At 51.1% G+C, this 56,219-nt stretch overlaps 1 protein-coding gene across 4 annotated transcripts; it reads left to right on the forward strand.

Annotated features, from left to right (window-relative positions):
- The first annotated feature begins 394 nt into the window (after positions 1–394).
- On the forward strand, positions 395–32,067 carry TKT (transketolase). Of its 4 annotated transcripts, none has more exons than XM_058442730.1 (15): positions 395–605; positions 14,483–14,600; positions 15,481–15,594; positions 16,379–16,476; positions 18,902–18,925; positions 21,630–21,821; positions 23,532–23,650; positions 25,262–25,455; positions 26,192–26,356; positions 27,378–27,534; positions 27,670–27,800; positions 28,445–28,528; positions 28,655–28,748; positions 29,908–30,030; positions 30,848–32,067. In XM_058442730.1, exons 1-15 carry the CDS (start codon positions 499–501, stop codon positions 31,021–31,023), a joined length of 1,896 nt encoding a protein of 631 aa, XP_058298713.1. In that variant the 5' UTR covers positions 395–498; the 3' UTR covers positions 31,024–32,067. The 4 variants fall into 4 exon arrangements, with proteins under 4 accessions (XP_058298713.1, XP_032017173.1, XP_032017172.1 ...); XM_032161282.2 differs by lacking the exon at positions 18,902–18,925 and having other exon boundaries at positions 30,848–31,028; positions 31,167–32,067; XM_032161281.2 differs by lacking the exon at positions 18,902–18,925.
- The last annotated feature ends 24,152 nt before the right edge of the window (positions 32,068–56,219 follow it).

Genomic DNA, 56,219 nt, shown 5'->3' on the forward strand with positions numbered 1-56,219 from the left:
GCAGTCTCTTGGGCCTGGGGTTGGTCGGCTGGGGCCAAGCCTGGCACCCACCAGCCTTGCGACCTTGATTGCCCTTGCCAAGCCTCAGTTTGTCCATCTCTAAAATGGGATTAGCTGTGACAATTCCACAGAGGACTGTGTGGAGGAGGGAGACTGAGAGGCCTTCGAGTCAGGAGCCAAGTCTCGAACCTTGAGTTGTTCGTCGTGTTACTATTATTGGTGTGTGTGGTTAACTGCTAACCTCGCAGTCCGCAGCAGCCCAGCGCCTAGGGCAGGGGAGCGGGCAGGAGGCGGCCCCAGGAGGGGCGGGGCTGATGGCCTGGGGTGATCCGAGCCCCGCCTCCTCCCCCTGCCCCGCCTCTCCCTTCCCCGCCCAGCTCCGCCCGGCGTCTTAACGCGCCTCCGCCCCGCGCTCGGCCTCGGCAGCCGCCTGTCGCCGCGGGGGCAGGCGCTATTTCTGTGTGTCCGCGTGTGCGCCCGGTCCCCGCCCGCCTCACCATGGAGGGCTACCACAAGCCTGACCAGCAGAAGCTGCAGGCCCTGAAGGACACGGCTAACCGCCTGCGCATCAGCTCCATCCAGGCCACCACGGCGGCGGGCTCTGGGTGAGTGCGCGGCGCCGGCCGGGGGCGCGGCTCAGGCGGGGCGGGGGGCATCTGCAGCGGCCAGATTCGCCGCGGGCTCTGGGTCGCGCTGCGCGCTGCCTAGACGAGGAAGGTGGCCCGGGCGCCGTCGGAGGGCGGAGACGCGCGCCTCCCAGGGCCCCGGGCTGCAGGCAGCTTCCGCTGCGCAGTGCACTCGCCCTACTGCCCGGGTTCGGCCGCGTGGGCCTCTGGTCCTCCGTGCGCCTCAGGCCGGCTCTTCCCCACGCGGATCGCCGGCCGCGCTGCTGCATGGTGGCGCGGGGGATGGGCTCGCAACTCGCCAAGTCTCCTCTAGGGCGATGCCAGGAAGGCCACCATTATTGCTGTTCTAGAGAACGCGGCCCTCTTAACCCTCTCCACCACCTGGCTGTGTGGGCGCCGCCGGGAGTGTTCCCCCTTCCAGATGAGGAAACGGAGGCTCCGAGTTAGTCAGCTACCCAAAGTTACACACAGGGAGATCCGGCATTTGAGGCCCAGCAGTCGGACTCTAGAGAGCCTGTTTTTAACTCCTCTTGCAGGAGACTCGGGGGCCTGGCCTTCTCCCCACCACAGACTACGCTCCCCCACCCCTGTCTCCTGCCACCCCTGGGTTGGGTCCGAGTTTGGAGCAGGGGGCTGCTGAGACGCCAGGCAGCGGCGCGGCTGATGGGGGGAAGAGGAGAGGAGGGCGGTGGCACGTGGATGCAGAACCCTGGCATCCATTGTGAAAAGGAGGTCTAAGATTTGACCTGGGGCTGGAGGAGGCGGAGGGGAAGGAGACTGAGAAGGCTGAGCGCCGGAAGGACGGAGTTCCAGGGCCCTAGCGCCGGGAGTTAAGTCCTGGGGCAGGGCCAGCCACCAGGTGCTATATCTCCGAGGCAGGAGCTGGCGTGCTTATGCCCCAAGATCATTCCCCGGCCAGCCCTTTTGGCCCAGAAGGTGGACAAAGGCAGTTGCTGATCCCAAGGAGCCTCCTCTGTAGCGGAGACAGGGATAATTAATGAGGGCCACTGTGCATGCAGCTGGAGGTGTACAGTGGGGTGGGTGAGGGGGTCAGCCAGTGAATTACTTCAGAGCCTGCTTCCCACTCTGTAAAGCGGGGACAGTAATGGCACTTACGACGCTGGGTGGTTTCAAGGACTCCAGTGCTCTACTTGGAGGCTGCTTTGAGGCCACAGTGCCAGCAGTGCGCCAGGCTTATGACAGGGTTGTGAGGGCTGCGTGGTGGATGATTTCCCGGGACCTTCCCAAACAAGCTCTATGTTTCAGACAGACAAGATTCAGGCTTCTGGCCAGTTTCATTCAGGATGTATTATTAAGTAAATCTGTTAACCTTTCTGGGTGGATACGCATTCACCCTTTGTGCCTTTAAGACACCCTGTTCTCAGAAGGGATTAGATGTCTTTCAAAAGCCCTTCCCCCACCCACTCCCTTGCACACTTTGGACCTGTTAGCTCTCCTGGGTTTGTATCAGTCTTACCACTTATGTGGGGTATCCCCTGCCTGGGCAGGGACCTGGCTTACTCTCAGCTCCCCCTTTGCCAGCCTGGCACACGGTAGCTCTGCAGGCCTTGTGTTGCTTGTTTGGTACTGTTGGACCTGCTACCTTTGGCCGTTTCAGGGGATCTGAGGTCTAGCTGGAGAGAGGCAGCAATTAGCCAACTAAGTAGTATTGCACATCTGAGCATCTTTCAGGGCTAGATAAAACATGCAGATGTTTACAGGGTTCCTGAGCTGCCAAGTAGGTATCTGGTATAACACAGCATCATCATTCGTTGCATCCTGAGAATAACCCTGTGAGATAGATTGTGTTGTATTCACATTTTATAGATGGGGACACTGAGGCTAGTGTGTTAAGTTACTTGCCCAAGCTGGTAATTGGTGGCCATTCCATACTGTCTGGTTGGGGCTCATGCTTCTTGGCAGGGCATGGTGGTTCATGCCTGTAATCATAGCACTTCGGGAGGCCGAGGTGGGAGAATTGCTTGAGCCCAGGAGTTCCAGACCAACCTGGGCAACATAATGAGACCCCATAGCTTAAAAAAAAAATTTTTTTTTTTTTTTTTTTGAGATGGAGTCTTGCTCTATCGCCCAGGCTAGAGTGCAGTGGTGCGATCTTGGCTCACTGCAACCTCTGCCTCCTGGGTTCAAGTGATTCTCCTGCCCTACCCTCCTGAGTAGCTGCGGACTACAGGCATCCGCCACCGCACCGGCTAATTTTTGTATTTTTAGTAGAGACAGGATTTCACCATCTTGGCCAGGCTGGTCTCTTGACCTCAGGTGATCCACCCACCTTGGCCTCCCCGAAGTGCTGGGATTACGGGCGTCAGCCACCGCCCCCGGCCAAACACTTTTTTTAATTGGCTAGGTGTGGTGATGTGTACCTGTAGTCTCAGCTATATGGGAGGCTGAGGCAGAGGATCACTTGCGCCCAGGAGGTTGAGACTGTAGTGAGCCTTGAACGTTCCACACGCTCCAGCATGGGTAACAGCGAGACCGTGTCTCAAAAAAAAGAAAAGCCAAGAAAAGAAAAATAGTTGGGCATGGTGTTACATGGCTGTAATGCCAGCGCTTTGGGAGGCCAAGGCAGGAGGTTTGCTTGAGGCCAGGAGTTCAAGACCAGCCTGAGTAACATTAGCAAGACCCTGTCTCCAAAAATAAATAATGGTTCTGCCAGCTGCAGTGGCTCATCCCTGTAATCCCAGCACTTTGGGAGGCGTAGGCGAGTGGATCACCTGAAGGTCAGGAGATCGAGACCAGCTTGGCCAACATGGTGAAACCTTGTCCCTACTAAAAATACAAAAAATTAGCTGGACGTGGTGGCGGGCGCCTGTAATCCCAGCTACCCAGGAGGCTGAGGCAGGAGAATCACTTGAACTCGGGAGGCAGAGGTTGCAGTGAGCTGAGATTGCACCATTGCACTCCAGCCTGGGCAACAAAAGTGAAACTTCTCAAAAAAAAAAAAAAAAATGCCTCTTGGGCAAGTGGTCTGTGCCAGGCTGGAGAATGGTGAAAAAGGTGAAAGGGAAGGCCAGGTACAGCCGTGGTGGATATTAGTCAGTTTGAAAGGCACTTGGAGAGAAGTAAGATTTACAAATGTAGGGTGCTCCAAAAGGGTGGAATGTCAAGTGGGTCTCCTAGTTCTTTGTTAGGCAAAGTCTGATTTCCTCACTGCCTTTACCCCTCCGGAAACATACTGTGGTGACTGAGAGTTACACCATATTTACATTGTAATGTCTTGGAGGGGGAAGCTCACTGAACTCAAAAAGTATCCATTTGCAAAAGAAAAAAAGGATATGTAAAATACAGTGACTGTGTGTGTATATGTATATGTTTAAAATGTGCAAAAAAGTAGGGAAAACTTATTTTTCAGAAGGAAATAACATTGCTATGCAACTCATATTTTGAAAGGTGTGTGCCAAGAGTGTGTGTGTGTTTGCACCCAAAAGCTAATCAAGGAAGACATGAGACACAGGTAGTGTCCTGTTTCTGGTCTACTGTTCCCTCTCTGCAATGAGGCATAGAGTGAAGGCTCAGTCCAGAAGCGCTGGCCCAATCTGGGCTGTAGTCACAGCTAAAGTGACAGTTTGTCAGAATGTCCCCTTTTCTGGGGGAGCTCGCAGGATTTTGATCCAGTCCTTTTTCTTTCTTTTTTTTTTTTTGAGACGGAGTTTCACTGTGGTTGCCCAGGCTGGAGTGCAATGGTGCAATCTTGGCTCACCACAACCTCTGCCTCCCAGGTTCAAGCAATTCTCCTGCCTCAGCCGCCCAAGTAGCTGGGATTACAGGCATGCACCACCACACCTGGCTAATTTCGTATTTTTAGTAGAGACGGGGTTTCTCCATGTTGAGGTTGGTCTCGAACTCCTGACCTCAGGTGATCCTCCCACCTCGGCCTCCCAAAGTGCTGGGATTATTATTGGCCCCTTTTACTTTTTTCTTTTTTCTTTTTTTTTTTTTTTTTTTAAGACAGGGTCTTGCTCTGTCACCCACCAGGTCTGGAGTACAGAGGCACAGTCATGGCTCCCTGCAGTCTTGAACTCCTAGGCTATAGCAATCCTGCCTCACCCTCCTGGGTAGCTGGGACCACAGGCATGTGCTACCATGTCTAGCTTTGGTCCAATCTTTTGCTGGCCACTTACTGAGACAGGATTCGTACATTCTGTCAGTGAGGACCCAGGCTCGTTTCTCGATAGCTTTCCCTTTCCTGTGCCATCGCTGACCTGTGTGCAGTGAACCTCACCAGGCCCGGGAAGCAGGGACACTGGCCTCTGTCAGGAGTTGGGCCTGGAGGTGAAGGGACAGACCTCACAGAAGGCTCTTTGTTGAGGCAGTGCCCACAGTGGCTAGAGCTTCTCTGGGGTCATCTCCTTCCATGGGTTGAAGGAATTGTGGCAAGGGTCCAGCTCATCCTGGCTTTAAAAAAACAAAACCCCAATGGCCTTGTCAGAAGTGGCCTGGATGCTGAGGCTGGTGGCAAAGATTTCTCAGTTCTCACCAGGGCCAGACTGTGGTGTTATCCAAACAGTACAGTGTCATCTGAGGACTCCATCACAGTCAGGCCTGATTCAAAAGGGAAGGTGGTCTGTGCTTTCAACAAGTCCCCCCAGGGTTTCTGACCCACAACTTTGGGGAGGGTAATGTCTGGCCAGTCCTGGCTGGTGGACACGGGAGATGAGTCTAACCCTGGCTCTGTTCCTAGTGGCTTTGCCTTTGTCAGAAAGGCCCTTCCGGCCAGGTGCGGTGGCTCACGCCTGTAATCACAGCACTTTGGGAGGCCAGGGTGGGAGGATTGCTTGAGCCTGGGAGTTCAGGACCAAACTGGGCAACATAGTGAGATCTCATCTCTACAAAAAAAAGAAAAAGCTGTGCATGTGCTTGTAGTCCCAGCTACTTGGGAGGCTGAGGTGTGAGGATCACTTGAGCCCAGGAGTTCAAGGCTGCAGTGAGCTATGATCGTGGCTCTGCACTCCAGCCTGGGCAACAGCGAAACCCTGGCTCTTAAAAAAACAAAACAAAACAAAAAAAACCTTTCTATCTCAGGGTCTCAGTTGCCCAGGCTGGAATGCTGTGGCGTGATCTCTGCTCACTGCAGCCTCCACCTCCTGGGCTCAAATGATCCCCTCATCTCAGTCTCACAAGTAGCTGGGACCACAGGCATGAGCCACCATGCCTTGGCTAATTTTTGTATTTTTTGCAGAGTTGAGGTTTTGCCATTTTGCCCAGGCTGGTCTCAAACTCCTGGGCTTAAGCGATCCACCTGCCTCAGCTTCCCTAGAGTACTGGGATTACAGGCCATTTTCTCCATCTTGAAAGGAGAGGTTCATGGATAGGTGGTTTCAAACTGGGTGCCTCAGGAGTAGGGCTGGGGATGGAGTGAGTGGGCTCCGGGGTCCCACCACCCGCTGTTGCTGATTTTACATCTTGGTGCTCTCTGTGCCCTTGAAGTGACTGGGATTGTATCCCAGTTTACCCAGCTCTGACATCCGAGGTGCTTTGGCTGAAGGCTTGAGGGCCTCCTGGGGTCTCTGGCTCCATGTGGCCCCGCCTCTCTGGGCCTGCTTCTGTTTTTGGGCTGCCTCAGGACCCATCCTGGCCCTGACTGAGGCAAGAGCATGGCCGTTGAGATTGCCCCAGCAGCAGCATTTCCCCACTCTGTGAAGACACTGGCCGTCCTGGGGTGGCTTGGTTCTCTGCCCGAGTGACCTCTCCTCTGCAGGGCTGGTGGTCGGTGTTTTAAGAAACTGGAAGTGAAGTACAGCACCTGGTTAGGATCTGACTGAGACTTTCTCGTGGCTTCGTATGGACTCTAACTGATGTCCAGCCCCTGTTGTGGCTCTGACCCCTCAACCTTCATTGTTTCTTGAGGCAGGCTTGTTATCACTGTCGCCTAGTTCCACAAAATCAGGAACTCCCTTCTTGCCACAGACCAGTTTGCCCTGGGTGCTGGGGACACTCCTAGAGGTCAGGGACCTGCACAGAGCTGGGTCCTCAGGCAGGCTCTGCTCCTGCCCTGAATGGAGAGGCAAGGTAGGGGAGAGAGGATGTGCTGGGAGCTGGGGTGAGCCCACCTGCAGATGGGGGTTGCTCAGAAGTCAGTTGCATTTGTGCACTGGGTGGCATCTCCGAGGACTGCACAGCTGAAAGGGAAGTGTGGACGCCAAAGAGCTTCCTCTGCTGAGCTCTCCTAGCACCTTTTTCTTCCGTTTATTTGTTTGTTTGACAGCGTCTCGCTCTGTCACCCAGGCTGGAATGCAGTGGGGCAGCAATCTTGGCTCACTGCAACCTCCACGTCCCAGGTTCAAGCGATTCTCTGCCTCAGTCTCCCAAGTAGCTGGGATTGCAGGTGCATGCCACTACCACCCAGCTAAATTTTGCATTTTCAGTAGGGACATTTTCACCATGTTGGCCAGGCTGGTCTCGAATTCCTGACCTCAGGTGATCTTCCCGCCAGCCTTGGCCTCCCAAAGTGTTGGGATTACAGGCGTGAGCCACCCCTGCAGGCCCTTTTTCTTTTAAAACAAATTTTTAGGCCAGGTGTGATGGCTCATACCTGTAATCCCAGCACTTTGGGAGGCCAAGGTGGGTGGATCATTTGAGGTCAGGAGTTCGAGACCAGCCTGGCCAACATGGTGAAAGCCCGTCTCTACTAAAAAATACAAAAAAAAAGGAGTCAGGCATGGTAGCAGGCACCTGTAATCCCAGCTACTCGGGAGGCTGAGGCACGAGAATCGCTTGAACCCGGGAGGCGGAGGTTGCAGTGAGCCACAATTGCACCACTGCACTCCAGCCTGGGTGACAGAGTGAGAACTTGTCTCGAATAAATAAATAAATAAATAAAAACAAATTTCTAGCAGCTTGATTAAGGTATAATTGGTGTATCATAACATTGTAAGTGATTTTAATGAATTTGCAGAGATTACTACAAAAATTTACCACATCTCCTAAAAGATCTCTTCTGGACATTTGCTGTCACTCCCCATTTCCACCCCCAGTCCTGGGCAACCACTAATCTAATTTTCTGTCTCTAAATTTAACTCTTCTAGACATTTCATATAAATGCAATTATACAGAATGAGTTCTTTTGGGTCTGGCCTCTTAGCATAATTTTTAGAGGGTCATCCATGTTGTAACATGAATCAGTACTTTGTTCCTTTTTGGGGGGGTGGGGGGCAGGGTCTCCACTGTGTCCCCAAGCTGGAGTGCAATGGCACAGTCATGGCACACTGCAGCCTCAACCTCCCGGGATCGAGCAGTCTTCCCACCTCAGCCTCCTAAGTAGCTGGGAGGCACTCACCACCATACACAGCTAATTTTAAAAATTATTTGTAGAGACAGGGTATGTTGCTGAGCCTGGTCTCAAATTCTGGGCTCAAGTCATCTTCCTGCCTTGGCCTCTCAAAGTGCTGGAATTAACAGGCATGAGCCACCACGCCCAGCCCTTCATTTCTTTTTATGGCAGAATATTCCGTTGTGTGGACACAGTGCATTTTGTTTATCCATTCATCAGTTTTTCTTAGCATTTTGCTCTTATCCTAGCTCTGCTGCTGGCAGGCTGTGTGACTTTAGGCAAGTCGCTTACTTTCTGTGGACCTTAGTGGCCCCATCCTCCGAATGAAGCATAGTCTAATATTTACTGAGCAATTGCTAATTTCTTTTTTTTTTTTTTTTTTTTTTTTTTTTTTTTTTTTTTTTTTTTTTTTTTTTTTTTTTTGAGACAGTCTCCCTCTGTCGCCCAGGCTGGAGTGCAGTGGCGCAATCTCGGCTCACTGCAAGCTCCGCCTCCTGGGTTCACGCCATTCTCCTGCCTCAGCCCCTCCGAGTAGCTGGGACTACAGGCGCCCGCCACCACGCCCGGCTAATTTTTTGTATTTTTAGTAGAGACGGGGTTTCACCGTGGTCTCGATCTCCTGACCTCGTGATCCGCCCGCCTCGGCCTCCCAAAGTGCTGGGATTACAAGCGTGAGCCACCGCGCCCGGCCGCAATTGCTAATTTCTATGCACGGTGCCACGTTCTGTACATACACACTACATCATTCAGTCAGATTCTTCTTTTACCTCAGTTTTATAGTGAGGAAACTGGCTCAGAGAGGTTACAGCCCCAAGGTTACTAGGATACATCATGTATTCATTTGTGCACTCAGTTTGTGCCTGGTACTGTTCAAGCCTGTGGATACAACAGTGAAAGGCCCAAAGCTCTGTCCTCAAGGAGCTTGTATTGCAGTAGGGTAGACAGGCAATAACCACCTAATGTCAGGTGGCAAGCATGAGTGAGGGGAAGAAGAGCTATTTTAGATAGTGTGGTCAGGGAGGGCTTCTTGGAGGAGGTGACATGGGGGCAGAGATCTGAAGAAACAACCTGAGGTCTGGAGCCAGAGGTTCTTTCCGGGCAGAAGCCAGCTCAGGTAGTTCAGGGCACAGGAAGAGCAAGAACTGCTTCTGATGTTCAGTTCCACCCTGACATCCTGGGATTCTCTCTTGAGGTTTTGTTTTGTTTTGTTTTGTTTTGTTTTTTTTCTGAGGTGGAGTCTGTTGCCCAGGCTGGAGTGCAGTGGTGTGATCTCGGCTCACTGCAGCCTCTGCCTCCCAGGTTCAAGCAATTCTCCTGCCTTAGCCTCCCGTGTAAAGTAGCTGGGACTACTGGCCCGCACCACCACACCCAGCTAATTTTTGTATTTTTAGTAGAGGCGGGGTTTTGCCATGTCGGCCAGGCCGGTCTTGAACTCCTGACCTCAGGTGCCTCAGGTGAGCCACTGCCCCTGGCCTCTTCTAAATTTTTTTTTTTTTTTTTTGAGGCTGAGTTTCACTCTTGTCTCCCAGGCTGGAGTGCAATGGTGAGATCTCGGCTCACTGCAACCTCTGCCTCCCAGGTTCAAGCGATTCTCCTGCCTCAGTCTCCCGAGCAGCTAGGATTACAGGCACCCACCACCATGCCCAGCTAATTATTGTATTTTTAGTAGAGACGGGGTTTTACCTTGTTGGCCAAGCTGGTCTCAAACTCCTGACCTCAGGTGATCCACCTGTCTCGGTCTCCCAAAGTGCTGAGATTATAGGCGTGAGCCACCTGAATATTAAAAAAAAAAAAAAGTATATGCATAAAGAAGAAGATAAATGATATACTCCTGTCATAAATAATGAACCTGTGTGTAGCTACTCCCAGGATTAAGAACTAGTACATTACAGTGATTTTTGGAACTACAGTGGGTCCCTCCCTCCTCATCTTCCCTTCCCCTGAGAAAGAACTATACCCTGAATTTTTTGTTCATTATCATTCTATTGTTTTCCTTTTTTTTTTTCTTTTTTTTTTTGAGACAGAGTTTCGCTCTTGTTGTCGCAGGCTGGAGTGCAGTGGCGCCATCTCGGCTCACTTCAACCTCCGCCTCCCGGGTTCAAACTATTCTCCTGTCTCAGCCTCCCGAGTAGCTGGGATTACAGGCATGCGCCACTATGCCCGGCTAATTTTGTATTTTTAGTAGAGATGGGGTTTCTCCATGTTGGTCAAGCTGATCTCAAACTCATGACCTCAGGTGATCCGCCCACCTCAGCCTCCCAAAGTGCTGGGATTACAGGCTTGAGCCACCGCGCCTGGCCTGTTTTCCTTGTAGTATATACAAAAAGACTTGTACATAAATCAATATGGTCTTATTTGTTAAACAGATCCTTCTGCACTGTGCTTTTTTCACACTATATTTGGGAGAGAATATTGATACCGGATTTGTGAAGTGTAGCTCATTCTTACTTTTGTATAGTATCCCATTATATTAATATATTCCAGTTAACCTCGTCTATTGATAGACATATAAGTGAGTTCCAGGTCTTGCAATTGCAAACAATGTGGGGCAGCCCTGTTTGTGTTTCCTTTGTTTTTTTGTTTTTTGTTTTTTGTTTTTTCCTGAGATGGAGTCTCACTCTGTCACCGAGACTGGAGTGCAATGGTGCAGTCTTGGTTCACTGCAACCTCCGCCTCCTGGGTTCATGTGGTTCTCCTGCCTCAGCTTCCCAAGTAGCTGGGATTACAGGTGCCTGCCACCAATGCCCAGCTAATTTTTGTATTTGTAGTAGATATAGGGTTTCACCATGTTGGCCAGGCTGGTCTCGAACTCCTGACCTCAGTTGATCCACCCACCTCAGCTTCCCAGAGCACTGGGATTACAGGTGTGAGCCACTGTGCCCGGCCTGTTTGTGTTTCCTGTAGAATGTGTGGAACATGTGTGTACATTTCACTGTATGTTCCTACTGGTGAAGTTGCTGGGAGTTAAGGAATGTGCATCTTCGGCTACTGATCTGGTTTATTTTTAATGCTTAAAAGATTACTTAGGTTCTCTATTTCTTCTTGAGTCAGTTTTGGTAAATTATTATCATTATTTTTTTTTTAGACAAAGTCTCACTCTGTTGCCCAGGCTGGAGTGCAGTGGCATGATCTCGGCTCATTGCAACCCACGCCTCCCGGGTTCAAGCTATTCTCCTGCCTCAGCCTCCCAAGTAGCTGGGATTATAGGCATGTGCCACCATGCCTGGCTAATTTTTGTATTTTTAGTAGAGACAGGGTTTCACCATGTTAGCAAGGCTGGTCTTTGAGCCGCTGATCTCAGGTGATCTGCCTGCCTTGGCCTCCCAAAGTGCTGGAATTACAGGTGTGAGCCACCGCACCCAACCTGACATCCATTATCTCTTGAAGGAGCCCACCCGGAGGGTGAGGGAGCCTCTCTGGCCTTTTCTTGCATAGAAACCTGTGAGCAGGTGGAGTGAGCACTAAAGCAATGACAGAGATTGTCCTGGCCAGGGGGCATCTGGAAGAATATATGTTGTCCTGGAGGGGAGTGGAGAGGGTGCTTTTTTTTTTTTTTTTGAGATGGAGTTTTACTCTTGTTGCTCAGGCTGGAGTGCAATGGTGCAATCTCGGCTCACTGAAACCTCTGGCTCCCAGGTTCAAGTGATTCTCCTGCCTCAGCCTCCCGAGTAGCTGGGATTACAGGCGTCCACCACCACGCCTGGCTAATTTTTTGGTATTTTTAGTAGAGATGGGGTTTTACCATATTGGCCAGGCTGATCTTGAACTCCTGACCTCAGGTGATCCGCCCGCCTTGACCTCCCAAAGTGCTGGGATTACAGGCGTGAGCCACTACCCCCAGCCTGGAGGGGGCTTTAAGAGACTTTTTTTGGGCTTAGCTCTAAGCTTGCCACACCACTGTCACAGGTTGAACTAATTGGGGTTGTAAGTGGACTGTTTTGGTCAAGGCAGGGTTTGTTAGTTTTTTTTTGAACAAACTGTCAAGTGTGCTTGTTAGCCATGTTTATCACAGAGTCAGGGTATACAGTAAGTACCCTGTAGCCCCTCCACCATGCTCCTCACCCCTTCTCTTGCCAGTGTTCACCCAGAGTTGTCACATACAGCACCACGGGATGGGGCATCCACCTGCAGTTGTGCAGGCAGTCTGGAATGGCAGGAAAAACTCTGGCCCTGAGAAGGCCATAGGCTTAAATGTATGCCTTTGGCCCCAAAGGCCCTCTAGTAAGTTGAGCTTGAAAGTAACTGTCTCCTGTGTGCTCAGTGCTTTACAGTGTGCAGAGCCCAGTCTCAATCCTTGGTTTATTTCTCCCCTCTTGCCTGCCTGTGGCCAGCAGGAGTGGGTGGTGTCACCATCCCTGCCTGTAGATAAGAGCTGCAGGTGCTGAGAGGCTTGTCAGTGGTTGCAGCTGCTAGAGACTTGGGGTACTGTGCGTGCGTTATCTCACTGTGTCTCCCAGACACTCTCCCAAGTGAAGAAGCTGAGCCCCGGGTTGACAAAGCACTTGCTCAAGTCGTGAAGCCCAAGTGGCACAGCTCACCTTGCCCAACCCAGGACGCTCTGCCGAGGGAGAGCCCCAAAAGCTCTGGGGAGGAGTGCGGGTACACCTGGCTCCTAAGTGTTCTTCTTTTGTGCGTGTTGACTTGGTAGAAGTGAAGAGAGTGGCCGCAGCAGGCTGGATGCAGCCTTTGGGGGGAATGAAAGGCTGCAGGCCTAGCAAGGAAGGCTTAAGATCAGCTGCATGTTCTACTTCTCACCCTTGGTCATCTCGCAGCTGACCTTCCTCTCTCCACGTCTACTCTATCTGGGCCTGGGTGTGCCTCTGCCACTCACAGAAAGAGCCTGTGCCACACCATTTCTCCCTGGAACCCCTTCTGGTGGCCAGTGGGACCGTCACCCCCGGGTGTCAACGTGGGCGGGGCAGGTGGAGCCCTGCACTTACCGTCCTTATTCTTCCCCGGAACGGTTTGGCCCAGTGTCCACCCACATCCTTCTCCCACCAAGGATCCCTCCTAATGGGACCATGGCTTTAGAAACAGGACCCCTCAGGGCCGGAGCTGCCCTTGGAGGTGGGAAGGATGAGAGGTCAGCCTGACTGGGGTGGCCTCCAGTTGAAGCTGGCACTGGGAGCATGGGATTAGGGTCCCTGCCAGGGAGAAAAGATTTCTCGTTTACCATGTCCTCACCTCCCTCTTTCAGGTGTAGTGTCTTTTCCCATGACCAGGAGTTCATAGAAATAGTTAAGTATAAGATGATCGTGTGCGAGAATGTTGGTACTAAACCAGCATGGACAGTTTTCTGGATTTCTCTACTACTAACTTGTCTGCACTGAGCGTGACTCACCCCTAACCTGGTGGGAGCGCTGACTGGAGGGGGCGGGAGGCTGGCGGCGTGAGCTCCAGATAGTGCATGTGCCCTTGGGCTTGGCATGGGGCTTGTCTTCATGTGAAAGACCTCTGGGAGCAGTGAGAGGGCTGAGCTGAGCTGCATGTGGAGGGGCCCTCCCGGGAGGCCTGTGCCCTGAGGCTGAACTTTTAACAAAATCCTGGGACCAGAGGGCTTCAGGGCTGACGAGGACCTGCAGCGCTTCCTGCTGGGAAGCAGGAAGCAATAGAAAGTTTACACTTTCTATTGCTCAGTAGCCGCTCAGTGATTAAAACAAGTCTAAAAAGCCAAGGGGACTCTGTGGCCCCACCACTCCCAGGCTGGAAGGCAGGTTCTTGCTTTGTCAGCCCTTCCTCAGCCCTTGTCCATAGGCAGAAGGGGTTTTTATTAATACATGATTGTAGCCTTGTAGAAGATGAGATTGTGTGTCTTGCTTTGAAAATTCTACACAAAAGCCTGTTTCCTAGTTGCTACAGCAGCCCTCAGACTGCCCATTTCTAAAGCTTTCAAGTAGCCCAGTGATGCAATTGGAAAGCCCAAGGCGCAGTTTTTCAGGCTACCACACCCTGTGTGTGGAGGCTGCTGGGAGGTCTGTGGTAACTCCATGAGCCTCAGTCCCTTCCTCCCTGCCCCGTGGGCTCAGAGGCCCAGCACCCCTGGGTGCTGAGAGGGCAGGGTGCCCTTCACAAGTGGGCAGTGTCCGGGCAGTCCTGTCAGGATGTGGGGTCAGTCGTAGGAATGCCGGCGCCCGTCGGCTGCTGAGTCCTTAGACTCCTGGGGGCCACTAGGTGGGAACTGGCTTCTACCCGACAGCAGCTGCCCCCAGCCGCGGTGCTAGCCTTGGGCTGAGTCTTCTGTGCTAGATCTCTCCTGGGCCCCTCCTTCCTTCTTACTCAAGTCCAACCCCAGATATTTTCAGTTGCCGTGATTCTGAGGATCTGGTGCCCCTGGAAAGGTGCAACAGTCCCCAGCACCCACTAGCTGGCCCAGGCCCCAAACTGCCAGGAGTGGCCTTCTTGAGACCATGTGTCACCCTCCCAGGGAACAAGAGCTCGTGGCTGTCTGATAAGCCAGGCCTGTGTGACTCCTCGGGACATGCACCCTTAGGTCCCTGTACAGCTGAGCACGATAGCTCAGGAGTGCAGGGCCATGATGTATGCGTCTGTCTTCTCTCCTGGGCCACAGCCACCCTACGTCATGCTGCAGTGCCGCAGAGATCATGGCTGTCCTCTTTTTCCACACCATGCGCTACAAGTCCCAGGACCCCCGGAACCCGCACAATGACCGCTTTGTGCTCTCCAAGGTAAGAGTCCAGCTGCCCACTGCCAGCCACACCTTGCCTGGGACTAGAGTCACACGGGCCCTGGAATGGCGAGTGGTCTTTGAGGAGGCCTGGCTGGGCCCACCTCTCCCAGGTGCCTTCTCCCTGCTCGTCCTGGCCTCTCCCTCAGTGTGCTGCTCTGTGCTGGCCCAGCTGGCTAAGGAATACAGGACTGAATTGATGGGTTGCTCTGCCATGGAGCCCAGGTACATGAACAACGCTTTAACCCAAGGAAATGGAGTAGGGGACTATGGAAACGTCTGGTGTGTGTTCCGCCCAGTCTGGGTGTTGACAGGCAGGACTGGCATCTCGGTCTGGGTTGTGGCTCCCTGCCTGCTCTGTCTGCATTGTGCCGGCGCTCCCGAGGCCACGGCTTGTCCCCCTCAGGGGTGGTGGTGTGCTGTAGCAGGGTTTTGGATGGGGACCCCCTGACCCGCCCCTTCTGGGTGGAATCACAGCCAAGATCCCTGAAATCCACCTGTTCTCAGGCCTGCCTCTGTGGCGTTTGGTCTCTCGGGCAGGCTTTAGAGCTTAGAAGTCTGTCCAAGTTGTTCCCATGCCACAAACCAGGGATTAGGGCAGCCGGCTGCCTGCTGGGGTTTTGGCTTCGTCCAGCCTCACAGCTGTGCCCCCTGCACCTGTCTTAGTGCCTGCCCGGCCTTGGCAGTGGGAACTTTGGGCTGAAAACCAAGAGGCTGAAGAGGGCCGAAAGGGGAGAAGTGGCCTTCGCTTGCTTCCTCCCCTCAAATGGATGCTGCAGTTGGCCGGCTCGGCCGGGCCCCAGGGGTCAGTGTGCAGTAGGCACAGCCCGAAGTAGAACCGCTCCCCACCTGACCTCACCCCACTGTCCGTCTCCCGGCAGGGCCATGCAGCTCCCATCCTTTACGCGGTCTGGGCTGAAGCTGGCTTCCTGCCCGAGGCGGAGCTGCTGAACCTGAGGAAGATCAGCTCCGACTTGGACGGGCACCCGGTCCCGGTAAGTGCTCCTGCCAGAGCCTCCCATGCCTCTGCCTCCACTTCCTGTTTCCCAGGCATGTGGGACGGGGGTAGGGGGTGCCCACTGAGAAGCCAAAGGTATTGAAAGGCGGAGGAGGCATTGAGATGAGGAAGGAAAGAAGCAGGTGTTTTGGGGACATGTATTCACCCCAAGCTGGTGCCAAAGGGGATGGCCTTCTGAGGCCTCAGCCAGGGTGCTCTGGGATGACTTCAGGGAGGGCCTTTCACCAAGCTACCCTTCTGCACTGGGCCTCCTTGGCTAGGTAGCTACAGCTCAGGAAGAGAGGGGACTCGATAAGGGAGTGGCTGCAGGATGCTTGCGAAATCCTGGGGAAGGGACCCAGTTTGTTCCTTGGGGTGCCAACTGGCATCCCTGCAAACGTTAAGACTTCATAGATTACCACAAAAACTGTCACATGGTCTGGGTCCCCATGAGGGCCAAATGTTCTGTGTCAATTTTTTCATGATTCTCTCTCCCAGCACTTTGTGAAGTGGGTGATGTGGGAACTGAGGCTCACAGAGGTTCAGTCCCTTGCCTGAGGCCTGAGGCCACATAGCTGGCTAGTGGGCAGGGCTGGGATTTGAACCTATAACTATAATTAGTTCATTAGGAGAAGAAGTCACATGCTAGGTAGAGGCCACCCTGGGGCCTGACCTTCTGCAGGGGAGGGGCTCGCTGGGCTGGGTGGGAGTGTGGCTCCCCAGGCGGGTGAGACCAGGATCCCTTCTCCTCTCAGATTAACTGTGGCCTTCTGTTATGACAGAAACAAGCTTTCACTGACGTGGCCACTGGCTCCCTGGGCCAGGGCCTCGGGGCCGCTTGTGGGATGGCCTATACCGGCAAATACTTCGACAAGGCCAGGTAACACGCCTACTCCCCACCCCCACCCTTCACCGCCACCCCCAGACTCTTCCTCTTTCCTGGCTAGGGCAGAGTAATACATATGCGTGGCCTCTTTTGCTCTTTAAACATCCGCTATGGCTGGTGCCATGACTGGCCCCCTTTACAAATGAGGAAGCACTCAGGAGTTAAGGGACCTGCCGTGGGTCCCTCAGCAGTGACTGGCAGGGCCGGGTTTGCGCAGAGTGCGTGCTCCCAATCATGTGCTCTTCAGCCAGAGTGCCTAGGCTGAGGACTTCCTGTTTTGCCCCCAGCCCTGTGCCCAGACCCCCCAGAAGTCTCAGAAAGACCTACCCCCAGGCCCCTGTCTGACTAGGCACCAGGAGCCCAGGCCTGAGCCACTTGCCTTTATCTTGGTAAAGGGGAGGGTTGTATGTTCTGGGGGGTTCTGGGATACCTGTAAGCCACCTCCTATCAGCAGGGAAGAAACAAACATATGAGAGATTGAGCCTTCAGAGGGTGGGTAATGAGCCTGACCAGAAAGGTGTGCTGCTCCAGCGCCCACCAGGTGATTTGTAGGAGTGGCCCCCCAGGCAGGTTCTAGCCAAAAGTTTGTCTGCGGGTGGTCAGATGTTGCCTGGGGGGATGAGGTTGTAAACTGTTAAGAATAATGGCCTGCTGAGGGAAGGATTTCTTGAGGCCAGGAGTTCCAGACCAGCCCAGGCAACAGAGCAAGACTCTCTCTACAAAAAATACAAAACTTAGCCAGGCATGGTGGTGTACACCTGTAGTCCCAGCTACATAGGAGGCTGAGGTGGGAGGATGACTTGAGCCTAGGGCGTCAAGATTATAGCTATACATGATTGAGCCACTGCAGCCCAGCCTGGGCTACAGAGCGAGACTCTGCTTCTTTAAAAAAAAAAAAAAATTTATTTTATTTTTTAAAGAATAATCACTGTATTAGTCTGTTTTCACACTGCTGATAAAGGCATACCCGAGTCTGGGGAAGAAAAAGAGGTCTAATGGACTTACAGTTCCACATGACTAGGGAGGCCTCACAGTCATGGTGGAAGGCAAGGAGGAGCAAGTCACATCTTATGTGGATGGCAGCAGGCAAAGAGAGAGTTTGTGCAGGGAAACTCCCGTTTTTAAAACCATCAGATCTCATGAGACTTATTCACCATCACAAGAACAGCATGGGAAAGACGTGTCCCCATGATTCAGTTATCCCCTGCTGGGCCCCTCCCACAACCAGTGGGAATTATGGGAGCTACAAGGTAAGATTTGGGTGGGGACCCAGAGCCTAACCATATCAATCACTCATCAGAAGGGTTCCTTTGCTCTTTGAGGGCTAGGCCCTGTGCTTAGTGCTCATGTGCTGTATTGGGTTCCACCTTTAAAAGCCCCCTGTGAGTTGGGTAGTGGTGTGAGAACCGTGGCCCGTCTTACAGGTGAGGAAGCTGAGGCAAGATGCTGACCTAGGCCATCTAGTCGGTGGTGGAGGTACGCAGAGTCAGTATTCAGCATTCCCAGGCTGCTCTTGGAGAGGCCGAGGGCACCACAGGAGCTGGGGGAGTCCTGTGGGCGGGAAGCCTCCTAGAGGAGGAAGGCCAGTGGGGCCAGCCCGCAGGGTGGGAGAAGGGCCCAGCTCTGCAGCTGGTGGCATCTCCACTGCCCTGTCCTCCACCCCTGCAGCAGAAGTGCCATAGTGGGGTTCGGGATGACTGTGGGTCCTTGAAGGACAGGAGGCTGCAGGGAGCACCTTCTGTGAGCAGGCCCTTCCCCAGGACTGGCTCTCCAAGGAGGCCTCACAGTCCCTTCCAGACCCCCTCAGGCCAGTGTCACCTGATCACAGTTTGCTTTCAGTCCCTGGCTGAGCCTTGGGGCAGGCTTGGCTACACCCAGAAGTGATTCACCATGAAGTAAAGAGAGAGAGACACACAAAGAATGAGATGCATGTTTAAGAGCATTTTATTTGGCAGAGAACCAGAGATGTGAGTTAATTATTCCCTACAGTTGCTGGAAATAATTCTCTGTGAAGGGGCATTTCCTGACCCTAACATAATGGAACAAGTCAGTGTAGGGAGAAGGAGTTTAGCTGGGTTCCCAGAAGCCAGGGTGGCTTGGGGCCAGGGTTGCCTGGAGCCTAGGCCCCCGACTGTACCTGGGGGAAGGGGCCAGGGCATCCAGGGATTATCATGTCAGGCCAGGCACCCAGAGGTAGCATCTTGATAGAGCAAACTGGTCTCTGCTCACTGTTTCTCCCTGCCCTCCTGTTTAAAAAGTACAGAATGATATTAAGAAATGAACGTTTTCCTTATTTTTTTATTTTTATTTTTTCTGAGATGGAGTCTCGCTCTGTCACCCAGGCTGGAGTGCAGTGGTACGATCTCGGCCCACTGCAACCTCCGCCTCCCGGGTTCAAGTGATTCTCCTCCTGCCTCAGCCTCCCAAGTAGCTGGGACTACAGGTAGGTGCCACCACGCCTGGCTAATTTTTTGTATTTTTAGTAGAGACGGGCTTTCACCATGTTAGCCAGGATGGTCTCAATCTCCTGACCTTGTGATCTGCCCACCTCGGCCTCCCAAAGTGCTGGGATTACAGGCGTGAGCCACCACGCCCAACCAACATTTTCCTTATTCTTAACACACTGCCTCCCACCCCCAATTTAAATCTAATGATGTATTTTGTCCATGTTATCATGAGAAAAGCTTACAAATCTGTAATCCCTGTGTGTGTGTGTGTGTGTGTGTGTGTGTGTGTGTGTGTGTGTGTGTGTGTATAAAACGTAAAACCTAGTATTACACTTTAAACCAAGCCTTCTATCATGAGCTTTTTCTCCTGACATTAACAGTGGAGAGCTGGTTTGTTTTTTTTTTGTTTTTTTTTTTGAGATGGAGTCTTGCTCTGTCACCCAGGCTGGAGTGCAGTGGTGCCATCTTAGCTCACTGTAACCTCCGCCTCCTGGGTTCAAGTAATTCTCCTGCCTCAGCTTCCCGAGTAGCTGGGATTACAGGCCCGCACCACCACACTCAGCTAACTTTTATATATTTAGTAGAGACGGGGTTTCATGACATTGGCCAGGATGGTCAGTCTCAAACTCCTGACCTCAGGTCATCTGCCCACTTCAGCCTCCCAGAGTGCTGGGATTACAGGCGTGAGCCACTGCACCCATCCTGAGAGCTGGTTTTAATGATCACATAATGTTCTGTTTTATGGAGATGCTATAATCCATCTAGCCAGTCCTCTGTTGTTGGACACGTAAGGTAGTTTCCAAATCGTTCTGCAACAAATGTCGGCCTTCTCTTTAGGGTCCCCTCTCTTCAAATTAGTTCATGAATGGATGTTTGCAGCCCCCCACCCCTAACTCTTAACAGCTCAGGCAATATCAAGCCTCAGGGTTAGCCCAGGCTCCTGTAGGCCCCTTCCCTGTTCACAACCCCTTCCTTGGCATCTCCTCGGGACCTCAGCACACCCTCTGACCTGAGCCTGATGGCCCCATAGGGCTTAGCCTTGTCCCTAGTCTTGAAGCCAAAGCTGTGCTGGGCCTCCAGTGCTAGCCTCGGTTCGACTTCCCTGGAAGTGGGTGTGGGCTTGGGGTGGCAGCCAGTTGGCTTCCCTGGAATCCTTTTCTGGGAAGTCGAGTTGGCTTCTCTGGCTCAGCCCCATCATGTGGCCCCTTTCTGTAGCTGCTGTGCCAGACCAGAGCCCCTCCAGGGTCTCTGGGCCCCCTCAAAACCTACAGGGGAAAGAGGAGGCAAGGCTGGGACAGGATAGGGCCTCTGAAGTGTGGGCCTGAGGCTTTGTCCTTCTGGCCATGGTACCCCACAGGGGCACCACCTCCTGTGGTGGAGGCCGCAGAAGAGCAGCACGAGGCAGGAGAGGCTGCAGGGAGTGCTCCCAGCCTGCTGGCATGTGGAAGTGCTGAGTCATGCTGACAGCTCCGTGGCTGGCTGTCCCAGCCTCTTCCTGCTGCCCCTGCCTTGGCCCTGCAGCAGGGAGGCCTGGAGGCTTGGACTGCTGAGCATGCAGCCGGGTTGAGGGCCTTTTCCTGCAGGAGCAGGAGGGCAGCCGTGTCCCCTCTGAGCCCAACCAGGCACCAACCTCATTTCCTGGGGCTACACAGCTAGACACTGGGCAGGGTAAGGGGAGGTCCCCAAGTCCTACCACTCCTCACCCTACACGCATGCTTACATGGCAAGGAGTGGACAGTCTAGGCTATAGTCAGACCTGCATTTGAATCCTGGCTCAGCAACTTCCTGACAGCGCGACCTTCAGACAAGTCCTGTGTCTGTTGCTGCCATCCCTCTGCTACCCCGATCCCCTCACGTCTCCCAGGCTGGGCTCAGAGTCCCTGAACTGGTCTCCCTTCCTCTAGCCTCACCCCCTCGCCCACCCTCTCCAGAGGCCTGGGAACGTTCTGAACTGGATAATTTATCCCAAGTTCACTGTTCTTTTTAACATGTCTCACTGTCTTGAAAAGATCACAGTTGCCTGTGTTGAGGGGAGGAGAGGGCCCCCGTGGTAGAGAAAGGGCCAGGTGCAGCTTCAGTCTTGGGGTCAAGAGCCAGTCTTGGAAGCTTGGGGAGAGCCTGTCCCATGAAGCGCCTGGTCCTCAAGGGCCCTCTGCTCCGTCCTCCCCTGAGCCCTCTTGCTCCAGGGTGTTGCCTAGAGTGCCTCAGGCCTCCCTGGCCCACCTCCCTCCTCCGGGCAGAAGCAGAGCTTGGTTCCCAAGGTTCACCTTTACCACTGGCCCACCCAGCCAGTCCCAAGGCCTCCTCCAACCTCTGGTTCAAAGCGGGGTCCGTCCCCTGCAGCAGGTGGCTCAAGCCTGTTCACCCACTGTTACTCACTTTCCTCGTTCCAACAACCCCCATTTTTCTAGATCTTATTAGCCAGATCCCTGTTGTCCTAGACCTCTGTTTCTTAACAACCAGTACTTTTTCCTGAGCTCCTGACGGCTTCCTTCATGGCCATTTTCTCTTGGGGTGTGGCTTGTGGTAGGCTGTGGGGACCTGGTGACACTGTTGCCCCTCGAGTGTAAATGCCGTCTGTTCTGCATATGCACACGTGGCTGCTCCTTTACCCAGAGTGCAGGCTTCTTGGATGGGTAGGGGTGGGAGCCAGCTGGGTCCAGGTGAGGAGGACTGGCCTGACTCACTCTCTGTCCACAGCTACCGAGTCTATTGCTTGCTGGGAGACGGGGAGCTGTCAGAGGGCTCCGTATGGGAGGCCATGGCCTTTGCCAGCATCTATAAGCTGGACAACCTCGTGGCCATTCTAGACATCAATCGCCTGGGCCAGAGTGACCCGGCCCCGCTGCAGCACCAGATGGACATCTACCAGAAGCGGTGCGAGGCCTTCGGGTACGTACGAGGCTGTGGCCTGAGTGTGGTCACAGCACGGAGAGTGGTCTGTGATCGCAGCTTTGCAGGTGCAGGTGCAGGAGCTGAAGCTGGGACCTTAAGCACCATCTAAAGGTCCCTTTCTTTAGCATTTGACTCACAATTTCAAACTCCAGGCATTTGGACTTAGTGGCTCAGGATATGTGGGCCAGGCCCAGTTTTAAGTGAGTTTCCTTGTTCTTGTGGTTGTGGCATGGTGACTCTCGGAGCTTCCACACACCATCTCACGTCAGCTCACTTTGTTCTTGAGGAGGGAGGGTTCTTGAGGGATGGGGGCTCGCTCGGTAAAGCTAAAGGACATATAGCTGTGGAGAGGTTTGAACCTCAGTTTGGTGGCCACGTCCTGTGCCCAGCTCCAGCCAGCCTGGGGAGGAGGAACAGGCTCCTGGTGAAATGGGAGATAGGGTTTCCAGATGCCCCCCTTCGGCCTTGATTGGTTATGAATTCAGGGTCAAAGGGCACAAAGCAGGGAGGTCAATCTGCATGGGTGTCAGCCAGAGGGGCCCCACCTCAAAGCCTCCACCGGTGTCCCCAAACACAAGCTGTTCTGCACAGGGGCCCAGTGTTGGCTGAGGAGGCTGTGGAGGGGAGGGAGCAGGGCAGGCGCCGTGCAAGGCTTTGAGACTCAGGTCAGGCCTCCAGGGCTGCGTTTTGCAGATGAGCCCACGCCTGTGACTACACTAACAGGCTGCTTGGGGTTACCTTGCAGTAGCACAGCAGACGCAGGCCTGTGTTCCCTGTTGCCTGACCTCAGAAAGGGAGAGGAGGAAGGGAGGAAATAATCTCTGTTGGACAGGCGAGGAAACTGAGCCACAGGGTCCTCACCCCACAGGCCTCCTCAAGGCCACATCTATCTGGGGACTCAGTACAACCCCAGCAGCACCCCCAGGACCTGTGTCCATAACCTCGTGACTCAAGCCAGATTCCTGATGTCCTGGCTCCACCGCTACCTTGCTTTGTGGCGTGGGTCACGTTACTTAACTCCACCTTCAATGTCTCGGTTGATTTGTCTGTAAAATGGGGCCAACTCAGCACCCAAGCATGGCGTGGTGAGGCTTCAGTGGGCTAATATGGGTAGTGATTGGCATGGCACTCAGTTTGAGAAGTGCTATTTTTATTCTTATTATGCCAGAGAGAGTCCCCAAAAAGATAGATAGCTTTTCGAGAGAAAGGCTGCTCTGCCCCAGCTCCTTCCTGTATATTTGACAACATGGTTCATTTCAAAAACATTTCCAGCACCACATCCAGCATCTGTGGAGTGATCAAATGTGTTCCCCAAATAAAAACTGGGCCAAAAAATTCATCAAGAATCTAATAGCAGACAGATTCCAAACCCAGTGTGCTGACCCCAGAACAGCTTTCAGGAGGAAATGAGCAGATCAGGAATGAAAGAGACAATAAAGGAACTGAGCTCTGGATTACTTAGGAAGAGGAGGAAAACCTGTTCAGAGGCAAACAAAAGCAAGTAAAATAATGTGAAAAAGAAAAGGATTTAAAAAACCCAAACTGGAAACAGGAATGTTGTAAGCTTCCTACTACTCCAGCTGAGGCCACAGTTATGGGGTGGAGCCTGGGCAGACCCCCAGATGCCAAGGCAGACCTTTCCCTGGGAGGCTTCTCGGTGCTGTGGCCCCTGGGAATTGCCCCTTACTCTCTGCCCCCTGTCCCCAGTTGGCATGCCATCATCGTGGATGGACACAGCGTGGAGGAGCTGTGCAAGGCCTTTGGCCAGGCCAAGCACCAGCCAACAGCCATCATTGCCAAGACCTTCAAGGGCCGAGGGATCACGGGTCAGTATGCACAAGCCGCCCTCCCCACCTTCACCCCTGGCCCAGACCCTGTGGCTATATAGCTGTGACCCTCACATCCGGGGAAACACCAGCCCTTGCTGCTCACTGAGTGCACCAGGCTCCAGGGAAGGGGAGCGGGAGACGCTGTGACTCAGTGACCCCTGTGGCTGAGCCAGGATTTGAACTCAGATCCATCTGGCCTCTGCCGGTGGGGGCATGTACAGGCAGGAGAGGAGGAAGGACTTAGAGGGTCTGTGGGTGAGAGGAAGGTCTTGGAGAGAGGTAGCCCCCGTGCCCCGCCCTGGCTGGTGCCTTTCAGAGCCGCAGCTCTGTGTGCTCTGCCAGCTCCGGCCACCTGCTCCAGCTGAAGGGCCAACACAGAGCCAGGCAGGGCCTGGAGAGAACTGTTCCCTCTAGGAGGTGAGTGGGGTACTCCTCAAGCGATGGCAGATGCTGAGCAAGGCCTGTGTGGGCCGAGAGCCTCGGGGGGGGGGGTTGGAACCTGGGTTCTGCCCCAGGCCGGAGAATGAGGCAGGCGTAAGTCACTCCCCGGCACCCAGGTGTGGGCTCCAGATTCCTAGGCCTGGGATGGCCTCACCCATTTTAAAGATGGGAAAATGAGGCTGCAAGTGGTCAGAGACTTGCCCGGGGACAGAGGAATTCTGTAGCACTAGGGGGGCCGATCCCAGGGCCTGGGTCGGCTTCCCTGCCAAATGCCCCTGGCTGCCCACCTGCCTGCTCTCAGCAGGGGTTGTGGCTTGTTCTGCCCATGTAGACTCAGGTATACGAGGGCGTTCTGAGTGGAGGTTTGGCAGTGCTGGGCAGTGTCTGGGAGGGGGTGGATGTCGAGGAAAGGGCTCTGGGATATTGTCATGGCTTTGGTGCTGCTGCCTGGCACTGCCCTCAGGTGTTAATACTGGGCAGGATCTGGACCACTTGCAGCTTTTGGGGGGCTCCTGCTAGTCTTTGGGACTGCTGGGTGCTACCTGGGAGTTCAGTCTGTTCTTGGCTCTGGCCAGACTCTAGTGACTAGTGAGGTGACCTCCAGGAAGACGGATATTCAGCCTTGCTGGCCCCACACAACAAGGTGCCATGGGGTGGGCACGCCTAGGTGCTTATAGACCCCTCTGCTCCTCACAGATGCATCGGGTGACCCTGGAAGCCCTGTTCTGGGCCTTGGGTTCCCCTTCTGATGGCCAGGGTCCCTTCCAACCCAGTCGACAAACTATTTCTGCAGCAGACACCTCCACTTGTGTGTGACCCTGCGGGTGGGGTTGCAGGGAGGAAGAGAATGGACACATTGGTGAAGGGATGGGGCAGCGGGCCCAGAAACACACACCTGCCCACGTCTGGCCCCTCCTTTCCCACTCAACTGTGAGCTCCCGGGGGACCAGGCAGTAGGCAGTGAGTGGTGGGCACATAGGAGTCTATCCTATTCACTGCAACCCTCCTTTCCTGGCCCCCGTGCCTGGCTGGGCTCTGCCTGTCTGGGATGATGCCATTCCTCCCTTGCCCTCGGCAGGTGGGGGGCCAGTCTCCTGGAGCAGCCTCCTGGCCCTCTGGGAGCTTCTGTCTTACCCATTCCTCTGTCCTCCCGTGTTGGGTCTGCAGGGGTAGAAGATAAGGAGTCTTGGCATGGGAAGCCCCTCCCCAAAAACATGGCTGAGCAGATCATCCAGGAGATCTACAGCCAGATCCAGAGCAAAAAGAAGATCCTGGCAACCCCTCCGCAGGAGGACGCACCCTCGGTGGACATTGCCAACATCCGCATGCCCAGCCTGCCCAGCTACAAAGTTGGGGACAAGGTACAAAGTGGGGCCCGTTTCTCTGGACCTGTAGTTCTCAGGTTCCCCAAGTCTGTGGCCCAGATACACCCTCTGGAGGGCAGGAAAGGGAGGAGAGCGATTCATTTAGGGCAAGGAGTGATCCCTGAGGTGTTGTTCCTATCACTTCCCTCAGCAGGACAGACAGCTCTGGACTTGACCTGTGGAGGCTCAGAACGGGCAAGGGAATTGCCCAGTTAGCAAGCTTAGCAAGCTACTGACAGAACTGGGATCAAAGCCAAGGACTCACTCCCAAGTCCTTGCATTGCTGGTCCACGAGGGACCCTTGGCCTGAGCTCAGGACCCCCACATGACCTGGGAAAGGCTAGGCAGAGCTGTCCCGCTCCAGGTTTCTGTCCCAAGGGAACCCATCCATGCAGCCTGCGCCTGGCCTTGACTCTCAAGCCTTCTGTGTTCCCGTGCAAAGTGGAATAGGTTCATAGACCTGGTGCAGCAGGCGGGAAGTTGGGGCTGGTGGGTGTCTTCTGTAGCTTATACCTTTCACAGCCAGGCTAGGGGCGGGAGCTCCAGGGGCTCCCAAGACATTGACCGTAGTCGTTGGCAACCTTTCAGCAGTTAAAAGCCTCTGCAGGACCTTGTGCTGCAGGGCTTCCATTTTTGGCCCCGTTTTAATCCTTCTCTGAAAGCAGGGCTGCAGGCTGCAAGTGTGCACTCACCCTCAGAGGGGTCCAGAGCCTTGCCACTATCTTCCTCACAGATAGCCACCCGCAAGGCCTACGGGCAGGCACTGGCCAAGCTGGGCCATGCCAGTGACCGCATCATCGCCCTGGATGGGGACACCAAAAATTCCACCTTCTCGGAGATCTTCAAAAAGGAGCACCCAGACCGCTTCATCGAGTGCTACATTGCCGAGCAGAACATGGTGGGTGCCGGGGCCGGCAGGGACAGCTCCACCCAAGGCTGAGGGCTGTGGTCTGAGGGGTGTGGGGCAGCCATGTTGGCAGAGCCAGGTGCCTGCTGTGGGCCAGCCCAGGGAGACGATAAGAAAAGCCAAGACCCAGCGTTAACCCCTGACCTTGAGTAGCCACAGTTTGGGAGGTTCTGCCCGGGTGCAAATGTCCTGGACAGGTGTGCACATGGGGGAGCCGAAGGGGACTGGCAGGTGCTCTCAGGAGGAGCTGCATGCAGGCCAGGCCTGATAGTGAATGGGGTCTCTTCCAGGTGGAGGACAGGCCCGGCCAGTAGGTGGGGCCGTGATGGGTTTAGCAGCCAGAGTCTGTTGAGCACCCGTAAGGCACACGGCTCTGGGCCCTGCCACCCTGAGGGATGCAGAGATGAGGGAACTCTGGGCCCCTGACATGTACCCATTTGGGGAAGCAGACCCTTGTCAGGAACGGAGGTTGTGAAGTAAAGAACAATGTTTTGTCCATTTTTTCAAAACATCTCCTCCTGGTGGTCCAGGAGCCCAGCCTGGCTTGCAGGCCCCTAGGGACAGGGAGCTTCCTCTCTCTGGAGGGCACTCACATCTCCAGAGTTCTTCCAACTGGACCTGAAATTCCCTCTGTGGTTTCCAGAGACTGCTCTGCAGGGTGTGGGGCTGGGGAGGCCCCAGGTACTGGGGAAGGAGGCCTTGTGTTGGCTGGCAGATTTTGGAGCCTTGAGGGGCAGCCGGTTTGGAACTGATGACTGTACTCAGTGCTGCTTCTGGATGGGTGATTTGGGGTCTGGAGCCTCAGCAGGCATGAGGCTACTGCCCTCGGACCCTAGGGAGGGGTTGGGAGGACCAGTCTCTGCAGAAGAAGGTGGTGGGGGACACATTCAGAAGCCCAGAAAGGATGGACAATCTATACACAAACTGTGGCCTTCTCCACGAAAGGGGTCCTAGGCTCCCCGACCACCCTCTGCCTTCCCCTTTGGGCTGACCCTGCCCCACCTGCCCCCAGGTGAGCATCGCGGTGGGCTGTGCCACCCGCAACAGGACGGTGCCCTTCTGCAGCACTTTTGCAGCCTTCTTCACGCGGGCCTTTGACCAGATTCGCATGGCCGCCATCTCCGAGAGCAATATCAACCTCTGCGGCTCCCACTGCGGCGTTTCCATCGGTGAGTTTAGCCAGGGCATTTACACCTGGAGCTCCCTTGACTTTTGCACCAGGAGGTATGGGAGGGGGATGGGCCAGGAGTCCAGCCCATGGATGGGGGGGTCTTATTTCTGCATATCCTTTCCCCACACCTCAGGGGAAGATGGGCCCTCCCAGATGGCCCTGGAAGATCTGGCTATGTTTCGGTCAGTCCCCACATCAACTGTCTTTTACCCAAGTGATGGCGTTGCTACAGAGAAGGCAGTGGAACTAGCCGCCAATACAAAGGTAGGTTGCATGGCTGCCGTTTCTCCTGCTGGTAGCCATCGCTTTCCAAGGGAAACAGAAGAGGAGGCCAGAGCTGGTCACTGCTGCCCCAGGGTGTGTTTCCTGACCTTGCCCCTGGTGTTTGTGTAGCTTGTGGAAGTTAGACAAGAAAAAATGAAATACACGCCCCACTTACTGCCACGTGGCAGACACTGTCAACTGATTGCCACAGTATGTTTTCGCTGAGAATCCTGGCAGCCCAGGCTGGTCCGGCAGTTGACACCTGTCCACCCTCCTGAGTTGGGTTCTCTAAGACAGGCAAGGATGAGCTGAGCCCTGTGGTCCAGGCCCGGAGCTGCACACCACAGACCCAGTGCGTGTGGTTCCTGCCCCTCTGCCTGGTGCAGTCTGCGAGAGTAGCCCACCTGCAGCCAGTCTACCTGGTGGAAAGTTGCCTTCGGTCTGGGGCTGCAAGGTGGTGGGTAGTTCTCAGAGTGTTCAAGTGGGGTGCGGGTGGCAGAGGGCAGGCAAGGCCCTTTTCCCTGCTGGAGTAGCCAGGATGCAGTGACACTCCCATGGGAAGGGATGGCCTCTCTAGAAAGACCTCGTCTCTGAGGTTGAATGTGCCACATCCTGTATCCTCAATTTATCTGTTTCGATCTCAGGGTATCTGCTTCATCCGGACCAGCCGCCCAGAAAATGCCATCATCTATAACAACAGTGAGGACTTCCAGGTTGGACAAGCCAAGGTCAGCGCCTCGCATGCCCCAGGAGCCCACAGAGCTGCCTGGACCCTCCCTGCTGTGACTCCCAGCAGTCAGGGCACACCCTGCCCCAAGGCCCTGAGCCTCACTCACCCTCTGTGTCACCCCCAGGTGGTCCTGAAGAGCAAGGATGACCAGGTGACCGTGATCGGGGCTGGGGTGACCCTGCACGAGGCCTTGGCCGCTGCCGAGCTGCTGAAGAAAGGTGAGGAGAAGGGGCCTCCAAAGTCATCAACTGAGCGGCCACTGCATGCTAGGTCTTGGGGTTCTTTCTTTCGTTCTTTCTGTTCTTTCTTGAAGAGCTCACAGCTAAAGAAAAAGAATTTCATTTCATTAAATAATGATGGCAATTAAAGCCATCCTTTGGGCACTTGTTCTGTCTGGCATGATGCTAAGTCCTGGGGCTGCAGTGCCCACAGTCCTTACCCTATGACTCTAAAGTCGAGACCCCCCCAGCATGGTGGTCAGATCAGTGGCCTGGAGCCTGCCAGCTGGGCTGGAATCAGTCAGCCAGGCACTAGTTAAGGAAGTAAGTTATTCACTATCACCATGCCTGTTTTCCTATCTGTAAAATGGAGATATTAGCCCCTTGCCCGCAGGGCTCTCCTGAGGGTTACATGCATGTGACTTGGTATTCTGTTACTACTGCGAGCTCACAGTGTTGGCTAGAGGAGAGGCATTGGCCTCTTCTGCAATAGAATCACATAAGAGATGTCATGTTTTAGCACGAAAGAGGGGGCAGGTGTGGCATCTTCCAGAAAGTGGCTTCAGAATGGGTAGGAATTGATTAGCAGAGAGGAGAGTGAAGGGAGGCCGGAGCAGGGCCAGGCAGGAGCAAGATGGGGCTGGAGGAGCCAGAGGAGTCCATCTTCAGGCACGGGGAGACCCAGGGGGGTGAGTTTTAAGCAGGGGCTGGCAAGCATGGGTTTGTCCTTCTGAGAAGGTGCTTCTGCTGCTGGGGCCACACGTGGGCCTCTGATCACTCTGCGGGCTGCAGCTCCCCCATGTCACCGCATCAACGCTCACCTTCCATCAGGCCGGACACCTGGAGTGTTTTCTCGCATTCCCTTATGTCTTCAAGGTTGTGGGAGGATGAGGGAAGGCGCTCAGGGCCTGCACACTCCACTCTGGGTTCTTGGATACTGCGGGCAACACAGCTGGACCAGATGCCCCAGTGCAAGGGATTGGCAAGCATGAGCTCAACCATGGGAACGAGGTGGCAAGTGGTTCTTCCTGGGACGGGGACAGGCCTGCAGGCTGAGCTCTTAGCTACACGCAGCCCTCAGGATGTCCCACCAGGCCCCCACCAGGGCAGACAGTGGTGCCCAGCCCTCCTTAGCCACGCCGTGTGCTCTCCCTCACAGAAAAGATCAACATCCGCGTGCTGGACCCCTTCACCATCAAGCCCCTGGACAGAAAACTCATTCTCGACAGCGCTCGTGCCACCAAGGGCAGGATCCTCACCGTGGAGGACCATTATTACGAAGGTAAGGAGGCCTGGGGGCAGGCAGGCTGGGCAAGGGGCAGGGCCAGACAGCCCGAGCGTTGGATGTGCCTCTTCTGTCTGAGCCCCAGGAGGGCAGCTGTGGCCCAGAACACCCAGAGCTGTCCCTCAGAGCAGCTGGGACATGGTCTGTTAACAGGCCTCAGGGTTGGCCTGGGGACCCAGCTAACTCACAGCTGCTGATGAGCTCTGTGGAGCTCCTGCTGCCCAGGAAGCTGGTGAGGATGCCAACCTTGCTGCTAAATGGTGGATGGTGGTGTCCCTGAGGTAGCGTAGGGTAGAAGCTATGGTGCAGCTTGGAAAGCAATGCAGAATTTCTGGTATTTGTGAGTCCTTCACACAGCAGGCTCCCAAGTACACACCAGCCCCTCTAAGGAGGAGGCCCCAGTGGGAGAGATGGGCTTTGACTCTGGGGTCAAATGTAGATAATCAGACTGTGGGCGGTGGCTGGCCGGTCACCAACAATGGTGTTTGAAACATTTAGAGGCCATATTTGGGCTTACAAAAATAGTTCTGAGCCATGCATGGTGGCTCACGCCTGCAATCCCAGCACTTTGGGAGGCTGAGGACGGTGGATTTCTTGAGCCCAGGAGTTGGAGACCAGCCTGGGCAACATGGCGATACCCGTCTCTTTAGAATAAAAAAAAAACAATGAGTTATGTGATGGGCTCATGGCTACAGGTGGAGAAAGGCAGTGCGTATGCAGCCTCCTCCATCCTTGACTAAGGCTGACAGAGGGCTGGGCCCACCACTGCTCACCCTGAGGCCTCGTCTTCTGACTCCCCTCCTTTCATTTCTAGGTGGCATTGGTGAGGCTGTGTCCAGTGCAGTAGTGGGCGAGCCTGGCATCACTGTCACCCATCTGGCAGTTAACCGGGTACCAAGAAGTGGGAAGCCGGCTGAGCTGCTGAAGATGTTCGGTATTGACAAGGATGCCATTGCACAAGCTGTGAGGGGCCTCATCACCAAGGCCTAGGGCGGGTATGAAGTATGGGGCGGGGGTCTATACATTCCTGAGATTCTGGGAAAGGTGCTCAAAGATGTACTGAGAGGAGGGGTAAATATATGTTTTGAGAAAAATGAATTGGCCCTGAAATGTTTTCTTTGATGTGTTTGCAGCCAGTGCAGGTTCTGAGGAAGAAAGGGTGGAGGGTGCATTAGGGAGGCTGGTGTCCTTGGCCCTGGGCCAGGACCTGGGTGTCCCAAGTCCCCTTGGAATCACCTGCAACTGCCCTCAACCTCCAGAACTGTCGCTGCCTCCCATTCATCACCAGGTGACATTTGACTGCAACCTGCCTTCTAGCTGAGAGGCTGAGACCTACGTCCCTCATTGTGACCTCAGTCCGCCTGGCCCTGAGCGGGCTGTGGAATTGCCTCGGTCTGGAAGCTGACGAGGCACTCTCAGGGCCGCCCCACCTCCCCCAGGTCCCCACAGCCTTGCAGTCAGCTCTCCTGGGGTAGGGAGGTTCACTTGCTTGTTGTCCCTCGTCCTTGTCATATCCTTTTAACTAGGCATCTCAGAGAAGCAGAGACAGGGCAGCCTTCGTCCGTCCTGGGGGAAAAGGGACCCTCAGGATGGCATGAGAGGTCCTCAATCCCAAGTGTGGAACTGTCCCCCTCAACTTGTTAAAATGCAGATTTCTGGGTCTTGCCAATGGGGCCTGGGACTCCCATGTGACAACTGGCCCAGGAGCTTCTGATGTCACACAGAATTCTGCAGTCCCAAGCTCCAGCCCCGGCCTGCTCTGCTGTTCCTAGGTGACTGCCCTCACACTGCTGACCACAGTGGATTTCTCCCCCTGCTGCTCGGGCTCAGCTGGGGTCAGCCCTGTTTATAAGGGTCAACTGTGCAAAACCTTGTACTGGCCAAGAACAAACTAGTGCTGGGGGAGGAGGGCTGGGTGCCCCGGCCACTGGTGGAGTCCCCAGGAAATCTCAGAGCTGTTGCGAGTATGAGACACATTTGTGGACATGTCCACCTGTCTTGACCGTCTGGAGAGAATAAACCTGTCAAAGCCAAGGTCAGGCAACTGCCCCCCACTTAGCTACCCAGCCAGGTCTAGCAGTGCCAGGGGCTGTGCCTGTGTTTGCCTCAACACCAATTCCAGAGGGAGCAGGCATGGGGTGATGTGGTTTGGTCCCAGGGAGGTGCCCTGGGCTGATGCCTGTTCACCAGTGTGTTGAGGGCAGACCTGGGATTGGAACCTGGGTCTTTGTGAGTCTAGAGATCCCACCTTCTGTACCCTACTGCCCCTAGGGCCCTCAAAAGAGGAATCATGCAGTAGGCTCCCTAGAAGGGCCCTGGTCCTACAGGATGATAGGAACAGCCCGGGGCTCAGGTCCTGTGCGTCTCCAGAGCCCACAGGCCCCTGCAGAGAATCTAAAGGAAAATACTGGGACAAGGACACCTGAGCCATAGGCACAGGCCCAGCCTGCAGCCTGGTGAGCCCATCTACACTGGCTAGCCATGCCCCAAGGACCTGGGAGGCCTGGCTAACCCAAAGCAGAGGGACAGGAGGGGCAGCTGCCCTCACCCCCAGCCTGCCCGGCCTCTCCCAGGCCCACACAGCTTGTGAAGAGGACGAGAGCCTGGGCAGCAGGCGCTGGGGCCTGGGCAGGATGAGGGAGGAGAGTCAAGACCCCTGACCCAGTCACCCAGACCCAGTCCTGGGACATCAAGACTCTGCAGGAAGCTGGGACATTCAGGAATCCCAGGCCATAGTGAGCTCCTGAAAAACTCTGCCTCCTTTTTGGCGAGAAGACTTAGTGTGTAACGTGCTTAGCATAGGGCGTGCTTGGTGCGGAGTGTGCTGGAAGCCATCGCTGGGTCCTCATGGGAGCCTGACGAACTTGTCATTTCTCCCTCAGCCCCTGCTTAGGAAGCACAGGAAGCCAAGACAGTGCCGGAGGCCTGACTGGAGGCTGGTGTGGCCTGACCTGTCAGCTAGCAAGGCCTGGCGGGGCCTCATGGCATAGGCAGCTGAGCAGGAGGCCAGCATGGCCCCACAGCAGCCTAGGACAAACTTTCCTGGCACCAGGGAAAGCCCCTCCCACCCCTGCTGGTAAAGGGGAGGCTGAGGCTACAATGCACACAGCCACGAGCCGGGATGCAGCTGCAAGGAGGGCATGCTGGTGACCTCTCACGTCCCTACCCACTTGGGCAAAGGCTGTGGCAGCTGAGCCTGACAGGGGCGGGCAGAGCTGGGGGCAAACTCCCCAGACCAAAACTACCCCCACCACCCTCTGCTCAGTGCATGGGGCAGTCCTCTCCCCAAGCCTCAGTTTCCTCATTTGTTCAGTGGGAATCATGACGGCCTCACAAGGCTGTTGTGAGAATGAAATAAGAGAAGTGTTAATGCCTTTAGAACACTGCTAGGCAGATGCGGGCTCAGAAGAAGTTGGAATTCCTAACAGTTCACAGGCAGGGCCACCTGGCTGGGGGGCGCCTTTGTCACCGTGCGTTGTGTGACTACAGACATTTAGGAAGCACAGACTTCTGCCCGTAGCAGGCCAGGCTGGGCAATCGGGGCCTGGCTCTCAGGGGTGGTGGCCCAGCACACAGCTGTTCAACTGATCGTAACTGTCCTTGACACAGCCCTGACCTGTTGGTTATCAGCTTCATTGTGATATAATTCACATACCACACAATTCACCTATTTGAAGTATATTATTCAGGGGGTTTTAATATATTCACCAAGTTGTGCAACAACGCCACAGTCAATTCCAAAATATTTCCATCATCCCCAAAAGGAACCCTCTATCGTCCTCTGCTGAGGGCCACACAGATGCCTCTTGCTGCAGAGCTGGGATCACAGCTGTCCCCCTGCTCCCACCAAAGGTCCCCTCCCAAGATGGGTGTGTGTAGGGCAGGATCTGGGTCCTGCCATGAAGGGAAAAAACCACTTCAAACAGCTTGTCCTGCTTTCCCGCCTCCAGGGCGAGGCTCTGCCTGCAGGACCTGGGGCCCATGTGTCCTCTCTGGTCCTCTTTGGGAGGAGGAAGAGGGGAGAGGAGGATGAGGGCTGTTGGCCACCGCGCTGGGTGGGATTCCAGAAATCGACCCTCAGGGATTGGGTTTTACGGACACACGGATCTGCAGTATGAATCGTGAAAACACCTACACACAGAAAGTGGGGAAAGGAACAGCACAGCAGAACAGAACTGTGCTGACTACAGGCTCCTTCCCCTGCTCAGGGAGGACCTAAAGCTAGGTCTCCTGCTGCAGTCTTCACTCCAGAGAAGGGGGGTTGCCCAGACATGGCTCTAAGGGCAAGATGAGGAAAGTTCCTGAGTTGGGCCCAGGGGGTGCTGGCAACCCAGGTTGGACACTCAGGGCCTGTATTCACGCTGGTTTTGGTGGTTTATTCTAGGTCAGGCACAACCTTGGGAAGAATGAGCCCTTTGTTCCTGGTTCAGCTGGCAAGACAGGAAAGGGCTGCCCTAGGGTCAGGGGTCCTGCCACTGCCCCATAGCCTGGACCTGAAAGCTGCTGAAGCCTCAGTCAGCTCAAGCTGCCATGAGACAGTACCATAGGCTGGGTGGCTCAAATAACCTAAGTGTGCTTCTCACTGTGCTGGAGGCTGGGAAGTCCAAAATCAAGATGTTGCCCCTTCAGTTTCCAGCAAGGCTCTCTGCTGGGCTTGCAGGTGGCCTTGCCTGTGTGGGGGCAGGAGGAGCGAGCCCTCTCCAGTGCCTCTTACAGTATAAGGACACTAATCCCATCAGATCAGGGCTTCACTCTTAGGACCTCGTTTAACCTTAGCTACCTTTTTACAGAACCTCTCTCTCCAAATATAGTCACATTAGGGGTTAGAGCTTCAAATTATGAATTTGGGTTTGGTTGGAGGCCATAGCTCAGTCCATAGCAGCCCTCAAATCTGCCAAGTTCACAGTTCACTTCTCTCCCAGGGGCACACTATTCTGGATGTCGGAACATGAAGTATAAGAGAAAAATGAAACTATCTGAGATTTAAATGAGAAGAGGGGGCTGGGTGCAGTGGCTCATGTCTGTAATCCCAGCACTTTGGCTGTCTCAATAATAATAATAATGAATGAATGAATGAATGAATGAATGCAAGCTAGAAAGAAGGTTTTTGAAGGGGCAGAGGTATAATCCCAACACTTTAGGAGGCCGAGGCAGGTGGATCACCTGAGGTCAGGAGTTTGAGACCAGCCTGACCAACATGGTGAAACCCCATCTCTACTAAAAATACAAAAATTAGCCAGGCATGGTGGCGTGCACCTGTAATCCCAGCTACTCGGGAGGCTGAGGCACAAGAATTGCTTGAACCTGGGAGGTGGAGGTTGCAGTGAACCAAGATGGCACCACTGCACTCCAGCCTAGGTGACAGAGCGAGACTCTGTCTCAAAAAAAAAACCATCATCAGGCCATGGGACCCTCCCCGTCCAGGTCAGCCCCCTCCTTGATCTGGGTCTTACCTCCCAACCACAACAGTTTCCAACACTGGCAAATGCTTGCCCCCAAAATGTGGGTTTCTGCCTCAAGTCTTCATCAAAGTACCTCAGGTAGTATTAATTAGTACAGCAAGTTGTACATGGTATGTTTTTATGTTTTTAGTGATTTCAGATCTGAACATTCTATACATATGTTTTACACATGTTTTCACAGGAGAAAGGGACAACCGGCCAGAGTGTTTTTGTTTTGTTTGTTTGAAGCAGGGTCTCACTTTGTGGCTCAGGCTGGAGTGCTGTGGTGTGATCTTGGCTCACTGCAGCCTCGGCTCCTGGGCTCAAGTGAACCTCCTACCTCAGCCCCGAGTAAGCTGGGTCTACAGGTGTGCACCACCACACCCAGCTAATTTTTGTATTCTTTGTATACACAGGGTCTCCCCATGTTGCTCAGGCTGGTCTCGAACTCGTGAGCTCAAGCAATCCACCAGTCTTGGCCTCCCAAAGTGCTGGGATTACAGGTGTGAGCTGCTGCGTCCGGCCTACTGATCAGAGTTTTAACAAAAACTTCCCATCCATACACCACACTTTAAATTCTGGAAGTTTCCATCTCCACTCCTGTATGTCCAAAAGACTGAGAAATCCCCACCCAATTCAGAACTGGATGAGGTGTTTTATCCCTTTAAGAGTTTAATTGGAGACAAGCAGAGACCTCTGCACATGCCTGAGCCCAGGTTCCCCAGCATTGTGGGGTAAAGGGCTTTGACATTTCCACCCCACCAGGAATTTCATTTGAGCTGATCTCTGCAACATAGATCTCAGCAATTGCCTGTCCATTCATCCTCACAGGCCCACATTCCATTGCTTTGCAGGCGGTAGTGGCCTGCATGGAAGAGGAGCCTGCAGCGCCACCTGTAGGGCTGGGGAGGGATGGTCTCATGGACCAGAGATCCTGGCTGCAGCAGTGCCTCCTGGTTGTTGTCACACAGAACTGAAACTGCAGGGTGCATGCTGGGACAAAGATGTCAGGCAATGATTCACTCCCTGTGAGACTAGGCAGGGCTCTCTTCCAATAACACCGGAGTCCATTGGTTTTACTTTTTCCTTATTTTGTTTTTTCTAAATTTTATTTTATTTTTTGAGATAGGGTCTTACTCTGCTGCCCGGGCTGGAGTGCAGTGGCACGATCTCACTGCAGCCTCGACCTCCTGGGCTCAGGTGACTCTCCCACCTCAGCCTCCTGAGTAGCTGGAACTACAGGCACATGCCATCAAACCTAGTTAATTTTTGTATTTTTTGTAGAGATGGAGTTTCACCATATTGCCCAGGCTAGTTAAATTTTACTTTTTAAAAGGCTAAATTCGAACTCCTGGGGTCAAGCAATCCTCCCACCCCAGCCTTTCCAGTAGCTGAGACTACAAACGTGTGCCACTGCACCCAGTATGCTTTTTTTTTTTTTTTTTTTGAGACAGAGTCTTGCTCTGTCACCCAGGCTGGAGGGCAGTGGTGTGATCTCGGCCCACTGCAAGCTCTGCCTCCCGGGCTCACGCCATTCTTCTGCCTCAGCCTCTCCGAGTAGCTGGGACTACAGGCGCCCACCACCACGCCCGGCTAATTTTTTTTTGTATTTTTAGTAGAGACGGGGTTTCACCGTGGTCTCGATCTCCTGACCTCGTGATCCACCCGCCTCGGCCTCCCAAAGTGCTGGGATTACAGGCGTGAGCCACTGCGCCCGGCCTGCTTTTATTTTTTATTGACACCTAATAACTGTATATATTTATGGGTTATAGTGTGATATTTTAATACATATATACAATGTTTAGTGATCAAATCAGGGTAATTAACATATCCATCACCTCAAATACTTATCATTTCTTTGTGTTAGAAAGATTCAAAATCCACTCTTTGGCTGCGTACGATGGCTCACGCCTGTAATCCCAGGCGTGAATTTGGGAGGCCGAGGCGGGCAGATCATGAGGTCAGGAGTTCAAGACCAGCCTGACCAACATGGTGAAACCCTGTCTCTACTAAAAATATAAAAAAAATTAGCCAGGCATGGTGGCGCACACCTGTAATCCCAGCTACTCAGGAGGCTGAGGCAGGAGAATCACTTGAACCAGGGAGGCGGAGGTTGCAGTGAGCAAAGATCATGCCACTGCACTCCAGCCTGGCCAACAGAGCAAGCATTCATTTCAAAAAAAAAAAATCCATTCTTCTAGCTATTTTAAAATATAATTCAATAACAATAAGTTGTTAATTATGGTCAGCCTACGGTGCTGTGTAACACTAGGACTTATTCCTCTGACCTAGCTGTACTTTCATGTCTGTTAACCAGCCTTCGGTGGTTTTACTTCCTAAATGATCCCAAATGTGCCAACTTCTGCCCTCATCCTGGTCCAGACCTCCATCATCTCTCCCGAGAGGGAGCAGTCAGTGGCCTCCCAGTTGCCTCTTGATCTCCCTGCTCTCTTATTCTCTACACAGCAGCCCAAGGGAAACTTCTAGAACCTGACACAATGGCTCTTCTGCTCCCACATCCCCACTCACACATGGCTGCCAGTGGATGAAGGCTTTTCCGACCCTTTCCAGCCTCATCTCAAGTCTTCTCCTCCTCACTTCCCAGACCCCAGCTCTGGCCCAGCTCCTCTTAGTTCTTCAGTGGTCTCTCTCACTCCCTCTTCTGCCTACCCACCACCCCCCAGTCTGAGTTGGTGCCCGAATGCTTAGGACTGAGGAAAATAAAAGTTGGTTTGGCAATAGGAACAATGGTGACCCAAGATGGGAAAGAGAGGGCTGGATGGTATGGTGGGAAGGGGGCTCAGGAAAGGCTCCTGGGAGAGAGGGCATCCAAGCCAAGGCTTCAGGTGTGGACTGGGGGTCTGAGAGTGAGCTGTGGGGGGCTGGGGATGGAGTTGGGGTGCCCATTCCAGGAGGAGTCCTATTTGGGTAACAGCAAACATCTAGTTTGACTAAAAGGCAGGTGTAGGGGACAATGAAATGAGTGTGGGAGACGGAGCCCTGAATGCCAGGGGACTAGAACGTGGTCAGTCACAGGGAATCAGATTCCAACCCCCGGTGGCCTCAGGCAAATCTCCCATCCATCAGAAGGGCCTCTGCTTCCTCATTGATAAGACAAGATATTGTTGGCAGGGCACTGTGGCTCACGTCTGCAATACCAATACTTTGGGAGGCTAAGGTGGGAGGATCGCTTGAGCCTGGGAGTTCAAGATCAGCCTGGGTGACCTGTTTCTACAAAAAATACAAAAATTAGCTGGATGTGGTGACGCACACCTGTGGTCCCAGCTACTCAGGAGGAGAGCTTGAGGTTAGGAGGTCAAGGCTGCAATGAGCCATGATTGAGCCACTGCACTCCAGCCTGGGCAACAGAGTGAAATCCTGTCCCAAAAAAAAAAAAAAAAAAAGGCAGGCTATTGTCACAATCCCTACCTTACGGAAGATTGCACACTTTATAGCTCAAATAATACTCAGGCCAGATGTCAAGGTACTAAACACACATTTGGGATAGGGGTGATGGACAGGCAGAGACTTGAGCCAGGGCTGCCTGGTTAGCCACCCCGAGGGCCAGTCCCAGCTTCCTCACCAACCACTGAGAGATCCCAAGCATGTCCTGCCCTCTTTTGTCCTGGTGTCCCCAAGAGAGAGAAGAAACAGAGTCCCCAGGCATCTGGTAAGAGCCCAAAGCTGCCTGTCCCAGGCTCAAGATATCTCCAAGGAATCCTCGGAGGATTTTAAGGGTAAACTTAAAATTCCTGCAGATTTTGCCCTCTGCTCTATAACATCCAGTTTTACTATAAAAATAATATTTTGCATCACTTATTCATAGATTTGGCATTATTCCTCCCTTAAATTTTCAATAGAATTCTCCAGTGAAGCCATCTAGGTCTGGAGTTTTCTTTGTGGGAAGGTTTTTAACTTCAAATTCAATTCCTTTCATGGACATGGGCTGATACAGTTCGGCTCTGGGTACCCAAATCTCATTTCAAGTTGTAATCCCCACGTGTCAGAGGAAGGACCAGGTGGGAGGTAATTGGATCATAGGGGCAGTTTCCCCCATGCTGTTCTCATGATAGTGAGTGAGTTCGCAGAGAGCTGATGGTTTTAAAGTGTGGCACTTCTTTGTTCTCGCACTCACTCTCTCCTGCTGCCTTGTGAAGAAGGTGCCTGCTTCCCCTTCCCCTTCTGCCATGATTGTAAGTTTCATGAGCCTCCCATAGCCATGCAGAACTGCAAGTCAATTGAACCTCTTTCTTTTATAAATTACCCAGTCTCAGGCTTTTTTTTTTTTTTTTTTTGAGACGGAGTCTTGCTCTGTTGCCCAGCTGGAGTGTGGCGGCACGATCTTGGCTCACTGCAGCCTCTGCCTCCCAGGTTCAATCAATTCTCCTCCCTCAGCCTCCTGAGTAGCTGGGACTATAGGTGCATGCCATCACACCCAGCTAATTTTTTTTATTTTTAGTAGAGACAGGGTTTCACTATGTTGGCCAGGCTGGTCTCGAACTCCTGACTTCAAGTGATCTGCCCTCCTTGGCCTTCCAAAGTGCTGGGATTATAGGTGCGCACCATCATGCCTGGCTAATTTTTTTATTTTTAGTAGAGACAGGGTTTCATCATGTTGGCCAGGCTGGTCTCAAACTCCTGACCTCAGGTGATCCACCTGACTCAGCCTCCCAAAGTGCTGGGATTACAGGCGTGAGCCACCGTGCCCAGCCTAGGTTGTCTGTTTCTTGAGTGAGTTTTTGAAGTTTGTATCTTTCAAGGAATTTGTTCATCTCATCTGTACTGAGCATCCCACAAATTCTGAAATGTCGTATTTTCATTCTTTTCAAAATGATTTCTAATCTCCTATTTGATTTCCTCTTTGATCCAAGGATTATTTAGAAGTATATTGTTTAGTTTTCAAATATTTGGGGACTTTCCAGAGATCTTTCTATACTGACTACTAATTCAATTCCATTGCGGTTAGAAAACATACTTTGTGTGTCTTGAATTCATTTAAATGTATTGAGAATTGTTTTGTGACCCAGAGTATGTGTACTTGAAAAGAATGTGGATTCTGCTGTTATTGAGTCAACTCAGTGATAGTGTTGTTCAAATCTTCTCTATCCTTACTGATTTCTGTCTACTTGTTTTATTAATTATTGAGAGAGGGGTGCTGAAATTTTCAATGTTAATTGTGAATTTGTCTATTTCTTCTTGTAGTTCCATTCATTTTTGCTTCATGTATTTTGAAGCTGTTATTAGGTTTTAGGATTGCTAGATATATATATTTTTTAAGTGAAAGCAAGTTTATTAAGAAAGTAAAGGAGGCTGGGTGCGGTGGCTCACGCCTGTAATCCCAGCACTTTGGCAGGCCGAGGCAGGCAGATCACGAGGTCAGGAGTTCAAGACCAGCCTGACAAACATAGTGAAACCTCATCTCTACTAAAAATACAAAAATTAGCCAGGCGTGGTGGCTCACGCCCATAATCCCAGCTACTCAGGAGGCTGAGGCAGGAAAATCGCTTGAACCCGGGAGGCGGAGGTTGCAGTGAGCCGAGATCGTGCCATTGCACTCCAGCCTGGACGACAGAGCAAGACTCCGTCTCAAAAAAAAAAAGAAAGTAAAGGAATAAAGATTGCTAGATTATTAGGATTATTGGGTTTTTAGAATTGTTATTTGTTATGTTCTCTTGATGAATTGACATATTATTTTGAAATGACCCTCTTTATCCCTGGTACTATTCTCTGTCCTGAAATCTACTTTGTCTGATATTAATATAGCCACTTCAGTTTTTTTAGATTGGTGTTGGTATGGTGCATAATTTTCTGTTCCTTCAGCTTTACACTATTTGTATATATTTATTTTATTTCTTTAAAAAAGTGATGGGGTCTCCATGCTCAGGCTGGAGTGCGGTGGCACAATCATGGCTCGTTGCAGCCTTGAATACTGGGGCTCAAGTGATCCCCCTGCCTCAGCCTCCTCAGTAGCTGGGACTACAGGCACATGCCACCATGCCTAGTATTTTTTATTTATTTTTCATTTGTATTTATTTATTTTTGAGACAGGATCTGGCTCTGTCACCGGGCAGGAGTGCAGTGGTGTGATACTGGCTCACTGCAACCTCTGCCTTCTGGGTTCAAGCGATCCTCCCACCTCAGCCTCCTGAATAGCTGGGACTACAGCCTCATGCCACCATGACTGGCTTTTTTTTTTTTTTTTTTTTTTGAGATGGAGTTTCACTCTTGTTGCCCAGGCTGGAGTGCAATGGAGTGATCTCAGCTCACTGCAACCTCCACCCTCCCAGGTTCAAGCGATTCTCCTGCCTCAGCCTCCCGAGTAGCTGGGATTACAGGCATGTGCCACCATGCCCAGCTAATTTTTGTATTTTTAGTAGAGATGGGATTTCTCCATATTACCCAGGCTGGTCTCAAACTCCCGACCTCAGGTGATCTGCCCACCTCAGCCTCCCAAAGTGCTGGGATTATAGGCACAAGCCATTGTGCCCAGCTTTATATTTAATGCAGATTTCTTACAGTCAGCATACAGTTGGGTCTTGCTTTTTAAATGCAGTCTAATGGTCTCTTCCTTTTAACTGGGTGTTTTGACCAATTACCTTTAATGTGATTACTGGTATTGTTGGGTTTAAATCTACCATCTTGCTATTTGGGTTCTGTTTGTCCCATCTGTTTTTTTGTTCCCCTTTCCTTTTTTTTTTTTTTTTTTTTTTTTGCTTTCTTTTGAATTGAGTATTTTTGTGATTCTTTTCACTCCTTTGTTGGCTTATTAGTCACAACACTTTGCTGTGTTATTTTTGTGGCTGCTTCAGAGTTTATAGCATACATCTTCACTTTGTCAGTCTACCTTCAAGTGATGTTACTGCCACATCATGCATAGTATAAGATCCTTACAATAGCACACTTCCATTTCTCCCCTTCTGGTCCTGGGGCTATTGTTGTCATTTTAGTTCTATTCATGTTATAAACTCAACAAACACTTGTGGGATTTGGATTTTGCTTTAAACCATTTATTATCATTATTTTTTTGAGAAGTCACACTCTGTTGGAACTGCAACCTCTGCCTCCCAGGTTCAAGCGATTCTCCTGCCTCAGCCTCCTGAGTAGCTAGAATTACAGGTGCACGCCACCACGCCCATCAGATATTTTGTATTTTTAGTAGAGACAGGGTTTCACCATGTTGGCCAGGCTGGTCTCAAACTCCTGACCCTCAAGTGATCCGCCCGCCTCAGCCTCCCAAAGTGCTGGGATTACAGGTGTGAGCCATCGCATCCAGCCTATTGTTATTATTATTATTATTATTGACAGCAGACCAGTAGAATATTTGTTAGAAAAACAGAGATTGTTGGCAAGTATCCCAATAAAAATTTGTTATACTCTTTTGTTTCATGTTATTTTCAGCTTCAATGAATCCTTTCCTAGTGTATCACAAAATATTTTTAAATTCACAATTATAAACACAAGTTGAGTATTCCTAATCCAAAAAAATCCAAAATACGATATGCTCCAAATTTCAGGCCAGGAACAGTGACTCATGCCTATAATCCCAGCACTTTGGGAGGCCGAGGTGGGCAGATCACCTGAGGTCAGGAGTTCAAGACCAGCCTGGCCAACATGGTGAAACCCCGTCTCTACTAAAAATACAAAAAACTAGCAGGGTGTGGTGGCATGCACATGCAGCTACTTGGGAGGCTGAGGCGGGAGAATTACTTGAACCTGGGAGGTGGAGGTTGCAATGAGCCGGGATCATGCCATTGCACTCTAGCCTGGGTGACAGAGCGAGACTTTGTCTCAAAACAAACAAACAAAAAAACCCCACAAATTTCAAAGTTTTTTGAGTGCAGACATGATACTCAAAGGAAAATGTCACTGGAACATTTAAGATTAGAGATTTTCAGATGAGGGCTGCTCAACCAGTAAATATAATGCAAATATTCCAACATCCAAAAAGATTCTAAATCCAAGACACTTCTGGTCCCGAGTGTTTTGGATAAGGGATACTCAATCTGTATTACATTTATCTCATTCATTCAGACTGTTTGACTTGCCAATTTAAATCAACATAAACAGAGTCTTCCACTTAACAGTTCGTTTGAATTCATCTGATGGCCACTAAGCCCATGAAGAGATGTTCAACATCCCTAGTCATTAGGGAAATGCAAATCAAAACCACACTCACCAGGGTGGCTACAATTTTATTTATTTATTTATTTCGAGACAGGGTTTCACTCCTATCACCCAGGCTGGAGTGCAGTGGAGCGATCTCAGCTCACTGCAACCTCTGCCTCCTGGGTTCAAGTGATTCTCCTGCCTCAGCCTCCCCAGGTAGCTGAGACTACCGGCACAGACCACTGTGCCCAGCTAATTTTTGTATTTTTTGTAGAGATCGGCTTTCGCCATGTTGCCCAGGCTGGTCTTGAACTCCTGAGCTCAAGCAATCCACCTGCCTCGGCCTCCCAAAATTCTGAGATTATAGGAATGAGCCATCATGCGATGGCTATAATTTTTTTTTAAAAAACAACAGAAAATAACAAGTGTTAAGGAGGATGTGGAGAAACTGGAACCTGTGTACATTGCACAAATGTAAAATGTAAATGAAAAAGCCTGCACCCGCTGTGGAAAACAGTGTTTCAGTTCCTCAAAAAGTTAAATATAGAATTACCATATGACCTAGCAATTCCACTCCTAGGAATATACCCAAATGAACTGAAAACAGGAACTTAAATAGGTCCTTGTACACCTATGTCCACAGCAGCATCATTCACAATAACCAAAAGGTGAAAGCAATCCAGGAGTCCATCAACGGGTAAACAAAACGTGGTACATACACACAATGGGATATTATTCAGCCTTAAAGAGGGAAGAAATTCTGGCACATATTACAAAGATAAGCCTCAAAGACATTGCGCTAAGTGAAATAAGCCAGCCACGAAAGGACATATACTGTGTGATTTCACTTATTTGAAGTACCTAGAATAGTCAAATCATAGAGACAGAAAGTAGAATGTTGGTTGCCGAGGTCGTGGGGAGGGGAGAATAGAGAATTATTATTTAATAGAGTTTCAGTTTGGGAATATGAAAAGTTCTGGAGGATGAATGGTAGTTGATAGAGTTTGGACATTTGCCCCCTCCAAATCTCATGTCAAATTGGAATCTCCAGTGTTGGAGGTGGGGCCTGGTGGGGGTGTTTGGGTCATGGAGGCAGATCCCTCATGAATGGCTTGGGCCATCCCCTTGTTGATGAGTGAGCTCACACTCTTGAGTTCACAGGAGATCTAGTCATTTAAAAGTGTGTGACCCCTCTCCTCACCCCACACATGCTCTCTTGGCTCCTGCTCTGGCCACATGATGTGCCTGCTCCCTCTTTGCCTTCCACCATGATTGTAAGCTTCCTGAGGCCTCCCCAGAGGCAGATTCAGGTACTATGCCTCCTGTATAGCCTGCAGAACTGTAAGCTAATTAAACCTCTTTTTTTTAATAAATTACATTGCCCAGTCTCATTGGGCAATGTAAATTGCCCAGTGCCATTTCTTTCTTTCTTTTTTTTTTTTTTTGAGCCAAGGTCTTGTTCTGTCATCTGGGCTGGAGTGCAGTGGTGTGATCACGGCTCACTGCAGCTTCGACCTCCGCAACTCAAGTGATCCTCCCACCTCAGCCTCCCGAATAGCTGGGACTATAGGTGTGTGTCACCACGCCCAGCTAATTTCTGTATTTTTTGTAGAGATAAGCTTTTGCCACGTTGCCCAAACTGGTCTTGAACTCCTGGGCTCAAATGACCCTCCTGCCTCAGCCTCCCAAAGTGCTAGGATTGGTTGCACCATGAAATATACTTAATGCCACTGAATTGGACACTTACAAATGTTTAAAATGGTAAATTTTATATTTTGTACATTTTACCTCACAAAAAATTCATTTGAAATTACTTATTTGGAATCAAAAAAAATTTTTTTTTTTTTTTTTTGAGACAGAGTCTCGCTCTGTCACCCAGGCTGGAGTGCAGTGGCGCAATCTCGGCTCACTGCAAGCTCCGCCTCCCAAGTTCATGCCATTCTCCTGCCTCAGCCTCTCTGAGTAGCTGGGACTACAGGCGCCCGCCACCACGCCCGGCTAATTTTTTGTATTTTTAGTAGAGACGGGGTTTCACCGTGGTCTCGATCTCCTGACCTCGGGATCCACCCGCCTCGGCCTCCCAAAGTGCTGGGATTACAAGCGTGAGCCATCGCGCCCGGCTGGAATCAAAATTTTTTATTCTTTCATATATATAATCATACATGAACTTGCATAGAACAAGTGGTTGTTGAGTGAATGAACAAATATTTGTTAAATTTCAGCTAACCAAAGCTAACTTCATTAATTTAGTCCCTAACTATGTCTGAAAAGACTGAAGAAACTTTTAATTTCACCTTTGCAGAAGAGGAATTGTTTCTTCTCCAACTTTATATTGAATAATTTCCATTGCCAAAGTCCTGTGCTGAGGGGAATGGAAAGATGAACAAGCCCTAGTTCATGTCCTCTAGGCCAGCAATTCCCCAAGCCTGGCTCATGAACAGAATGGAGAATTTTTGTTGTTGTTGTTGTTTTTGTTTTTTTTAGATGGAGTCTCACTCTGTTTACCAGGCTGGAGTGCAGTGGTATGATCTTGGCTCACGGCAACCTCTGCCTCCCGGGTTCAAGTGATTCTCCTGCCTCAGCCTCCCGAGTAGCTGGAATTACAGGTGCCCGCCACCATGCCTGGCTAATTTTTGTATTTTTAGTAGAGATGGGGTTTCATCACATTGGCCAGGCTGGTCTCAAACTCCTGACCTCAAGTGATCCACCACCTTGGCCTCCCAAAGTGCTGGGATTACAGGCGTGAGCCACCATGCCCAGTCAGAATGGGGAATCTCCACATGTTGCAAGTCCTAGGTCCAAGATAAAACCTTTCTGTGGCTTTCTTTAGCATAGAAAAGACAGGCTGAAATTCTCAAAAAACGGTTTACTAAACCAAAAGAAAACAAGCAAAGAAAATAAACTTACAGAGTACCCAAAGTACATTAATCAGACTTTCCACCAATTTCTAAACTTCCCAAACCAAACCATTGTCTTTCTGTTCACATCTCGCATAAACCTAAAAATCTGCATGCAAGCCTAAAGCAGAGTCTCAATTTCCAATGCTACACTGAAACTGCCCTTTGCAGAAATTATAACAGCGAGAAAATTATGACAGCAAAATCTGATCTAACCAACTCCATCTTGCTTTTAACCTCCAAACTGCCCTTGGTCATTCCTGGGCATGGGACTCGCTAACCTTGGGAGAAATTTGGTTTGTGGTTTAAATGATAATAGCCCTTCCCAAAACTAAACCACCTTTGTAAAACTAATGAAAGGCCACCAAGTTAGGAGGATGAAAGGGGCCTGGATTCTGCTAAGAAAAGTATTACGTTGGTGCAAAAATAATTGTGGTTTTTGCAGTTAAAAGTAATGGCAAAAACCGCAATTACTTTTGCACCAACCTACTAATTAAATGACTACCAGCCATTATTCTGGAGGTCACAACATTTAAAACTTCCCCCAGTTACTCCTGTACATAACATCACCGTTGTAAAACCCCAAATTGGCCCTTTGAGATATCTTTTCAGGCTTTTTTTTTTTTCCAGACAGAGTCTTGTTCTGTCACCCAGGCTAGAGTGGAGTGGCACAATCTCTGCTCACTACAACCTCTGCTTCCCGGGTTCAAGCGATTCTCCCACCTCAGCTTGGAGGTGGAGTAGCTGAGTAGCTAGGATTACAGGTGCCTGCCACCATGCCCAACTAATTTTTTTGTATTTTTAGTAGAGACACAGTTTTACCATGTTGGCCGGGCTGGTCTTGAACTCCTGACCTCAAGTGATCCTCCCACCTCAGCCTCCAAAAATGCTGGGATTACATGTGTGAGCCACTGCACCTGGCCTGGTCTCAAACTCCTGACCTCAAATGATCCACCAGCCTTGGCGTCCCAAAGTGCTGGGATTCCAGGTGTGAGCCACTGTGCCTGGCCTGGTCTTGAACTCCTGATCTCAAGTGACCCTCCAGCTTTAGCCTCCCAAAGTGCTGGGATTGCAGGTGTGAGCCACCATGCCCTGCCTCTTTTCAGGCTTTTGCATTTCTGACAACCAGATGGCCCCTACCCAGACTAGCAACTCCTCTAGTGGTACCCACCAAGAAGTGGACTCAGTGCAGGAGGACTGCTTTTCCACACCCCTATGATTACATCCCCAACCAATCAGCATCACACATTCCCTAGCCTCTTGCCCACCAAACTATCTTAAAACACTGAATTTTGGGGGTGGCTGATTTGAGTAATAATAAAAAACTGTTTCCCATTTAGCTGGCTCTATTAAACTCTTTTGAGGTGGAGTCTCACTCTGATGCACAGGCTGGAGTGCAATGGTGTGATCTCAGCTGACTACAACCTCTGCCTCTCAAGTTCCAGTGATTCTCCTGCCTCAGCCTCCTGAGTAGCTGGGACTACAGGTGCCTGCCACCACACCTGGCTAATTTTTGTATTTTTAGTAGAAGCAGGGTTAAACTCTTTCTCTATTGCAATTCCCCTGTCTTGATAAATTAGCTGTACCTGGGCAGTGGGCAAAATAAACCCATTGGGTGGTTACAACACATCTTATTATCAACCCTCTGGAAACAGTTAATCTAGATATTGGTGGTAAAAACTACCTTCCTCCACTCTGCTCTTTCTCTCTCTCTTTCTCTCTCTCTCTCTCTCTCTCTCTCCAGTTTCAAGGACAGTAGAGTGACAGAAGGCAGGGAGATGAAACAGAAGGAGACATTTTAATATTTTAACCAGAAATTTACTATTTTAATCAGAAGTTGCCAAAAAACAAGATGCAGCCTTTCTTAACTAAATATTTCTAAGTTCTCATGCTTCAGGAGGTTACCTAGGTAATGGTCTTTTTCACATCTCTGGTTGGGAGAAATATCTCGATCCCTCCTCTGTATTTATTCCCTCCTATGATGGCAATTTGTTATGGATTGTGAAATTCTTAAAGCCTGGGTAATTTTCTGGTCATCTTTATTATTTATTTATTTATTTATTTTTGAGACAGTCCTGCTCTGTCACCCAGGCTGGAGTGCAATGGCATGATCTTGGCTCACTGCAACTTCTGTCTCCTGGGTTCAAGCAATTCTCCTCAGCCTCCTGAGTAGCTGGGATTACAGGCACATGCCATCACACCTGGCTTTTTTTTTTATTATTATTTTTTATTTCTAGTAGAGACAGGGCTTCGCCATATTGGCCAGACTGGTCTTGAACTCCTGACCTCAGGTGATCCACCTGCCTCAGCCTCCCAAAGTCCTGGGATTACAGGCTCATCTTTATTTTCTTCCCATAGCCAGGCAGTGTTTTGTATGGGGCAGGTGCCACAGGAATGGCTGTTCGATAAAGTGGGTAACTGGAAAAATGAGTTGCAAATGATAATACATTAACCCAAGACAATTGCATTATTGTGGTTGAGAAAGTTTCATGCACAGATGCAGTGCTGAAGGTTTCCTGCATTTCATGATTTATACAGAATCAGTTTTATTGCCTCGTGTATACTCTTATAACAGTAATAACATTTACTTTTATAATGGAATGTTAAGTCTTGTGACCTCTGGAACAAATTTGCCTGCCTTTGCAATTTCAGATAAGACTTTGCTGAAGCTTCATTACTTCATTAATACACCAGTCATGCATGTAGTTACTGTTTGGGTCTCCTTTGTTCCTTTGTATAGATCTTTATTTCCATTGGGAATAACTTTTCCTCTGCCCGGGAACTTCCTTTAACATTTTTAACAGATACTGGAGATGAATGATTTCAGCTTTGGCTGTCTGAAAAACCCTTTATGAGATCCTTGTTTCTGAAAGATATTTTTGTTAGCCATAGAATTCTGGGTTCTGTGCCTGGCCTCTGAAAGGTATTTTTGTTAGCTATAGAATTCTGTGTTGACAGGTGTTTTGGTTTCTGTGTTAGTACTTTAAAGATGTTACTCCATTATCTTCAGCTTGCATTGTTTTCAAAGAGAAACCTATTGTAATGTTGTAATCTTTATTTTTGTTCTGTATGTAGCATGATTTTTTTTTTTTTTTACTGGGTGCTGGCTGCTTTTAAGGTTTCCTTTGTGTTTTTTTGTTGTTTTGAGACAGGGTCTTACTCTGTCACCCAGGCTGGAGTGCAGTGGTGCAACCATAACTCACTGCAGCCTCAACTCCCCGGGCTCAAGTAATCCTCCTGCCTCAGCCTCTTGAGTAGCTAGAACTACAGGCATATGCCACCGTGCTTGGCTAATTTTTTAATTTTTTGTAGAAATAGGGTTTTCCTATATTGTTCAGTCTGGTCTTGAATTCCTGGCCTCAAGTGATCCTCCTGCCTTAGCTTCCCACAGTGCTGGGATAACAGGGGTGAGCCACTGCACCTGGCCTCAAGATTTTCTCTTTATCATAGCAATTTAATTTTGATATAGTTTCCCTTCTGTTTATTGTGCTTGGGACTTATTGAGCTTCTTGAATCTGTGGATTTACAGTTTTAATCAAATTAGGAAAATTGTCTGCCATTATTTCTTCAAATTTTCTGTACCATCCCTTCCTCCTTCAGTGATTCCAATTTGTAATATATTTGATTGCTTGAAATTGTATCACCACTCACTGGTGGCTCTGTTCATTTTTAAAAATTCTTTTTTCCTGCCGGGCACGGTGGCTCATGCCTATAATCCTAGCACTTTGGGAGGCCAAGGCAGATATATCACAAGGTCAGGAGTTAGAGACCAGCCTGGCCAATATGGTGAAACCCCATCTCTACTAAAAAACAAAACAAAACAGAAAAACAAAAATTAGCTGGGCACACGCCTGTAATCCCAGCTACAAAGGAGGCTGAGGCAGGAGAATCGCTTCAGCCCAGGAGGTGGAGGTTGCAGTGAGCTGAGATTGCGCCACTGCACCCCAGCCTGGGTGACACAGTAAGACTCCACTCTGTCAAAAAATATATATATATATTCTTTTTTTCCTAGATTTCATTTTGGATAGTATTTATTACTATGTACTCAAGTTGACTCATCTTTTCATCTATAATGTCTAATCTGCTATTGATCCCATCCAGCATATTTTTTATCTCAGATATCACAGATTTTATCTCTACAAGTGTGATCTGGGTCTTTTTTATATCCTCCATTTCTCAACTTTTTGACATATGGAATATAGTTATAATTGTTTTAATGCCTTTTTAATTTTATTTTTATTTTTTAGTTATTTTTTTGAGACAGAGTCTTGCTCTGTCGCCCAGGATGGAGTGCAGTGGCGCGATCTCGGCTCACTGCAAGCTCCGCCTCCCAGGTTCATGCCATTCTCCTACCTCAGCCTCCCAAGTAGCTGGGACTACAGGCCCCCGCCACCACGCCTGGCTAATTTTTTTGTACTTTTAGTAGAGACGGGGTTTCACCGTGTTAGCCAGGATGGTCTCCATCTCCTGACTTCATGACTCTCCCACCTCGGCCTCCCAAAGTGCTGGGATTACAGGCGTGAGCCACCGTGCCCTGCCAGCCTTTGTCTGTTAATTCTATTATTGGTGTTGTTTCTATGTCAGTTTTAATTGATTGCTATTTCTCCTTTTTTTTTTTTTTTTTGAGACAGAGTCTTGCTCTGTCACCCAGGCTGGGGTGCACTGGCGCGATCTCAGCTCACTGCAAGCTCCGCCTTCTGGGTTCACACCATTCTCCTGCCTCAGCCTCCCGAGTAACTGGGACTACAGGTGCCCACCACCACGCCTGGCTAATTTTTTTGTATTTTTAGTAAAGACGGGGTTTCACTGTGTTAGCCAGGATGGTCTCGAACTCCTGACCTTGTGATCTGCCTGCCTCGGCCTTCCAAAGCGCTGGGATTACAGGTGTGAGCCACAACACCCAGCCTATTTCTCCTATTTCTTTTAATGCCTGGTAATTTTTTTTTTTTTTTTTTTTTTTGAGATGGAGTCTCATTCTGTCACCCAGGCTGGGGTGCAGTGGTGTGATCTCAGCCCATTGCAACCTCCGCCTCCTTGGTTCAAGCAAATTCTCCTGCCTCAGCCTCCTGAGTAGCCAGGACTACAGGCATGTGTCACCAGGCCTGGCTAATTTTTGTATTTTTAATGGAGGTGGGGTTTCACCATGTTGGCCAGGTTGGTCTTGAACGCCTGACTCCAAGTGATCTGCCCGCCTTGTCCTTCCGAAGTGCTGGGATTATAGGCATGAGCCACTGTGCCTGGCCAATGCCTGGCAATTTTTGATTGGGTGCCAGACATTGTGAATTTTGCCTTATTGGGTGCAGGATATTTTTTGTGTTCTCATAAATATTCTTAGGCTTAGTTCTACAATGATTTCTTGGAAATAGTTTAATACTTTTGGGTCTTGCTTCTAAGCTTTGTTAGGCAAGACCAGAACAGTGTTTAGTCTAGGGTTAATTTTAATTTTTTTCCATGTTTGAGATAGGGTCTTGCTCTGTTGCCCAGGCTAGAGTACAGAAGCAATCAGAGCTCACTGCAGCCTTGGACTCCTGGACTCAAGTGATCCTCCTGCCTCAGCCTCCTGAGTAGCTGGGACTACAGGTATGCACTACCACACCCAGCTAATTTTGTAATTTGTGTAGAGACAGGATCTTGCTATGTTGCCTAGGCTGTGGATTAATTTTTATCTGGTACCGAGGCAAAACCTCTCTAGGTGCTCTGCACAGTGATACCTTAATTATGCGGTTTCCAGTCTGGCATTGTTCCTAACCCTGTGTGAGTTCTGAGGATTGTTCACTTTAATTCATTCAGAGGGCTTTCTCCCCAGCCTTGGGTGGTTTCCTCAGATGCAAGCAATGATCAGTACTCAGTGAAGACTTGAGGAGGTGCCTCTGCAGGTTCCAGGCTTCTTTCTCTCTTTTTCTCTCTTTCTCTCTCTCTCTCTCTCTCTCTCGCTCTTGCTCTCTCTCTCTCACTCTCGCTCTCTTGTTCCCAGTAGGATGCACTGTGAATTCTAGCCACCTTGGCTTGCCTGGACTGCCAGCTTCATCTACTCAACTTGGGAGTCCACTGGCCTCCACCTGGATCCCCCTCCCTGTCCCACAGTCTGGAGACCCTCCGCAGTCAGTAGAGCTGGGGCAGTCAGGGCTCAGCTCCCTCATTTCCCATCTCTCAGATCACTGTCCTTTGTTCCTGATGCCCAGCATCTTCAGAACTGCTGTTTCATCCATTTTGTCTGTAGTTTTAGTTTTTCAGGCAGGAAGGAAAATACAGTCCCCTTTACTCCATCTCGACTGAAAGCAAAATTCCACATCATTTATTTGGATAAATTGTGGTAAATTTATATGATGGAATGCCATTCAATCATTAAAAGAAATGCACTTGACCAGTCCACAAAAGACCACGTATTACATGATTCCATTTACTTGTTGTTTTGAGATGCAGTCTTGCACTGTTGCACAGGCTGGAGTGCAGTGGCATAATCTCGGCTCACTGCAACCTCTGCCTACCAGGCTCAAGTGATTCTCCTGCCTCAGCCTCCCAGGTAGCTGGGACTACAGGTGCCCGCCCATTACCGTGCCCAGCTATTTTTTCTTTTTCTTTTCTTTTTTATTTTTTTGAGACGGAGTGTTGCTCTGTGGCCCAGGCTGGAGTGCAGTGGTGCAATCTTGGCTCACTGCAACCTCCACTTCCTGAGTTCAAGCGATTCTCCTGCCTCAGCCTCCCGATTAGCTGGGATTACAGGCACGTGCCACCATGCCCAACTAATTTTTGTATTTTTAGTAGAGACAGAGTTTCACCACGTTGACCAGAATGGTCTTGAATTCCTGACCTCAGGTGATCCACCCGCCTTGGCCTCCCAAACTGCTGGGATTACAGGAGTGAGCCACCTCACCCAGCCTAGGGACTGCAATTTTATCTCTACTTGTTTCTTCATCTGGAACAGAATCACTATACTTTTTTAAAGGTCTGAATGTTTTCTGATTTTTTTTTCCTCTTCTGAGACAGAGTCCAGGCTGGAGTGCAGTGGCACGAGCTCAGCTCACTGCAACCTCCACCTCCCGGGTTCAAGCAATTTTCTTGCCTCAGCCTCCTGAGTAGCTAGGACTACAGGCGTGCGCCACCACGCCCAGCTAATTTTTGTATTTTTAGTAGAGATGAGGTTTCACCATGTTGGCCAAGCTGGTCTCAAACTCCTGACCTCGTGATCTGCCTGCCTCGGCCTCCCAAAGTGCTGGCATTACAGGTGTGAGCCACCGCACCCAGCCTTTTTTTTTTTTTTTTTTTTTTTTTGACACGGTCTCACTCTGTCACCCAGGCTAGAGTGCAGTGGCACAATCACAGCTCATTGCAACCTTGACCTCCCAGGCTCGAGTGATCCTCCCGCCTCAGCTTCCCAAGCAGCTGGGACCAAGGTGCACCACTATGCCTGGCTGATTTTCTAAGAGATAGAGTCTCACTATTTTGCCCAGGCTGATCTCGAACTCCTGGGCTCAAGTGATCGTCCCACCTGGAAATCATATCACAACTCACAAAATGCTAGGATTAGAGGGGTGAGCCACCATGTTTTCCTAATAAGACAGCTTGTTAGATAAATCACTCATTTTCCCTCATGCCAGGTGCCCTTCCGTACCCTGCAGGTGCAGCACCCTGCTGAGGCCACCAGCCCAGTGCTTTGGTTTGACTTCCCATCGCCAATGCAGAAAACCACTAGTTTAACAAACAACTTTTCCTCTTCTCTTGAAGTTTGTCTTTTGCTTCCACTGAAAAAACTCAACTTTCCTGCCACCCCTGCCTGTACTCCAGCTCCTCCAACCTTCTAAAAGCCCCCGGAAAAGCCTGTGGAGCTGGTTGGGGAGCCATCAGCAGTACCCCTGTGGGCACAGCTGCCCCCATGCCTCCACCGGTGGCCGCTGCGCTGCCTTCTCTCCCCAGACAGGTTGTTAAGCTGCCGCTGCCATGAATTCTCCCATCAGCACAGCCACTGCCTGCCGCCTCCAACAAGAAATTCCAGGCTCATTATAACCTCCACCTGCTGGCCACAGCAACCGCCTCTTAGCGCACCAAGTGGCAGTGGTTAAACTACTTTATTAAACCCATCATCTCACCTCTACTGGCTCCCCCTCACTGAGAGCTCACTTTTGATCCAGCCTCACACAGGCTGAAATAGGACTAAATTAGGCTTGGCCTCGGCAGTGCCGGTGCTGCACCAATGGCTGGCCAGAGGTGGGAGCAGAGATGCTGTTCCTCAGGGGACTGAACGTCCTTGGGCCAGGGTGCCTGGTTGTTGGGCCAGGATTCCCAGGGTCATGCACACCCCCTGCCTTTGCCCAGCTCCCCGGGCTTTGCTCAGGCTAGTTCCTCTGCCTGGGACTGCCTGACCCCAGCATCTCGCCTACTCATTCTTTCTAACTTTTAAAAACTGTGAAATGTCATATCCATAAAGAAAAGCACATAGAACAAAAGAACAGTATAACAAATTATTATAAAAGGACACCTGGGTAACCAGCCATCAGATCAAGAGTCAGAACACCTACATGTTCTTTAAAAGACACTTTAAAAAACTATGGCTCATTTGGAACACAGAGACAAGCACAGAGACTAAAACAGACAACGAGCATCCTCATCTGTGTGTCTCTTGAGGCCACCAAGGCTGTCCCCAGCGGAGACACTGCTGGTCTTCAGTGCTCACAGAGTGCCAAATGACTTTCCAGGAGAATGGGGCCAACTTGCATTCCCACTGCTGCGAAATAGCGCCTCCCTCCTACCCCCGCTCTGCCCAACACCTACACCTACCACCAGCACTGGGTATTATCAGACTTGAAAAGTTTTGCCAGACTGACTGTGAGAGCTACTCATTCTTTGGGTCTCAGGATTACATGTTCCTCCTGATGCAGGGCCGATGAGCCTCAAAACTGGGGCTTAGCCTGGGAGGGTTCTTGGCTTTACCCAAGAAAGAATCCAAGGCCAAGCAGTGGTGTTAGACAGCAATTTCTTTTTTTGAGACAGTCTCCCTTTGTTGCCCAGGCTGGAGTGTAGTGGCACAATCTTGGCTCACTGCAACCTCTGCCTCCTGGGTTCAAGTGGTTCTCCTGCCTCAGCCTCCCGAGTAGCTGAGATTACAGGTGCCCACCACCATGCCTGGCTAATTTTTGTATTTTTGTATTTTTAGTAGAGACAGAGTTTCACCATGTTGGCAGGCTGCTCTTGAACTCCTGACCTCAGGTGATCCGCCCGCCTCTGCCTCCCAAAGTGCTGGGATTACAGGTGTGAGCCACTGCACCCGGCGGACAGCTATTTCTATGGAAGCAGCAGCATGCAGCAGCAGCAGAGGCACTGCTCCTTGCAGGGCAGGGGTACCCCACAGGCACTGTGCCCTGAGTAGCCACTCAGAGGCTGTTCTGCAGTCAAATTTATACCCACTTTTAATTACATGCAAATTAAGAGGTGGATTATGCAGAAATCTTTAGGAAATGAGTGGTAACTTCCAGCTCATTGGATCACTGCCATGGAAAAGGGTGGTAACATCTGGGTGTTGTCGTGGCAACAGTAAACTGACATGGCACACCAGCAGTTGCATATTACAGAAAACTGCTTGCCCCCTCCCTTTTAGCTAGTCCTCAATTTGGTCCAGTGTCCGAGTCCCACCTCCAGAGTTGAGTCCCACCTCCAGAGTTAAGTCCCACCTCCTACTTTACCCACTTCCAGGAGACCTTCCCTGGTTGCCATGGCCCACCCAGGAAGAGCCAGCACCTCCTCTGTA

This window comes from Hylobates moloch, unplaced genomic scaffold, assembly GCF_009828535.3.
Source record: "Hylobates moloch isolate HMO894 unplaced genomic scaffold, HMol_V3 SCAFFOLD_8, whole genome shotgun sequence".
NCBI classification, from domain to species: domain Eukaryota; kingdom Metazoa; phylum Chordata; class Mammalia; order Primates; family Hylobatidae; genus Hylobates; species Hylobates moloch.

Bases quoted from the DNA above. Each gene is read 5' to 3' on its own strand.
- TKT (XM_058442730.1), top strand. From the start codon at position 499: ATGGAGGGCTACCACAAGCCTGACCAGCAGAAGCTGCAGGCCCTGAAG. The intron at 18,926-21,629 runs GTAGGTGCCACC...CTCTGTCCACAG, and splicing joins CCAAGTAGCTGGGACTACAG to CTACCGAGTCTATTGCTTGC. The intron at 23,651-25,261 runs GTCAGTATGCAC...TTGGGTCTGCAG, and splicing joins CAAGGGCCGAGGGATCACGG to GGGTAGAAGATAAGGAGTCT.